This window comes from Manis javanica, chromosome 4 (assembly GCF_040802235.1).
Source record: "Manis javanica isolate MJ-LG chromosome 4, MJ_LKY, whole genome shotgun sequence".
NCBI classification, from domain to species: domain Eukaryota; kingdom Metazoa; phylum Chordata; class Mammalia; order Pholidota; family Manidae; genus Manis; species Manis javanica.
Window position 1 is genome coordinate 139,614,833 of NC_133159.1, and position 71,334 is coordinate 139,686,166.

The window sequence follows — 71,334 nt, forward strand, 5'->3', positions numbered from 1 at the left end:
CAGTTCCTCGAAAAAGTAAACAAGACAATTATCATATGATCCAGCAATTCTATTTTTGGGTATATACCCAAAAGAACTGAAAGTAGGGTCTTGAAGAGATATCATACACCCATGTTCATAGCAGCATTATTCATAAGTGTCTATTGGCAGATGAAGGGATAAGCAAGCTGTGGCACATACTTACAATGGAATGTCACTCGAACTTTAAAAAGAAGGAAATTCTGACACATACCACAACCTTGAAGACATTAGGCTAAGTGAAATAAGGCAGTAGCGAAAGGACAAATACTGTATGATTTTATTTGTGTGAGATACCTAGAGTTATTGCCTTCCTAGAGACATGTAGTAGAATGGTGGGACTAGGAGGAGGGGAATATGGGGAGTGATTTTTTTAATTGGCTCAGAATTTCAGTTTGGGAAAATGAAAAGTTCTGGAGACGGACGGTGACGATGAGGGCACAACAGTGTATGTACACTGCACTGTACACTTAATAATGGTTAAAATACAGATTTTGTCATGTATGTTTTATAATTTTTAGAACAAACTTTGAATTTAGAAAATTGCAGAGACAAAAAGTGGAATAGTGACTATCAGAAGGTAGAGGCAGAGGGGAATGAAGAGTTACAGTTAGTGGGCATAAAGCTTCAATTTGGGATAATGAAAAAGTTCTAGAAATGGATATACACTTGTGGTGGTTACACAGCAACATGAATGTACTTAGTATCTTTGAATTGTGGACTTGAAAATCATTAAAATGGTCAATTTTATGTTTTGTGTATCTTATCACAACAAAATTTTTTTATGTGATATGTAATTTTTAATATATAAAACTGGCAGATATTTCTTTAAAATAAAGTACAGAATCCATTGTAGGTGACATCAAAAAATGACATTCTCATACACCACTTATAGGCATGTAAAGTCATAGAGCTTTCCTGAAGAACAACTTGGGGTTAAGTATCAAAGCTTTAAAAATGTCCATAGTTAGAACTAAATTGAAGGTGCTCCAACTGGCCAAAAATTAGGACAATTTGAGCATCAGAAAGAATGACTGCAATGAATTGAAACACTCTCAATATTTAGAAATCCTTAATTCATAATTATGCTAAAATAATTCAGTTACCTTGGATATAGAAGTAACAACTCATCATTCTGTTAATTGATAAAGATTATCATGTGGTTATCTCGCTTTTCTAGTAAGAAGTGTATACAGGGCAACCAAATAATTTATAAGGAAGAGTACTTCATAAATAATCAGAGCTAGTAAATGTAAAAGTAATGTTACAATTAGAAAATCATCATTTTACAACTTCATGAAATAATGGATCTAAGCAATAATCATCAGTCTCTGTTAAAATCAAGTGGAAAGTTGATGAGAAACTTGGTCAGAGATGAAGCATGTTGACATCACCTGAATCTAGTGATCTCTCTCAACACCAGTTACAGCAAGACAATAGACATTATGTTCTTTCTGATTTGATGCAATAGATACTAGGAAGAACCATCTACAAAGTATTCTTGAAAAATAAAACTTCAATATAATCAAGTCTCTAAGGCTAATAATTAGTTTAAGGGAAATACTGGAAATACAGGAAACATAATGCTACCGCAAGGACACAATTAGCCAAATCCAGAAGGTGGGAAAGCTTACAGGAGAATGAACCCAGATTCTCCAACAAATAAATGGCATGAAAATAAATGGAGTGTCACACCCACCAGAATAGCTAAAACAAAAAGGTTGAAAATGTCAAGTGTTAGCAAGAACATGGAATAACAAACTCATACATTGCTGGGGGGCATGTAAAATGGAACAGCTTTGGAACATTGCCTGGCAGTGTCTATAAGGCTAAAAAACTCAGCAATTCCATTCCGATATATTTACCAAAAGAAATGAGTTCACTTAAGAACAAAAACACATGTACAAAAAGGTTCATACGAATTTTATTCATAGTAGTCAAACACTGGAAATAAGCCAAATGCTCATGAAGAGGAAAACAAATAAATTGGTGTATTCATACCATGGAATCCTACACAGCAGAGAACAAATTGTAGGTTTGAAAAATGACATAAATAAATCTCAGATATTATGTTGGAATGAAAGAAACCAGACACAAGAGGGTAGATATATGAAATTCAAGAACAGTCAAAACTTACTGGTAATGACAGAAATCAAGAGTGGTTACCTCTGGGGGAGGGGATAGACAGGGAACGGGCACAAAGAAAATCTTATAGATATGTTCTGTCTTTCCTTATGGAAATGTTCCATATCTTGATCTCAATGATAGTTAAATAGTTGTACCTGTACATGACAAATCATCAGGTTGTATACTTAAAGTTAGTTTACTTTATGCACTCTCCTGCTATCAATTTTTTTATGACATTTCTTTAAAAGGAGAAGTTATAGAAATCTAATTTAAAACTGGAGCACACATTATAGTTGGTTGTGATATTTCTTTAGATTCTTCCAATCTGAGATGGTTTCTCTGTTTTTCATGACCTTGACACTCCTGAAGAGTACTGGTAGATTTTTTTTTGTAGAATGTTCTTCAATTTTGGTTTGTCTGATGTTTTCTCATGATTAAATTGCGGTCAGGCATTTTGAGCAAGAATAACACAGACACAATATGTTCTTCTCAGTGTCTTTTACCCTTCCCCATTTATAATATAATTGTCTTAAATATTTACTCTACATACATTGAGAACCATATCAGTGTTACAATTTTTGGTCCAGTCATCAAACAATTTAGAAAATGCAAAAGGAGAAGGAAATTCTATCATATTTACTCATAGTTTTACTCCTTTATTTGTTCTCATTTCCTTTCTGATGTTTCAAGATTCATTCTTCTACTATTTCCTTTCTATTTCTAGAATTTCCTTTAGCCATTTTTTACAGAAGACAAATTGTGGAGATAAATTCTCTTAGTTTTCCTTTACCTGCAAATGTCTTGATTTATCCTTCAAACCTGAAGGATATTTTCTATATCACTGGATATAGGATTCTGGATTAACAGTTCTTTTCTTTCAGTACTTGAAAAATGTTATACTACTTCCTTTTGGCATCCATGGTTTTTGTTGAGAAATATACTGTAATTCAAACTGTTTTCTTACTAGAGTTAAGGTATCATTTCTCTCTTGCTACTTTCAAAATTTGTGGCTTGTTGTTAGTTTTTAGAAGTTTGGTTATCATGGGTCTTGGCATGGATTTCTTTAGGATTATCCTGTCTTGGATTTTCTCATCTTCTTGAATACATGTCTTTTGTCAAGTTTGGGAAGTTTTCATCTATCGTATATTCAAATATATTTTAAGCTTCACTCCCTTTCTCCTCTCCTGGGACTCCAATGACACACATGTTATATCTTTTGTTATAATCTCACAGATGGCTCTAATTTTTTTTGTCTGTTTCTCTCTATTGTTCAGTTTTGGGGGGTTCTATTGTTTATCTTCCAGTTCACTGATTCTTTCTTCTGTTTCCTCTATTTTTCTGTTAAGCACATTAGCTGAGTTTTAAAATTTTTGTTATTATATCTTTCAGATCTAAATTTTCCATTTGATTCTTCTTTATTTCTTTGCTGAGATTTTCTGTTTTTTCATTTGTTTCAAGAATGTTTGTCATTGCTTGTTGAAACATTTCATGATGGCTGCTTTAAAATCCTTGTCAGATAATTCTTACATTTGTGTCATCCTGATGTCTGTTAACTATCTTTTCTTATTCAAGTTGAGATGTTCCTGGTTCATGGTATGAGTGAGTTCCAAATGAATTCTGTACATTTTGGATACTATGTTATGAAACTGAATTGTATTTAAACTTATTTTAGCAGGCCTCCTCTGACACTGCACCAAGTAGGGAAAGGACACTGCCTCCTTACTTCCAGGAAAGACTCAAAATCCAGTTTCCCCACTTGGCTTCCATTGACACTCTGGGAAAAAAGACAAAAGTGCTACTGCTCGCTAAGTGGTTTCCACTGACATCATCGTGGGGGAATGTCATTATCAACAATGGTAATGAAAGCCCTGACTCTCCACTAGGCCTCCTCTGATACTGCTGGGGGGGGTGGGCGTGGGACAGGATCCTCCTTACAGCCATCAAGTAAGTAACTCTAGACTCCCCATTTAGCCTTTATTGATGGAGGTAGGGTGGGGCCACATTTCTTAGGTGTTGGCTAGAACAGAGCAGTTATTCTCTACAAGTTTTCTATCTTGCTAGAGTGTCCTTTTCTTTGTTTGGCTAGAGAAAGCAGGCTTTTCTTTGGGATATTTTCCCCTGTGCTCATTGGTGATTCTAGGATGCTGGCTTCTCCAGCCCCCAGTCCGGATCTGGGAGACAGAAAGAAAATCCGAGAGTCCCAAGGTCCCTAGCTGGTCTGCCTTCTCTCCACCTCTGTGAGTCTTATTATGTTTGTTTTATATATGATGTCCAGGATATTTAGGTTACTTAAAGTGAGAGGAAGAGGGAAAAGCATATCTATTCCATCTGACCTGGAAGGAAAAGTCCAGAATCGTTTTAGAATTGTAGAAATCTATGTAATTGTAAAACAAGTAAATGGATTTTGCTCCATGGATGATATTACCACTGAAATAAACAAAAAAGGGCTTTATTGTTCCCAAGAATATTATATTTAATAAAATATTCTGCTTTGGAAGACATCTTCTTTTAAGTACATTTCATTGGTCAGCAAAGTATGATTCCATTTATATAGCATCTTGAAATGACAAAATTATGGAAATGGAGAACAGATTAATAGTTGCCAGGGGTTAAGGACCAGGGAACTGGGAGATAGGAGGGCAGTGGGTGTGGCTATAAAAGGGCAACATAAGGGATCATTGTGGTGACTTAAATGTCTATATGACATAGACCGTATCAATGTCAATATCCAGTTGAGGTATTATACCATACTTTTGTAAGATATTACCATGGAGTGAGACAAAAAGGATACACAGGATCTTTCTGTATTATTTCTTACAACTGACTGTGAATCTATAACGACCTCAAAATAAAAAGTTAACTCGAACCATTTAAATGATGTTATATGGTTTTCAGCATCTCCTAATCTTTTCTAAGACTACTGGAGTGGTATGGCCAAGAAAGGGCAAGGATCACTGCCCCCAACCCCAGATTCCTGCCAGCAGCCAGGGCCTGCAGGCACCAGAGTTGAGGCCCTGGAGGGTAAGATGAGCTGGAAGGCTACAGGTTTGCTGCGGACAAGGAGGCAAACAGCACTGAGCACAGGTACTTCTGGCTGGGAGTCAGCCCGAAGACACCAGGCCTTAAGGGGTTGTCAAGGCCTGGCAAAGTCACCTCATGGCACACCAAGGGGTGACGTCTGCTTAGGTAGGAAGTATTTTATCACTGGCATTGTTTAGTATTATCCATGCATAATGATGATAAACACAGACTGACTTCTGTCTATCTTGGAATGACTTTTAAATTCTCTAGACGTCCCCTGCAATATGCCACTTGACATTGAGTCTTGTGCAGCTGAGCGCTTGGCAGGCGATTCGTCTGACCCGAACCAGTCCAAGCATCAGTGAGAGAGTGACCAAGAGGGATGGAGGGGTTGAGTGAGGGCAGATATCCCTCACACACACACATGCACACCTCTGAAAAAAAAAGTCTCACGGTGGCCTGGAAGGAGGAGGAAAGCTTGGAATTTAATAAAAGATTGGATTTTTTAAATGGACAGAACTTGTATTACATTGTTAATATTAAGACTTAATAACTTTCACAAGACTGTGCTTTTTATTCCCCTGGCATTACTGAGATATAACTGGCAAATAAAATTGTATATATTTAGAGTGTACAAAATGAGACTGCTTTTATAAATACAAATGATTAAGGCATTACGGGGACAGACCTGAAGAAAAGAGGGTTGATGAGCACCACAGCAAATATAAGAAAAATGGTACTGTTCCTTGTGAAACAGGTGGTGAGTTGCAATTCCTCAAGTAAAGCAGCTATATTGGAATTTTTTCTGTGATAATTTTTCTATATTGGAACATTTTTCTGGAGAGAGAGTATAGGCTCTCAGCATATTCTCAAAGGTCTCCTGGACCCAAAGAATATTCAAGAGCTTCAGGGCCTCACTAGGCTGGCTCCCAACCACCCAGGCCATTACCCCAAGCCACCCTTTCCAATGACATTTTCTTAATATCTTGTGTTCGGCAGACATCTTTCTACCACTGTACGACCTTGAACAACTTATTAAACTTCTCTGTCTCAAAGTTCCTTATTTGTAAATCAGGATAACACCACCATGCACCTTATAGGGCTTTTATGACCATCAAATAAGTAAATGTATGAGAAGTGCTTAGAACAGAAGCTGGTACATAGTAAGTGCTAAATAAGACATGGTTGTTATTATTAATATTTTTACTAATGCTACTTCCTGGATCTCTGAGGGAAACTAGAGAATTTCTGCACGGATATCCAGCTCCCTTATAAGTGGCCCAACTTAGTGATGTACATTTCTGAGAAATGTTTTTTCTACAGCAAGGTCAAGACTTAGAGCCAAGAACCAAGAAAGGAAATTAGGCCAAGAACTGAATCACTTCTCTCCCAGACAGGGAAAACCCCATGGTTGCCATGCTCAGAGCTGAACCAGGTGCCTCAGAATGTACCAGTTTAATCAACTGGGGAAGTGGGGGTGCTCTCTTCCTGTCCTTTGACTTCACATTGGCTTAATGTCCCTCCAGTAGGGGGACAGCCCCAATCCCTTGCTTCCCAAACCCAGCTCATGCTTTTTGTTGGTCATAAAACAACACACTGTCCTGGAGAGAAGACTGTTACTCATTATCCATGCCATTCACCTGGCACCCTGGATGGAATCTGTGCCATCCAAAGGGCAAACAGCTGCAAAGCGTTCCTCACAGAGCTGCCCTCCAAGTGGAAACTTTCTCATTAAGAGGGCTGGAAGATGGAATGTCTGCACTTCATTCTCTACCTACTCCCTGTTGGTTATTCCAGAGAAGGTGGAAGCCCCTCTGGGAATGGCCTACAGGAATGACAGGGGTCACTATGGCGCTAAACACTTGGGCTTGCAGTGCAGATGTTTGCAGCGGGTTGCAAAAGAACTAGATGAGAGAGGGCAAGAAAACAAGCAACTTGAATCTCCTGCAAATGTGTATTAGAAAAGCTGCCTTTGTATACAAAGCCAAACACTGGAACTAGGCCAGCTTGTCTGCTGGTTCAAGAAAGAAAGCCCTGGGCAAGGGTATTTGCCCTTGGACAGGGACCACTCTTTAACAGATGCCAGGTCTGGCTTTCTTCCAGCACCAAGGAAGCCCACACTCTAGGTGTAAATGCCAAAATGTGCACACTGGGAATTTCCAATAGCTGAAGCTCTTGTTCAGTCCATGAAGTCAGTGCTGTTCTTAGTGTTTCATTTGGCCAAGACTCCCCTGGTTATTTCATTTTCTCTCTTGACAGCATCACAGAGGAGTAAACATAGTATTGAGCAATCAGTGTAAAAAGAAAGAGTGGGGGTTTTCTGATGGTTTGCCCAAGCTGGCTTGTTTCTATTAACCTGTATTGACTGTGTCTCTAAAATCCATCCTTCTGAAAGTCGACTCATCATGAGCAAGCACCTCACATCCCTGAACCAAAGTTAAAATAAATGTGAGATGGGATTGGGTATTACTGCAGGAGTGTAATTATTAGCACACTGCTCTTACTGGAAGAAACATCATTGATATTTGCTTCCATTTCATAGTAAGACCTAGACCATTTTTGCTTCTGCAAAAGCACAGGTGAAGATTCTTTGAGTAAGTTGCCTCAAGTCCTTTATTTGAGGCTCTACAAAATCTACTTTTCCAATGACATAATGCCTGATGAATGCTTGCTCCTTCAAACAAAACTAAATGTAGTGTCTGTTGCTTCCCTTCTCCTGCTCCCTTTCCTTCTCCAGATGATGATGATAAAACTCATATGGCCTACCATTTCTATTTTTGCCTTGGGTGCTAGGAAGCTCAGAGTTAAATTTCATGCTCAAACTATTTTATCCAGATTCCCAATAGAATATTTCCTACTTTGCCCTAACCAGCTTCCAGTCTCTCTTATAAAATTCTTCATTTTCCCTGTATTTAAAATCATAAAACTCTTTATGTCATTTTTTAAATAAAGAGGTAGAATAAAATTAATTAATTAGTTAATCCTGACTTTGGGGTTAAGTGACCATGCTACTTAAAATAGAATTAAGTCCCTAATGTTTAGTGGGGCTTGGTTAAAGCTATTGTTCACAAAGAATTGGCTCTGGGTGGGGTTTGGGTTACTGATCTGAATCTGTTTTCTTGGAGCTGATTTGAATTGATTGGTGAGGCTGAGGGACAGTCACTTCCTACACTCCTTTGTTTGAAAGGATTGTGTTTTGCATCACAGCCTAGGGAGGCAGGCGCAGGTGCAGTAGCTCAAAAGAATCTTTTCTGCTCTTGGCAAAACGTTTGACACAGCTACACACATCCATGCTCTTATCTTTCAGCCAAACCTTGCTACAAGTAGCAGCCCTAAAAAAAAAATTTCAGTAAAACAAAAGATTTCCAAGCCCCTTAGAATTAAGAAAGGTCCACTTATGAAAACAATTGTCAACTAAGAAAGCAGCAGAACATCTATAATATTTGAACTGAGCTCAGGGATGGCTTCAATGAGGGGCACCTGTTTCTGGTTCAGAGCATGAGTAAACATGGGACACGTTCTCGAAGTTGTCTTAGGGTCCCATTATTGGCAAAATCACCCAATTGTGATTCATTCTATTACAACCCTCAGTTAACTGCAATCTTATCTATCCAATCCAATCCTAGATTTAGGAGCTCTGCTCTTAACATAAAAACCAAATTACAAGGACGTACATTTACATTCATGTCTGAGAGGTAACAAAAGTACCAATACCCAGGGAATGATCCTGACATAGCCCAAGTTCTTACATAGCTGTGTAGCATTACTGTAAGCGGCATTGCTGTCCTGAGCCTGTAGGTGCCGCGGCATCCGCAGCCTCAGTATGCAAACGCATCTTCTGCCAATACAATCCTGATTAAGGGTGCGAAAGCATGTCACCAAGATCGAGTAGGTTTCTGCTCAGTTAAACCAGAAAGCTTTGCCAAAATGCTTCCCTTCCAAATGCTTCTCCTTGAGGAATTAAAAAAAATCCTCCTGTGTGGTCTGAAGGGTTTGAGTCAATTCCTTAAGGGATTAGCTGTGTCTTTCAAGTCAACAAAAAGTGGCTGAGTGTCTATCCATGCCTGGATGAAGGCAGACAAGTACTGGTGAGGCCCTGCAGCCAGCAGCCACTATCCGTGGTGCCTGGAAGACACAAGCAGCCCTGGCATCCTGCACCATGTCCACTGGGCACCTACTCTGCATCAGGCTGGGAAAATAAATGTGAACAACGTACTGTCTTACTTAGCAGGGCTCATAGTCTCAAGGGAGAGGCAGACATACGAACTGAAGTCCTATAACAGCAGAAAAGTGCTATGAGCAAGATGGTATGAGCACCAGCTGTGCGGGGCAGTCACCCAGCCCAGCCTGCACTGGGGCCAGGAAGTCCTCTTGGAGGCAGATGCCAAACTGAGGCTTAAATGCACTCTGGCCAACATGTTAGGCACACAGGCTCTGCCAGCAGACTTGGTGGGTTCAACCTACCCCAACCACTTTCTAACCATGTGATCTTGGATATGTTACTTAGTAAACTTTCATTTTCTAGATTATAAAATAAGAATAGTGTCTACCTCAGAGCATTGCCAGAGGATGAAATTACAGAGTCTGCTAAGGCAGTCAGCACAGTGCCTGACAGGCACATAGCAAGAACTTGCTAAATGTCAGCTCGTCATGCATTTGACAAATATTTAAGAACTCACTGTGTGCCAGGGACTGTGGTAGGTACCTGAGACAGAACAGTGGGCTTCCCTGCCTTCCTACGGCTTAACCAGGAGTGGATGACTCAGGTGAAAATGAAACAGATAAGGAGCCACATGGTCTATTAGGAGGTGGCAAGTCTGTGGAGGGACACACAACAGGTAAGAGGGCAGGAAGTGTCAAGGGTGGTCAGGGAAGTTTTCACTGAGTGGGTGACAACTGAGTAAGACCTTGAAGGAGGTGAGGGAGCAAAGCATACAGCTACCTGAGGGAGGGGAGGGGAGGGGAAGGCCCAGGCCTGCAGAAGGAACAGCAGAACAAAGGCCCCATGTGGGACGGGCCTGGAAGTGCCACGGACAGAGCAAGAGGGGAAGAACAGTGTGGTAGGACCAGAGAGGGAGGGGACAGCACCCTCTAGGAGATGGTGTGAGAGGTCACCGAGGGCTTATGGGCCATTTTCAGAACGTTGGCTTTTCTCTGAGAAACCCAAGCTGCCACTGGATGGCTCAGAGCAGAGAAGGGCGGATCTGAGTTGACACTTTAAAAGAATCAACCTAACCACAGTGGTCAAGAATCAATTACTAGGGGTGGGTCAAGGATCAAAGTGGGGAAATCAGTTTGGAAGCTATTAAAATAATCCAGGTAAGATGATGTGGCTGGGACCAAGATGGTGACAGCAGAGGTGATAGGAGGTTGTCAGATTCTCGATACATTGTGAAAGTAGAGCTGACAAGATCTGCTAATGGATTAGATGTGGAGTGTGAGAGAAAGAGAGGAGTAAAGGGTGACTCTAGGGGTTTGGCCTGAGCAACTCAGGTCAGGAGTGGAGAGATGAGGAGGTCAGATTTGGAAACCTCCTTCAAGGCAAAGAGGAGAGACTTAAAGGCAGGAAAGTGTGGTGTCCTCAAAGCCAAGTGAAGAAAATGATGGAGAACAGAGGGAAGGGACTGACTCTGCCAAATGCTGCTGACGGATCAGCTAAGATGGGGACTGAGAACCGAGCCCTGGATTTAGCAACAGGAACGTCACTTGCTGCCCTTGACAAGGGCACCACTAATTCCTTGAGTTCTCAGGTGCTGCGCCAAGCATGGAAATTCAGGTTCTGGGACATGGAAGATGATGGAAGGAAAAGCAAGCTCTTAACTCCAGGTTTTGCTGCTATCTTGGGAGTCACAGGAGCAACTACACCCAGACTTGCAACACTGTCAATATTGAGACCAGAAGGCAGAACATTACTGATCCCAGCAAGCCCATTGCAATGAAAGCAAACAGGTAGCTGATGGGAACTCCAAAGTAGGATTCCAAGGTCCCAGACAACCCAGTGGCTACTTGGGCATATAATGAACACAAACAAATGAACCAAAATAGCTCAGAAGCAAAGCATAATATTGGAGAGGCAGCCACAGTTTTACAGAAGTGTTAGAGATCTAGTCTCTGCCACCCCCAGAAAGAAGCAATAAGAATAATTGTTAGTTATATATCCTTTAGGGCAGGGATCCTGCTTCATGTCTACACCCTATACCTGTCACCGAATAGATGCACAAGAGGTAGTTGCTTGTTGACTGACTGACTGCCATGCATCATACATGTCATCTCATTTAACTTTCACAACACCCAGTGAAATAATAGGTGCCAACAGGAGGTATATTGATAAGAAATTCAAACATGGTCAGAGCAGTTCTGGTTAATGTGGCTTACACAGAGAAGAACACATCACTGGTTCATTCTGAAGTCAGCGACAGTGGTGAGAGGCAGGGGCAAGAAGGTACTGAGTAACGATAGCAACTATCAAGTGTAGAGTACCTAATGTTTGCTGGCACATTGCCCACTGGTTTACAGGTATTTATAATGCCACCACAACGATCCAAGATGGGTAATATGATTCCGCATTTTACAGATGAGAAATATGAAGCTAAATGAGCCAAGACAACGTGTTCTAGACCAAGGGACTGAACCCTGGCTGTACATCAGATGCCTGGAAAAAATACAGAAAGAGAGTTAAAGTAGAAGACAAACTGTCATGTATGGAGAACTAGAATAAAATTAAACCCCTAAGTTTATGCAATTACTGTGGCTGAACACTGTGGGTAGGCAGCAAGGTGTAACAAACAGAATATAGATTTTGGAGTTGGAACAAACGTGTATTTGAATCACAGACAACCCACCTTATTGTAAAGCTCTGGGTAAGTCATTTAATTTTTTTCTTTTTTAGATCCAATTTCCCCATCCATAAAGTTAGGTAATAATAATTTGAAGGTGTTGTGAGAATTAAATAAAATGAGACGACTTGCATAATTGTAGATATTCAATAAATGCTATTTCCCTTCCCTTAACCTATCAGTCAAGGCAATAAGGGAGATAAAGAATTATGCAATTATTATTTCTATGATTTCCTGCGGTAGTTTAATTTGAAGTGTTGTCTGGGCTCAGCAATCTGGATTTCCAGGAGGCTTCCAGGTGATCGCATGTGCTCTCAAGTTAGAGAACCCTGCTCTATTTCATTGTTCTCTCTGGCTGCAATGTAGCAGTGGAGAAAAATTGAGTAGCCAGGTAACTTGGCAATGATCACAAAGGTATTCACTGGAAACTTCACTCAAATGCAGATGTCAGGCAGTACAGTGCTTTTGCTGGGACTCATCATTACAAATAGAACACAAGACTTCTATCATTTTACACTTCGAAATATGGGTGATTTTATGAACCCTGGCAGATTCTCAGGACACCAAATTCACACATTGAATTCTTTCAGTAGAGACAATCTTCTTCACTGGGACCTCATATTACTGCACATTTTTTGACTAACACTTGTGAAAATAGAATCACCAATATTATATTGAATTATTACATTGGATTGAATAAAATGTTAATAATATAAAATAGATTATAAGATTACAGATTATAAGGTTGAGATAAACTCCTTCATTGATATCTTCAAGAAAAGATAATTAATTTTATGTAATATATATGCTTATCTTACATATATGTAAATATTAAATACACATTTTGGCATAATTTTTAATGGTTAGGCATTCAGGAGATTAGTGTTTCTATTTATTGCTGAAAAGAAGAATTTTCATTGAATTGCCTTATTGGCCTGAAATAACTTTAAAAAATGAATTACAATATTTTGAAGTGAGGTGGCTGGCCCTACACAAAGAATAAGATTTATTTAGCAGAACCACAATCTTCATGGTTTTGTTTTTTGCCTGTGGTCTCAAGATGAAATACTATTTTCACTGTCAATTCTTTTTTTTTTTCAATCTTAAATTATCCTGGAATTCTTATAACCTCCTAAATAGGACAGTAGGATAAATTGAGTGCAAGTGTTTTAACATATACATTTTAATCTTAAAAATACCTACCTATTGAAACCACAATGTTGTTCATGTGAAACCTTCGTAAGATTGTATATCAATGATACTTTAATAGAAAAAAATTCTACCTGATACTTAAGTAATTTGTTCTGATTTCATTTCTTATATATTGAAAGCAGTTTGCTACTGAAGAAATATGACACTACCAGGGTAAGAATCCTATCTTTGAATTTTTACAAGAAATATTTACTGAGTGCCTGGTAGGCACCAGGCACAGTGCTATCTTGATGGAGCTCACGGATCAGCAGGCAAGACCAACATTCTCTAAATAGTCTCATGTAGGAAATGGAGAATAGCTTCTGGCCTCAAAGGAGAAGTACGTGGTGCCGGGAAGCTTAAGACCTCTTCACAGGGAATTAGCCAAGAGGGAATGGTGACTGAGCTAAGAGCTAAGGATCGAAAGTGGTTAACTAGGAGAGGAGAGGGGAGAAAGGGCCTTCTGAGCATCTGGCGCTTCATGTACAAAGACCCTGTGGGGTAAGGAGCTTGGCATGTTTGAGGAGCTAAAGAAAGGCTGTGTGCCTGACAGTAGCGAGTCAGGCAAGGAGAGAGGAAGGCAATGAAGTTGGGGGTCATGCAGGGTGGTGCGGGCCAGTAGGCAGCTGTTCTTTACCTTAAGAGCAAAGGGAAGCCTTTGAAGGTTGGTTCTACCTTTTTAAGCACCCAATGTACATGGAACATAATAAACACTCAATAAAACACACCATGTTGAAAACATTCTTAACACATCGCTGGTGGGAGTATAAATTCATCTAACTTCTATGTAGGGCAATTTCACATTATTCAAAATTGCAAGCATATATATATATATATATATATATATATATATATATATATATATACCTTTTCATCCAGCAATTTCCTTCTAGGAATTTATCCTACAGATAGACTTACCCATGCACGAAATGACATTTGCACAAGGTTATTCACTGCAGTGTTATTTACAATAGCAGAAGAATGGAAACAAACCAGACGTCTCTCAATAGGAGATAACTGAAAAAATTGTGATGCCTCCACACAGTGGACTGAAATGAACCATGAAAAGAGAATAATGAAGACTTTCATGCATTTAAAAAAAAGAATTCCAAGATACATTATTAAGTTTTAAAAAATTAAGGTTCAGAACAGTTTATAAATGATTAACATTTATGTGCGTAAAAAAACACACCAAAAAACCATGTATAGCTTTTCTCTGCATAGCATATCTCTGAAAGGCATATATATATGAGATACCTGGAAGAGATATAAGAAACTGAAAACGTTGCTTGCCTCTGAGAGAGAACCTGGAGTTGGGGAGTGGTTTGGAAGGAGACTTACACTGTACCTTCTGAATTTTGGCCCATGTACGTACACCTATTCTGTAACTAAATAAATTTACATAATAACTATTCACTGATTAAATGAACAAATGAATTGGAAAATTAAATTGTTAAACAAATAGCTTCCAGCCAGTATACCCCTCCGCTATTTAGAGGGAAAGGAGTTAGGGAGTCCTGGCCCCTGCCCGACTCCCTAACTCCTGGCACAGTTGCCCAAAGGGAACCCACCAACAGCAGAGCCTCGGAGCCTTGGAAAGGGAGGTGGGATGAAAATACATATTACATTCAGTAGGCATTGTTCCCAGCAGAGGGCCTCCGTCTTTCAGCCGGAAACGGGGCATATCCCATGGCCCACAGAGACACATCTGTTTGGGAGCTTTCCCCAAGCTTGTTTAATTAGGCTCCTTGCTGAAAAGCTGCACCACTCGTCTCTGAGGTGGCAACTGACCTCCAGAGATGCAATCACTTTCCTGTTTAGTAATAGGCAACTCTTATTAAAAAGTCTGATACTCGGTGCTTTCCTGGACAAAAATAAGCATTTGAAAGTATTTGCAATATTGGGAAAAACAGCACAAAGTGGGTAAGGCCTGAGTGCCATGCGCTCCCCAACTGCAACAACCTGAAGAGTCAGTCCATGAGTTCGGATTAAATTCCAATAATAAGAATAGCTGACAGCACAGATTTCATCACCCCTGCTTGCTAAGGGGATGAAATGAAGACCAGAGGCCCACCATAGGGTGTTCCCTGTTTGTCTGGGCGGGGAGGCAGGCTCCAGGGCTAAGGGAGGAAAGCCTCTGTGAGCCCCGCCCGGGAGTCTCTCTGGCAGGCCCAAGGCTTGGATCAGGGAGGGGACAAATAACCAAAAGGGGCAACAGAAAAGAATGAGAAAAGGCTGGGGGGCAACAGGGGGAGATCTTCAACTCATGGTCACCATTTGTGCTATAATGCAACGATTTCTACTGCAACCTTTGGAGTTGCCCTACCCCATTCTACAGATGGGGAAACTGAGGGACAGAAAAGTATAACTTGCCTAAGTTAAAAATCACAACTAGCAAGTGCCCAGGTCAGGATACGAGCCAGGTCTCTCTGATGCCAAAGCCCATTCTCTTGCTTTGGGAACAGTTTTTATATAATCAGAAGTATCCATTTTTAAAGTCAGAAATAAACTACCTTGAAAAACCTGGGCTGTTTTCCTTTTAAATGTTATGTCTCAATACACTGCTTGGCATCTGTAAATTATTTCTATTCCAAAGACAAAGGGAATAAATAATTTCTTTCTTCTAACATGAGCTAAATGGGATTCTCAAGTCAATTTCACGAGTCAGGAAGCCAAGGAGGAAATGCCCAGGAGCCCCAGAGCAGTGAAGCCCCTGCCTGGAGGCAGGATCCAGCCACTCACATTACTTGGGCGACTGTAGATGCCAGAAGCTTTCCACGGGGACATCTGGAGGTAAGACCAGCATATTTTCCATGCTGGGACTTCTCATAAACTGTGTATTGTGCCTCTTCTGAAGACAAAACTCAGGGAAAACAAACTCACATTTGCAGTGTAGACGTGGGTTAGACATAAGAACGAACTTTTTGACAATGATGTGATGACTATTGGATCATAAAATGGGTAGCCAAGAAAAGAGAGGCTAGCAATAAATTGGTTGGCAAGGTGCCAGACATATAATCCAGACTCAGGGCATTGTGGTTAATTTGATTGTTGATTATCTCTCACCATCTCCTGCAAACACCCTGACATCTAGTCTGAGTCTCATCATAGGCCCGGATTTATTTATGCCTCTGAGCCTTTGCTCTTACTGATCCTTCCATTTGAAAATCCTTTCCCTCCCCCTGACTGTACCAATTCTGTTTATCCTTCAAGGCTTTGCTCAAGTTCCTGGGTCTACTTCAGGCTTTCTCTGACTATTCCAGGCCGTGTGGCTCTATCCCTCTTATAATTCTACATAGTCTGGGACTTAGTAATAATCATCTGGGGGAGAATAGCTGATTGCTACCAAGTCAAGTGGGTGTGTTATGAGAGAAAGAGGGAAAGGACAGTGGGACCCAGAAGCAGCAAGTGTCACGGTCGTCAACTCTGCTGTGAGCCTGCCACACAACCACAGGACTCTGCTAGGAGTCCACTGCATGCAAACATCAGACCCTCATTTGCATTCTGTGAGCCCCTCTACTGGGAAAAGAATGCCCCATTAGCACATGTGGATTAACTGCCAACTACATTTTCCAAATTACACCAAACTATGAGGTTGGCATTCTGGACATGCCAGTTGCATGTTGGTTTGGATCACAGCCAGGGTCCTCAGCATCCAGTCTCCTCTGATAAAGTGATGTGTTACCATTTGAAAGGTGCTGTCACACATATGATCTCATTTTATCCTCACAACAATTTCATAAAGCCCATTCTATAGAAGAGAAAACTGAGACTTGAGCAAGGCAAGTGGCGTGCACCAGCTTACATGGCTAGAAGACAGCAAAGCTAGCAGTAGAGGCCAACCTTTCAGACGAGGGGCCAGGGAGCTTTTCATTATACCACACATGGTATGACAGATACCTGCCCCTGAACCCATTCCCTGCTCCACACTACTGAGAGGTACATGTAGACATCACCCACATTTTCAACTGACTGATGACCAGCCAGTCACTGTTGGTACTAGTTAAAAGTCAGACTTTGATCACGACATAGACATATTCTTACTCATCCAGGTCTTGGCCCAGCATTCCCATTCCATTGTCCACATGCCTGTACAGGACCATCTAGGCCACTTCCATTACTTCCTGAAGTTCACACCAGAGGCAGGAGATGGACCAGCCTGGCACCCCAGGTTCTGGGTGTGATGCACTTTCTGCCATTTAAGCTGAGATGCGAAATCCCAAAGCTGTCTGTGCCTGCCCTCCTTCTGGCGCATCTCCGCCAGCCCCTGGGAACTTGGCTCCAAACCACTTGACAGGGTTTCCATTGTCTGGCCTCCCCAGCCCTGACTCTTGGCTTTCCCTCATAGACTTTGGCTTGATCTTGCCTCCTGGTACCAGAAAACAGGGGTGGATTGTAATGGGTCTCTATGTTAATATGTTTGTAAGATGCTGAGAACAATGACTGGCACATAGCAAGCACAGTATAACACATCCCAAACACTTAGTCCAGCTTCCCCAACACCTTGGTACAAAGTAACCATAGCCTGACTCTGGGCTCTCCTAGGTCATCTAACACTTCCCTCCTTGTGCTCAGAAACACCTGCATTTCCTTTAAGTGCACAAAAATGCCAAGCTCTCTAGACCTTTGCCTTGCTGTATTCTCCATTGAAATGCTATTTCCTGTCCCCTTCATCTCCTACAAACCCCCACCCAAATAAAAATTTATCCTTCAGTTCTCAGCTGGAATCTTACTTTCCTTGCAAGACCTTCCCTGTATCCATTCCCCACCCCATTCATCAAAATTAGTTTGGGTCTTCCCACTCCACTATCCAAAGCATCCTTTGGCAATTATGCTGAAGGCATGCAATTACTTCTTTAATGTGTGCCTTCCCACTAGACTGTAAGCCTCATGAGAATGGAGGCCATGTGTAAAGATGCACTGCTATATCCTCAATGACTAACATGATACTTAGAATGAGTACGAACTCAAAACATACTGAATGGCATTGAGCTGAGTCAAGATGGACTGGAAAATGATGATGGCATTGACGCCAGTGAAAGCAATGACCTTACAGCTTAATATGCTATTATTTATTTACTCTATTTGCCATGCCTAATTAAAACCATATCCTAGAATCCAATCAATAATAAGAGGATGAAGATTAGAGAAACATATAATAGAATCAATGCTTCTTTGTGTAACAACATCTATAACTACTGCTAACCTGAAGGTATTAATTAAAGCTGGAAGGAAGAGCTGAGGGTCACAGGTACCAGGGATCAAATGTCAACAAGCAAGTTACTCCTCCCTGACTGGCCAGCTTTGTGCTGTGCACAAGGATATCACCGGCACTTTGGTGATGTCATTTGAGGACTGCCGAGAATGTCTTTGCCAATCCAAACAAATCTGAAAAACCACAAGGAAAGTAAGGGGATTAACCACTCACCTGCTTCACCTGCTTTCTCACTGTGATGGTTTCTGTCTACTGGGGTCCCAGGTTCCAGTCACCAAGGATCTTCCCAATCTCTTGCTCTGCCCATGAGAGCTCACTGAGTAATTTCAATGCTTGTAATTTCAATGTGGAGACGATTTGCCTCCCAAGATCCATTGGGTCCTGACCTTCCCACTAGTTTTCATCACTGAGAGCTTTTTCCCCACTGTGGATTAAGGGTAAGAGGCTCTCCTGATATCTCACTTAATGGAGGTGAGAGCTAAATAAGGTCTTTGAAAAAGTTAAAATTTTACATTCAGGTGTCATGATTTTATTGTTAATAACAGCGATTGTTCACCAGGCAAATGTAAATTAAAACCACAATGAAATATCACCTCACACCAGTTAGGATGGCCAACATCCAAAAGACAAGAACAACAAATGCTGGCGAGAATGTGGAGAAAGGGGAACCCTCCTACACTGCTGGTGGGAATGAAAATTAGTTCAACCATGTGGAAAGTAATATAGAGGTTCCTCAAAAAGCTAAAAATAGAAATACCATTTGACCCAGGAATTCCACTCCTAGGAATTTACCCAAAGATAACAAGATCCCTGATTCACAAAGACATATGTACCCCTATGTTTATCGCAGCACTATTTACAATAGCCAAGATATGGAAGCAACCTAAGTGTCCATCAGTAGATGAATGGATAAAGAAGAGGTGGTACATATACACAATGGAATATTTTTCAGCTGTAAGAGAAAACAAATCCTACAATTTGCAACAACATGGATGGAGCTAGAGGGTATTATGCTCAGTGAAATAAGCCAAGCAAAGAAAGACAAGTACCAAATGATTTCACTTATTTGTGGAGTATAACAACAAAGCAAAACTGAAGGAACAAAACAGTAGCAGACTTGCAGACTCCAAGAACAGACTAGCAGTTACCAAAGGGAAAGGGTTGGGGAGAGTGGATATGGAGGGAGGGAGAAGGGGTTTAAGGGGCACTATAATCAGCAATCACAATATAGGTAGGTCACAGGGAAGGCAGTACAACACAGAGAAGACAAGTAGTGACTCTATTGCATCTTACGCTGATGGACAGTGACTGTAATGGGGTGTGGGGGGCTTGATAATATGGGTGAATGTTGAAACCACAATGTTGCTCATGGGAAGCTTTCATAAGATTGTATATCAATTATACCTTAATTTAAAAAAATAACAGCGATTGTTTCTTGTTCTTCCAGTTAATTTTTTTTCCTGTTCTTAGAAAAAAGAAGATAATACTTCCTGCTCCCTTCTCAAGAGCATGGGAATGCTGTTTAATGAGAGCTTCTCTACTGGCTGTTTATTGTTAATACCCTCCAATTTTTTCTTTCACACATTCCTTTTGGATTGGAGATTCCTCTAGTGAATGGATGGCATCATCTACTCTCTAGGAAATGCCCTCTTGGGTCTAACTCAGTGTGGATGATGAAGTGGGGTGATTGATCATCCTGATACAGACACATAACTTCTATCCTACTAATTGTATTTCTGCCTTCAGCTTCCGATTTAGCCCTCTATCCCCTAATTGTCCTTGAACTCCACGCACAATGGTTGTGTGGATATGTGGGTTTCAGTCTCCCGTCATCTCCATCAAACCATTCAAACTGTTCTGTCTTCTGACCAGTTATAATTCCTTTATCATAATCCTGAACAAGGTGGCCTTGCTCCTGTGATGTCATATTGCACCCTTATTATTAAGCCTTTTCTTCAATTTTCACTTTCTCTCAGTCCTGGATTCTAAGACTGATGAGAATAGCTTCTCTTGGAGCTGAGTAGGGACAGCATTTTTAGTGTTGCACCTTGCCAAAATTGTCCCTCCTTCAGAATGGGTTTGATGGAGTGGGTTTCAGTCTCCCGTCATCTCCATCAAACCTTATATAAACATCCGTCCATAAAACGCAGGATAATTGTTGCCCAAGCGCAGCTTCAGACCACCGCGTAGCTGTTCCCTTTCCCACCAGACTGTTAACGCAAGCCCCTCCTGACAGGACTAGTGAGAATGCGCAGCCGCCGCCACCTGTAGCAGCCACCAGCTGGCTGAGTAATCTAATTTGAGCCAACAAAACTTGACTGAATTCTGAAGACCCACCGTCAATCCTGACTCTACCATTGATGTCTGTGAGTGCCTGGATCAGTCCTTCACTTCTTTGAGCCCCTGTGTTCTCATCAGTAAATGGAAACAATGCCTCCTCACATGGTTGCTGCCAGAATTCAAGATAACATATACCAAGCACCTAGCTCCATATCAAGTGCCCACTAAACATATGTAGAAAGAATGAATATTGAGTAACGGCAAGATATGTTCTAGAGATGGTAGAATTCCTGAGAACAAGGTTACCTGTGCATAAAGGTCAAGAAAGGCTTTGTAAAGGAGCCTTGAGAGAGGTGTGAGGTGTTTGGAGATGGACCAAAGGGAAGGGAACAACATGAGCAAAGGCTGCAACTGGAGCCCAAGGCACTGGGCCCATGTGGACAGGTGACATGGTGTGGCTGAAACAGAGTGGGAGGAGGGAGGGACCCCCAAGACAGGAGACCTGGATCAGAAGGTCTTGCAGGGCCACTGTTAAGTTGCAGAGGATGTGGTTTGGCCGCATATAGCCAGATTCTTCTCAGCAAGGGCCACGTCAGGGTAAATTCATTATAATAGCGATGGGAAAATAAAAAATTGAGTGTCACATATTCAAACCCCACAATGTAAGGTTCTCTGAGCTGGCGGAGACCTCTGTACCTTCTAAGAGGTTTCCTAATCAAAGGAGATGGCAGAATAATGAGAAGATGGGGAATAATGATGAGGCTGGTGTAGGAGAACCAAGTCCTCCAATGCCTCTTCTCATATTGATGCACCAATGGCTCCTGAAATCCAGTTCCCATCTGGTCCCAAAGGCTGGCAGGCAAGTCAGGTCTCAAAGTCACAAGTCCTAAAAAAACACCTTGGAGATTCTCTCTATTCAACCCTGACTGTGTGCTCACCACCCAGGCACTGCTTTCGGTCTTTGGGGCACAGTAATTGAGGGAGGGCCACAGGCAGCCATCACTGGTGTCCAGCTGCACACGTTCCCCCTGCCCCAGCAGGGCTCTGGGCTGTCACACGGTGTCCTCCAGGACAGCTCCTAAGCCTCTCTGTTCCTTCGCTGGCCGGCTGCAACCTCAGCTGCTGACGCCGACTCCTGCTCCCCATGAAGACAGCCAGCCATGTCCCTGGGGTTCTTCACTGGTGGTACACACTGCTCCCCTTGATTTCACTGATGTCGGCCCATTTACTCCTACAGCTACGTGTCTCCTCCTGACAGGATTCTATGGCCCTTGCTCAAAGAAGGCACTCTCCTCACCGGAAGATTTTTTTTCCAGATTCATTGATACATACTGACATATGACTTTGTGTGTGTACAGTGTGTTGACTCGATACACTTATATTGCAATATGATTACCTTCATAGCATTAGCTAACACCTACATCAACTCACAAAATTACCCTTTTTTGAGACAGTAAGATTTTCTCTCAGCAACTTTCAAGTATACAATACAGTGCTATTAGCTATAATCAGTATGCCATACATTCATTAGGTGCCCAGAACATATTCACCTTATAATTGGAAGTTCATACCCTTTGTCCAACATGTCCCCTCTTGCCCCACCACCCAGCCCCTGGTAACCACCACTCTACTATTTCTATGAATTTAGCTTCTTTAGAATCCTCAGGTAAGTGATAACATACAGTATTTGTTATCTCTTTTGACCTTTTCTGTCTGATTTTATTTAGCATCATAATGCCCTCAAGGTCCTTCCATGCTGTCACAAGTGGCAGCTTTCCTTCTTTCTCATGGCCGAGTAACATTCCACTGCATGTGTATACTGCATCTTCCTTATTTATCCTCTGACAGACACTCAGGTTGTTTCCATGCCTTGACTATTGTGAAAAATGCTGCTGTGACCATGGGAACACAGGTATCTCTTCAAATTCTGATTTCAGTTCCTTTTCATGCACACCCAGAAGTGGATTGCTAGGTCACATGGTTGGTCTATTTTCAATGTTAAGGAACCTCCATATTCTCCACATCTTGCCAACACTTGTTCTGTCTTCTGACCAGTTATAATTCCTTTATCATAATCCTGAACAAGGTGGCCTTGCTCCTGTGATGTCATATTGCACCCTTATTATTAAGCCTTTTCTTCAATTTTCACTTTCTCTCAGTCCTGGATTCTAAGACTGATGAGAATAGCTTCTCTTGGAGTTGAGTAGGGACAGCATTTTTAGTGTTGCACCTTGCCAAAATTGTCCCTCCTTCAGCCAGTGCCTAAAGATAGACTTAAAACATCCTGTTTCTCTCTCCCCAAATTTAAGTTCCCAACTCACTGGGTGTGGTGGGCGGTCTGCCAAAGGTGGCCACCTTCCATACCTCCTCATTGTATGTGTGTACCACTTCGTCCACCAAGATGTAGAGTCTATCCTTCCTTGAATCTGGGCTAGCCCTGTGACTTGTTTTGACCAACAGAATGAGGCAGAAGTACCACTCCAGTCCTAGTTTTTAAAGGGACATGAAAAAGGTAAGGCTTTCCTGGTCTCAGAGGAAGCCAGCCACCACAGTGCAAAGAAATTTGCATTCAACTTCTGAATGACAGACCATACGGAGAGAGAGAGGGCCACACAGAGGAAGACCATGGTAGCAGACATGTGAGTGCAGCCTTCCTGAACCTTCCAGCTCAGCACAGCCACCATCTGAATGCAGCTGTCACTACATGGAACTGAAGAACCACCCAGCCGGGCCTTGCCTGAAGTCCTGACTGACAGAACAATGAGAAATAATAAATCATTGCTGTTCTGAGCCACCAGGTTGTGAGGTAACTCTTACCCAGCAACAGGTAAGAGGAACACGGAAAGACAAGCCTCCAGCTTCTCCCCAGGCAGCTTTTGCCCCTTTCGTTGCTTCAGCATCTCATTTCAGGGCCAACCATGTGTTTCAACTTTTCTCCACGCTTCCTAGAAAGCCTTGAGGATCTTCATGACTCATCTTTGGCCACCACAACCCCAAAAAAGAGGTATGAAATTGTTAGTAGGTGGGCTAATAGCTATTGGACGTTGGGAAAATTACTTAACTCGCTAAGCCTGTTTTCTCATTTGTATCATGGAGATAAAAGCAATAGCTGTCTCCCAGTGTAGTTGTGAGAATCCAGCAAAATACCACAAGTAACTTGCTTAGCTAGAGCCTGGTACACAGCTAGCACTCAATAAATGTAGCTCCTATGCATATTATTTGGAATATGGAGGTATTTTTTTTATAACTTTTTCAGATTTTTTTCTTGATTCCACACCAAAACTCAACAAGTGGTAGTTCCTTAAAAATCAGTTGTAACGTGGAAACTGAAGCCGTATCAATGAACTTTTTATATACTGTTACATTAAAACCCATTGGCCAGTGACAGAAGGCTTAATTTTTGGTCATTGGCAAGAAATCCTGTCAGTTGTTTTCTTTGAAGTGCAGGCTCACTTCATTTACTTTCAAGATGTCTGCCAAATAAGGAAGTATGAGCAACCGGTCTGTCAGTCATTATTCCAACAAAAAATGGTGTTCTAAGAATAAAGAAGGTAATTCAGCTCACATCTCAAATACTGGGCATAAGCGCTTTTCCTACAGACAACTGTCATGCTTACATATGCAGAACACACGATGCGTGCTTTCCACCTCACCACACAGACTACGTTTCAGGTGTACTCAAGGGTCGAGACTTAATAAAATTAATAATTTTTGCTGCTTCATCAAAGACATTCCTAAGTAACCTGGAATTCATGATCTTAATTCATGCTTAGTACCAGCAGTTTCACCATCCTGGTACCAATGGCCAGAGAATGGAAAAGACGAAGTCTTCATATTATTAGGAAAGTGGTTTTGACTCTGGGGGCAGGAGAGACCCTCCCAGGCTTCCAAGTATCCCCCACTTGCACCCACGCCTGCCTTCCAGCCTTGCTGTGTTTATCCTGCCACCCCTACCTCGTTTGCTACATCCGCACTTCCCAAGTGTGTGCCCTCGGATGACCATGCTCACTACTGTGATGCACAGGCAGGTGGCCAGCAGCCAACATGGCCCCCGCGTCGATTCACGCAGGGGCCAGAGCTCCCGGGAGCTGGGCACCCATTGTCTGCCACCTGGTTAGTGAGCACAACTGGCTTAAGCACCAACTAGTGAACTGAAGGTCATGAAACACCACTCTCCCACCCTCAGCAGCCAGTCCAGGGGGAGGGACACTAACTCTCTTCCTGGGCAGCCTTTGCTCATACCTCTCCTGCTGGTGAAAGGCCTGGGGCACAACCACCCCCACTCCTGTGAACAAGACACACTCCGGCTGACTGAGGACGGGGCTCCCGATTCAGACAGCCTGAACGGCAGCAGTGGGAGGGGGCTTGGTTCAGCTGTGGGACTGGCCCGAACCCCCTCATTGTGCCCCACCCTGGTAGGGCAAATCTGACCTCATCAACTGTTGTCTAGCAGTAGGACCAGTGACTGATCACCTCCTCTGAAGAACTAGCCCTTCCCGGCGGCCTTATGTCTGCCTGTTTCTGAGTCCTCAGCACCTAGGATGACAGGAACATGTGTTTGGGGAATGAATGAGCATCAAGAAGACACTGGTGCTTTCACAAACTGATACATTTACTTCATTATCTGATGATCAGTTGAGCGCATATAGATGTATCTGAGTCACTTTAAGTCACAGAATCGCAAGGTCACAAACACATGTCCTTGGGGGACACTCAGGGGTACCTTCTCTATCTTTTGGCTGCTCCACCCACTCAGGCCAGTTGCCCTGATCCTTCCCTGCCACTCTCTCGCCTTCCTTTCTTCTTTTCTTCTGCCTGCCTCCCTCCCTCTCTTTCTTCCCTCCTTCTATGCTGCTCTCCTTTCCCTCCCAAATCTGTGATGTTTGATAGATTCAGACACACCTGGTTTAGCAGCTTTGTGACCTTAAAATGGGACTCAGCTTCTCTGCACTTCCTTCTCCCCATCTGCAAAGCAGGTGCCCTAAGAGTGGTAACTGGCAACGGCCAAGCAGCCAGCAACCAGGCCAGGATCTGGGTGGTGCACTTGGCATGCATGAGAGCTCAGGACATCTCACTCCAGCCCTGTGAGGTAAGTATAGTCATTACCTCATTGGATAGAAGCCGAGGCTGAAGTAGGTAAGTTACGAAGAGGAACCAGAATACAATTGGGATGCGACTCAGGTCTGTCACTCTCCAGTGAGTTCAGTTTCACCAAAACCCACATGAGTGCTCGCTTCCCCCTTTCCTCCATCCTTTCTTCCTTCCAAGATGATGGCAGGGAAGGGAAGGGCTAGACAAGACAGATGGCAGGTTCGCAGATGCTGGAACATGCCGGTGTCTGCTGTAGCTGCTTCAGCATTCCTCCTTGTGTCATGAAGCCTGCATTTCACCACTCCAGGGACGTTATAAACTCCACGAAGGCAAGGCCCAGGGCTTCGGGGAGGGACGGCATCAGGAAGGGCAACTGCTTGGCAGACTGCTGGGCAGCATGTGATGAGAGGGCTCAGGGGCTTGGGGCAACAAGCAGGGGCAGGACAAGCCCCCAAACAACTAACTGACTTGAAGCGTGTGAGAGATGTGCACAGCACACAGGAGCAGAGGAGGGAGTGGCAGAGACGGCTTCCTCAGAGGGACATCTGCTGATACCACCATGTCGCATCTTTCACTAAGCTCTTCAATGTCATCGGATTTAATTTCCACAAAGGATGAAACTGAGCTTGAAGGCAACACCCTTGAAAGCCGCTAAGCAGGGATTCAAATCCAGACGTCTGGTTCTAAATCCCATGCCATCCTACGTACAGACCGCTGTCTAAGGGGCTGCCCACTCTAGATCTCAAAGAATGACATCCAGAATAAATGAATCACTTTCAGAACAAAGTGAAACAACATTCTCCCCAAACCTCACATCATCACCGGCTGGAAAAGCAAACATAAAGGACACTGGGGACACACACATGGCGAGAAGAGCTGTCTGAGCAAATGCCAGCTTCTCCTCCTCATGATTTCCTGCTAACGAGGACAATGGCTATACCCCAACTGCTGCTGCGGCTGAGTTCCAGGAGAAGCAAGGCCTCTCAGCTTCAATGGCTTCACTCTTTAGGCACTGGAGTCTCAGTTTTGGTTTTATACTGTAAGACAGAGAGATTCATTAGAGGCGGGCAAGAAGCCAATGGGGGAGGTTGGACCCAGGAAATCCAGAGAACTTAGCTGGCAGGAGGCATCCTATCTCTAGTTGGCAGCTGAAACCCCTTTCTTCTTTAATGAAAAGGAAGCCCATGGGGTTGCAGCGGGAGTGTAAGAAAAACACTGGAACATTAGAACTGGAAAGTGTGGCATGCCCACACTTCCCTTTAAGTTGAGTCTTGTTCAGAGAAAAATCGATCTCAGGTAGAGGAGGACCCTCAGAAGATATCCAGTCCAGTCACTGATTTAAAAAACAAATCCTGACCCCACATCTGGGGACTCTGATCTGGAAGGACAGGGAGGTAGGGCCTGCTCTCGCTCTCCAGGTTGTTCTAATACCAAAGTACAAAGACCAGCAAATTAGTCCAGATTCCTGACTCCCTCCCTTCCTTCACTAAAACAGATCCTTGAACGTTTCCTCAAGAACCCTGCTTCAGTGGGAATACCCCAGGTGAGGGAGCACACAGCCCCCCAAGCCAGCTTTCCTCTGTCAGACATCACAAAGCTCCTGCTAGCTTTGGCAGTACTGCTTCCAGGGAGACTGGTATCTTCCCTCTTCCTGCTATCCCATCTCAGCTCATTGGCTTATTATTAGGCAGAAATCTGCCTGAAGAGATTGAAAGAAACCCTGCCCAACCTTGCAGAAAACAAATGCAACCAGAGGGGCATCTGCCATCAACTCTGGAATTCTGGTAGAGGCGAGAACCTGCCTGGGAAGTGGCACTGATCATTCTCAACTGTGGGGCACGGGCGACCCCTGGTGGTTATAGAGATTATGGCCTTCAACACCCCAGCGGGCTGGTGGGGCAGGGGACCCAAGCAACTTACTTTGGTCATGATCCAGTCGGCATCTTCAATGGCTCTTTTGATAATCTGCTGGATTCTCTCAGGATTGTCTTCATCTGAATGAACCCTGAAACTCTGGAAATTTAAGCATAAAAAAAGATGACGAAGCAAACTTCATAGGACCAGCATCTTCAAAGCACACTACAGGTACTTTACACTCAGCATTGCTCCTGGCCCTCAGTGGAGGGTTAAGATGACTCCCCCCACTTGGAGATGAGGAAACAGAGGATCAGAAACCCTAACCTTCTACTAAGCAATGGCGCCAGCATTTCAATCTTGGTCTCTTCAAGTGCACAGCCTGTATTCCTACCAGAAGAGCGGCTGCAAAATGGCTCCCGGGTCACCCCCACATCAAGATGGGCAAAAGATAATCGGCAGTGTGGCCCAAGGGAAACTTCCAGCTCTGCTTCATTCGCTCCTCCTAGGGAACTGCTTTCACCAGGGTGAGATCTCTGCATGGCTTCGCAACAGGGAGCAGGAGGGCTTCTCCTGGCCCCCGCTGGACAGCCAAGCAGAGAGGGCCAGTGGAGAGGGGAGCTTTGGAGAGCCAGGCCCAGTGCGGAGCATTGCAGGGCTGCTGTTTGCTTCCGACCAGATGTTCATCCTTCTAAAGGAGTGTGAGACTCAAGTTCATAGGTGTGGCCCCCAGGGCCCTTCAAAAGAACTGGCACCTCCTCTGCCCTGCCACTCTCTACTCCACACATCCCCCTATCTTTCTTTAGAAACATTCAAATGCTCTCCTCAGGGAAGTCCTCTCTGACCCCCTCAGACAAACTGCTTCCTTCTCCATATTTCCATAGCCACTCTGTTTCTACCTTTTTTGTTTGTTTGTTTGTTTGCTTCTCACATTATTTGTAGTCACTTTCGTTTTTTATTTGGAAATAATTTCTAATATACAGAAAAGCTACAAGTGTAATATAAAAGAATTCCTACCAGAATTACCAGTTGTTAATATTTTGCCAAATTTATCATTCTCTCTTTATGTGTATTTGTATTAGATTTTTTAGAAGCACTTCAAAGTTGCAGACATTACGCCCTCAACCCCTGAACACTTCAGCGTGTTCTAACGACGAGGGCATTCTCTTCCATAACCAGTAATCGAATTCAGTGAATCTGACACTGATATAATACTATTATCTAACCCCCAGCCCATATTCCAATTTCATGAATTATACCAATTTCATGAATTATACCAATGATGTCCTTTTTTAATAACTCTTTTTTCTGATGCAGGATCCAAGCTGGGTGACTCATTACATTCAGTTGTCACATATCTTCAGCCTTCTTTAACCAAGCAGTTCCTCCATCTGTCTTTATGTTTCATAAGTACCCTCCATTTATGTGGTAGATGCCCCTCGGTTTGGGGGTTTCCCTGATGGTTTCTCATGATCAGATTCAGGTTGTGCATTACTGGCAGGAATGCCTATTGCAGTGACATTCTATCACACACTATTTTAATTATTCAGCTAGCTGCCTTATTCAAGTCCAGGAACAGAGCTGGTATGCTGTTTCCCTGAATAGAAAGCAGAAGAGGGGCTGGGCTGTCCAGCACGGATTTCCAGTGGTTTTTACCAAACTGAGCACCCCCCTCCCCAACCCCTGCCATCTGAAAAGACCATCCTGCCCCTGCCCCTGGCCCCCTTCCCTGCTCCCACCTGCCTGACAGCATGCTTGTAATGCTCCTGGATGCCCTTGGTGGGCAGCTGCTGGCAACAGCGCAGCAGGTATCGGTAGAGCTGCAGCGGCCTCTGGACCAGCTCCGCTCCTGGTAGTGGGGCCATCCGTAAGCCCCTCTGTCCCTGCAAAACACAGAGCATCATTTCTAAGTCATCAAGCCAGTACTTGGATCTGGCCCCAAGGTTCCACTGCTCTGTGAGGCAGCCTTGATACAAAACAGAGGCCAGGTCATACCATACCCCCACGGACCCCAGACCCTGAGCTCAGGTCGGGCATTCAGTCCTGTGGGGAATCTCAGCCCACAGCTGGCCAAAGGCGAGATACACAGACTCATCCTGGCATCTTCTTTCTGAAGACCAACCTCAAGGGGTAGGTGAGGAGGTGTTACTGACAGGCAGAGTAAGAGAGACAGGCAGGAAGACCCCTATGTTGCAATCACTGAGAAACCAGATGACTACAGGCAACAGGCGGGAGAATGCCCAGAAGTCTGAGCCTTGCTACTCAAAGTGTGGTCCTAAACCAGCAACATCGACATCATCCAGGAGCTTGTCAGAAATGCAGTCTCACCCCAGACCTAGTAGACAGAACGTGCATGTTAACAAGACATCTCCTAGGCTTCTGCCTGGACTACTCAACAGCATCTTGCCTTCCTCCAGCCTGTCACTCCCCAGTCTCCCCCATGCTGATGCCAGAATGAGGTTTGGACAAATGTCATCCCACAGTCAGTCACAGGAACCTCTCCCAGATCCTCCAAACCAGCAAGTACATCACCTCTCAGGGCCTTTGCACACGACACCCTCTTAGTATCAAGCTCCCTTCCCCGTCTCCTCCATGTGAGGAACTCACATTCACTTTCCAGGTCTAGCTCAGTGTCTTCCTCCAGGAAGCCTTACCTGACTGTCCCTCCTGCAGTGCCTGGTCTGTGGAGTTGTGACAGTGCTTCTCACACTGCTGGGGATTCATCTACTGCCAGGCCCCTGAGCTCCATGCCCTGTTTGTTGATCTGGCCTGAATGGAAGCTGTTATCTCCTCTGTACAGATTGGCCCTCTCAGCGAGAGCTTACTATATTACAAAGGAAGGAGCTAAAAAAACCAACATTAAGTGACTGGCCTTAGTTTTAAAGTAACATGGAAAGAAGAAAGACAATCCCTTTCCCATCAAAAAAAGAGAGTTTGAATACTAAATCTATTGGAGGTCCTTCAACTAAGAAAGGAAGCTTATGAAACAGCCGGTTTTGGAACTCCTTTCTTCCATTTCCAGCCTATTATCTTCCTGTTAGCAGCACGTGTGTCTCCACAGCTAAGTTTACCAATTCCTCCTGGTACTCGGGGCTCTCGCACTGACCATGGATGAGGTGGGCAGGTGGTTGTCACCCCACCACCCGTCCTCCCTTCTGCTGATAACCCCAGATGTGTGGCTGGTGATCCGGGTCTCTGCCCACACCTCTCGGTGGGGCGCCACTCCAGACCTGACCAATCAGAGCCCTGCATCTGCCTAGTGGCATGGATTGGCTCACAGCTGAGCACGTGATGGAAGCTGGTCCAATCAAAGTGAATGCCAATGCCCCTGTTGTGACTGGAACCGCTGCAACATCGTGCTCTGGACTAGGCGCTGAGAGCACATACTCCTCTCCAGGAAGCCATCTTGCCCCCTCCTGAAGCCAGAGACCGAGGCCACACAGCACAAGGCTGAGTGGAGACCCTGAGCAAAACCAAGTCTGAAGAATTCTTTTGACCCCTGAAACCGTCCACCTGAACGCAGCCCCACCCCTAGACTTTTCAAGGATTGGAGCCAATTAAGCCCTTTGGGCCAAAGCAGCTTGGGTCTGTTGTTTCGTCACTTGGAACCAAGAGTGTCCCAGGTCGTGACCTCCCCAATCCTACTTCCATCCTGGGCTCCGACTGATGGTTCCAGCCCTAAGGAAGAGTGCAGACAGGGCAGGACCCCCAAGGTCCTCATGCCATGAGTAAGCAGCCTGCCAGTCTACCAGCCTCACTTCAGCCCAACAGAGGGGATCTCCGTACAACTGGGAGCAAAGACCTGAAAAGGGCACCAGAGAGGACACTCTACCCAAGTCCTCAACCTGATGGGCAGACTTCACTGGCAGGCTTCCCCAAACTATATAAAGTGCTAATCAAATGTTGTAAAATGCTAGTCGTGTAACAGATGGTTACCATCTGCAGTCTTTAAAATTAACATTTGGAAAGAGCACAACTTGGTTTCATTACTTTAAAACCCAAGCAATACTTAGAAACCAGCCCAGCAAGTAAGGGAGGGAGATTATTTTCAGCTCAATTATAATACTTAGTCATTCTCAGTAATAACCAGCAGAGAAAGCATGTGTGGGTCCACTCAGAAGAGTCAAACTAAAAATGTTTTAATTTAATTTAAAATGTGGGTTTGCTATTATTTAAGGGGCAATGAACCTCACAGCAGCACTGCTAAAACCAGTCAAACCCTGTGGCCCTGAGGATACTCGCTTTGCACAATCTGCTTTTTGGACTTGACTGCGGCCTCTCCAACTGGGCTCCCTGCCTCTGTGGAGGCACCTCCATCTTCCAGGCCACCAAATGAAAACCATCACAGAGCCAACCATCCTCCTCCTCCTCATTCACTCCCCATGCCACTGGTCTCTTAGTCCTATCAAATTCCACCTCTGAATGCCCCCTCAAATCTGTCCCCTCCTAGTTCCACTGCACATCCTCGGTTCAGACACTTACCACAGCTCACATGGACAACTGCAAGAGTTCCCAGTAGGTCTCCCAGCCTTCCACCTATTCTTTTCTCAAAAGACACACTGAGTCTTCTCAATACAAGAATCCCAGCCATCATGTTCCTGCCTAAAACCCCTAATATCCACCCCTACACCCTTTCACTCATGACTTTTCCCAAAGTATGGAACAAATGTGAAGTTATTTTAAGCAGTACATGGACCAACGTCTTTTTATTGTAATGACTTTATATTTATCTTCTTGTATAATGAAACAAAATCCCATCATTTCACAGCAATGATGGCTTAAGCCATTTAAAAAGTGAATGGGCATAAAATTGTTTAAAATGCAGCAAGCAAACACGAATGAAGTTTAAATGTGGCTATGATAAAAATCACAAATGTGGTACTTCAGTTTAGAAAGCACTGGCCTACAAAATAAAATTCATATTCTTTTCCATGGCCTCCAAGATCTCCTCCTGATCTGGGCACTACTGTCCCCTCATCACCTCTCCCACCACTCACTGCCAAGTGCACACAAACAGTTCTGAGTAGCACACTCCATGAGCACAAGCCTGTGTCATGTCATGGTCACCTGCCATGGTCTCAGCACCACAACAGAATTCTTGGCATCTAGTCAGGGTTCTCCAGAGAGACAGAACCAATAGGATATGATTCATAAGGAATTGACTCACATGATTATTGAGACTGGCAAGTTCAAAATCTGCAGAGCCAGTGTCCCAGTTTGAGTCTGAAGGCCAGAAGCTGCTGTAGACCAGGGGGAGCTAATGTCCCAGCTAGGCCAATGAAGCAGAATTCTCTATACTTAGGGGAGATTCAGTCTGTTGTTCTATTCAGGCCTTCAAGTGCTCAGATGAGGCCCACCCACACTAGGGAGGGCAATCTGCTATACTCAGCCTCCTGATTTAAATGTTAACCTCATCCAAAAACACTCTCAAAGGTACACCCAGAATAATATTTGGCCAAATATCTGGGCACCCCACAGCCAAGCTAGGTTGACTTATAAAATTAGCGATGACAGATGTTTATCAGCCATGCACTGAATGAATCCTCCTACTCCTGCCTACAATACCTCTATCTGCTTCTTGCATAGCTCCTGATCCTTCAGCACTCAGCTCTGAGGTCTGGCATCTCCTCCCAGAAGGCCTCAGTGACCCAGCACCCCTGCCACCATGCTCAGTGAGAGACCTGTGGATACCTCAACCAGCCCCCATCACCCCACATTACTCTTGTTCAGGCTTCATCATCTCTTAACTGGATTACTGGGAGGGTATTTACCTGCCCTCAGCCTCCTTCCAGCCATCCTCCATATGGTGGTCACAATGCTTTATCTAACTCCCAACTTAAAATCTTCCCACAGCTGGACAAGACATAATATTGTGAATTATTATTCATTTTTAATTTTCTTAGGTATAATAACAATGTTGTAGTTATATGAGAGATTGTCCTTAGTCTTAGGAGATGCAAATGGAGGTAGTTTGAGGTGATGGGTCTCACATCTACAACTTATTTTCAAATGGTCCAGCAAAAGACAACACAGAAAGAGAAAAGACAAAGAAAGCTAAAACAAATGTGGTAAAATGCTAAGACTGTGTTTAGATAGCAGGTATAAGGGTGGATATTATGCTGTTATTTCAACTTTATGTATTTTGAAAATTTTCATAACAAAAAGTTTTTTAGAAAATGCTTCCACACTTTTCTCATCACCTAGTAGATAGTCTTAAATTCTTTAGGCTGACACCAATTCCTAAAGCCTTCTTACCTGCCCAGATTCATCCCTTATCACCCCTCCACCTGCCAGGCACATGGACACACCACCTATAGTTCCTTTAACAATAATAATCACTTACAATTATTACTGCAGCTGCCTTATTGAATACTTGGCATGTAATAGGCATTATTCTAAATAATGCACATGAATTAACTAATTTCAATCCTCACAATAACTCTACATTATGCTCTCCTTTTACTGATAAAGAAACAGGCAAAACAAAGTTAAAAAGGTCACAAAGTTATGAGCGCATAAGCCAGGTTCCCCCAGGAAGTCTGGCTCCAGAGCCTGTGGTGGTTGCTGCCTGGGCTACGAGACCCATCTGCCCAGTGGACTTCTCCTCATCCTGTAGTGGACACTTACGGTTCTTCCTAATAGCCTCCCTCCACCACACCCCACAATTTCTTTTTAAGGGATGACTCCTTCCATTGATTCTGACCTGCTGAGACTGTCATCAGTGGCTCTAACTCCGCAGGCACAAGAAGAGCATTAGACGCAAGCTAGGCCAACTGAGTATTCCCCACCTCTGGGACTAGGCTCTTGGGCAGGGTTACAAAGAGCCTGAAAATGAGTACATGCAGCCCAGCAGTCATGGGTTCTGATCAACCTGTTTCTGCTCTGAACTGTCCTTGAAAGTCCTGCTGCCTGGCCTTCCAGAAATGTCTAGATTCCTGCCCAGTTCTCCAGCCTTCTTCCTTGAGTCTGTGAGCTCCTGACATTCTTTCAATAAAGTTCTTCTTGGTCGATTCTCCTATCCCTTTTCACCCACACACAGAACTGGACTCCCTCCCTCACTTGTTGCCACAGCCTCCCGTATCTGCGTAGCTCAGCAGAAACAGCCCCATGCTCTGAGCGCTGCCTCTCAATGTCCCCACCAGACCGAACTCCCATGTGGGCACAGGCTCTGTCAGATTCCTCCATCTCTGTTCTCCCAACGCCTAGTACAGTGCTCAGCACATAGTGGACTCATCCATAAATGCTTGCTGACCAATCACCTCAAAATCTGATCAATCCCCAAACTTGAGAAAGCAACAGCTCAGCCTTCTCCCTGCCTTCAGGCCCTGGGAGAGGGCCTGCGTATGAGAAGGTCTGGAGCTGTGGCTGAGACGGTCCTCTCTCCTGGATTAATTCCAACACCTTTCTGACATGTCTCCTCTTCACTGCCTCCCTATGCTTAGCCAGAATAAGTCTTTCAAAACAAAAATCTCATCTTTGAGTCCCTTGCTCAGTGCCCTTCAATGGCACCCACAGAACAAGCTCTAGGATCATCAGCATGTATGTGATGATGACGGTGGGTTTTCAAAGCTTTCCCCATCAATGCCAATCTCTCCCCCATCTGCAGCCAAATCCTCCGCACACCAGCTCTCCCTGGCTCTGCTTCTCTGGTGCTTTGTCACTCCCATAGTGCCTGACACAGAGCGATCACTCAACAAAGGCCAACTGAATCCCCTCTTTCCCCAGCAACTTTTGGCCCACTTTCCTGTACCTTGAAGACTGAGAGGAATAGTGAAAACACATGGGCCCCAAATCATTGCAAGACTGAAGGGAGGATTAACTAAGAGTGGACCCACAGCTGTTTCATGGCAGTGCACTAAACACAAACTCCCTCTCCCTGGCCCATCTCCACCCCTGGAAAAGCAGCAAGGGGAACACAATATGTTATGATACCCTTTTAATGTTTCTATCCAAAATAAAAAGGGCTAAAGGAAGCCTCTGGTGCAAACTGAGACCAAGAGATTGTGGATTTCATCGATTCCAGTTAGCTCTGCATACATCAAAGAGAAAAAAATACATCTTCTTTTCTTTGAAATCAAACTGAAGATCAAGTGAAATTTATTTAGCTTCTTTCTGAATCAGAACCAAGTCCTGGTCATTCATCATGAGGCCTTTAAGGAATTACAGAGTTATAAAAACACCTAAGGTAGCATGGCCTGGCTCATAGTAGGGTCTCTGTAAAAGGTGTTCACTAAATGAATAAAAAACAGACAGTAGGCTGTCTTTCAGGACTAGAAACCAAAGAGCTGAAAATGACTTTCTTCCATCCAGTGTAAAAGAAATCCCTTCTCCACATCCCTGGCAGGGCGCCACCCAGCTTTACTGCTTCGACAAGCTCCCTCGTGGCAGGCAGCTCACGACCTCCCAAGGCTGAGCACTCCCTTTTCTTTCAGCTTGAGCTGTCACACAGCCCTTTTAGTTCTGAGCTAAAATCTGCTCTGTCAAATTGCCCTTCCCTTTGGGGCTACAGTCTCCTAGCCTACCCCCAAGTCCAGTCTTTGATTATCCAGGCAAGCACCCCAGCCCCTCAGCCGTTTCCTTCCCAAGGTGACCATCCTGCAGGTGTGCTCACCTCCCAGCGCTTCTCCGTCCCACTGACCCTCCTCTGGACCCCTCATTACTGAGCTCACTCTTAGACTGTCCAGTGGGAAACCCAGTTTTCTGGGTTCTGAGTGGTGCATAAGCACTGAAAGGTGAAATCGTCACCTCCTTCACCTGGAAAGTCAGGCAGTGCAGCTCAGACTGCACTCTCTGCCCATGCCCTCACGTGGCCCTGGCATTCAGCTCAAAGGAACCTTTTTTTCCATGAACAATCTGAAGTCTGTTTTCCCATCTTGTATTTCATTAGTTCAGTTCAGGTCACAATCTCCCATAATCTCTGGAATAACTGATCTTGTCTGTTACTCAACTATACAGCACAAGTACAGAAACAATCATACACCAGGTACAGGCAGGGTACAGAGAGACAGAGAGGGAGATTCACCCCAGCACACTGTGTCAGTCACCTATGCAACACCATTCAGAGCATCTAGCATGCGTGTGGCTCTGAACTCAGCCCAAGACCACAGAGGTGAACAACCTGACATGTCACCTAGCTGTCCTACTTTGAGCCTTCTGCAAAGTTGATGGCATGTCTTACTCTCTACCATACAGGGAGTGATTAGTACGTGCCAGGGAGGTGTTAAGAGCTTTACATGTGCTATCTCATGTAGCCTCACAACAATCTATGGGGTATATATCAATAGCCCCATTTTATAGATGAGTTAACTGAGGCTCTGAGATGTCAAGTAACTTAGCAGAGGTCACACAGCTACTGCACGGGAAAGTTAGGCACCAAACCAAGTCTGTTTGATCCCAAATCCTATGCCCTTACCTAGTTCTGCCACCACCTACCACGTCCACTTCTGAGTCATCCACAAAATGCTGCCTAGACCAGAGCTAAGGACCCCGCAGAGAACCCTCCCCAGGGTGGGACCAGGTCTAAGATTCATGAAAGCTCTGGACTGTACTATCATCCAGCACTTATTTTTCAACCTTCCCCATAAAACCTTGCTGCATGATTTTCAGAAACTCAAGGACATCATCTACAGCTACCCCCTAGACATGTACCCCAAGATGAGAAAAAGTCACAAAAATAATGTCGATTACACAAAGAACGCCACAACAAAGGAAATGCTAAAAGTTCTTAGGAGACCCAACGGAGAAAACGACAGAAAAAGGCAAGGAGTGAAAAAAAAGCCACAAAGGGAACTTCCAGGGAGCCAAGGGGCACAGATGTTGAGAAACAGCCTTTAGCCCCATTTAACCCCACTGTCTCCTTCCCTAACCTGGGCCCTGATGCAGGGCACCTAAAAATAAGTGGGACAAAGTCATATACTGGGAGAAAGGAAAGGAAGGAGGGAGGCAGGGAGGAAGGAAGGAAAGAATGGGACTGCAGAAAATGAGCAGAAATTATGCCCTATTGAGCACTGATACAAGCTAAATTAAGCCTGCCCAGGCCATTGTTTAAATATGCAATTATTCTTCTGGATGGGGAGTGGAAACACAGGAGCAGAGTGGTTCTGCTCCCCCCAACTCTCAGGCTCCAGCTTGCACGTGCACGCTGCCCCAAGCAAGAAATGGGGCAGCAATCCTTGCCCCTCCAGTCCTTCTCCCACATGGTTTAGGCTCTCAAGACCCATTCCCCCCATACTCCTCCCGTTTCCCTCTACTCCCCACCCTCCTCCTCCACCGCCTGGGGCACCTGGGCACCCTTGGTTCCCAGCTTTGTAACAATGCCTGGCCCATGATCCAAATACCACCTAATCGGTCTCTCTCCTTCCAATCCAACCTCCACAGTGCCTCCCACATGTCCTAAAAAACACACCGTGCCACTCCCCTTCTCCAAAACCTTTGTGAAGTGTTCTTTACCCTTGACCTTCTGAAACTGTGTCCAACTTCTCTCATCAAACTCACCTCCTGCCATCCTCCCATGCCTCTGCATTTTAGCCAAATACTGAACTCAGAGGTCAAGGTCATGGGCTTTGGGATTAGACAGCCTTGTTCAAATCCTGGTTCCATCATTTGCCAGTTGTGGGACCCTGGGCGAGTTTCTTAACTTCCACCTCTGAGTCTGTTGAACATCTGTCAATAGAGCAACTAATAATATTTCCTGAGTACTACTATGAACAGCATCTCTGAAACACGCTGTGCTCTTCAATTCCTCCTTCCCCTACACTGAATTCTCCACCGGCTTTAAGAATTCCTCTTTATCCTTAAAGATCCAGCGCCTATGTCACCTCTTTGCCATCCATACCTCTGTGACAGGATCTTCACACTGCACTGGTATCATTTATATAACAATGTGCTATGGAAGGGTACAGAGCAAGTGTTAGTGACACGCTACCCTGGTTTCAGTGCCTACCTCTACCATTTACTAACTGTGATCCTGGGCAACTTGTTTGACTTCCCTCTACTTCTGCTGCATCCTCTGTAAATTGGAGAGCAAAATACCTACCTCATGGGGGGTTGTAAAGATCAACAAGCTAACATAACTAAAAGGGCCTAGCACGGGGGCTGGCACATACGAGGTGACTGAGCATCTTACCCTTTACTGGGTGTTCTACCAGCTGTATTCCTTGCTTAGTGTAAGCTTCTGGAGGACAGGGACTATATTGTATTAGTCATCACTCCACAGTTGAAGGTGCCCAGACCATGTCAAAAGCTCAATAAACATGTGCTGAGTGATCCCCATTTACCAGAGAGGAAACTAAAACCAGGAGGAAAGGGACTGTCCTCAAGTCACAAAGCCAGCAGGTGGCAGAGCCAGGTCACAAACTCAGGTCCTCTGGCTCTGAATCCACTCTTCCCACCATACCAGCTGTCTCAAAGGAGCCACCCTAATCATCCTATTTGTCAGCCCAAACCACCCAGGACCTCTACCAGTTGACAGTGAGCTCTCCCAGCCAAAGCAAACTGGAAAAATCACACAGAAGCAGACATGCTGGTCTCAGAGGAGAGCCGCCAGCAGCCTGAACGGAATCACTGTGATGTTAGCTGCTTTGTGCTAACCACCCCCCGTCACCCCCCACCCCCCACTGAAACATACACACACAAGCCACAAGACACCACTATGGTTTCAGGGCAAAAGAAAGGAACTAATGTACAGCTACCAGGTGTCACACACTGGGCCGGGTACAGGTACTTCACAGGGGCTATTTAATGTACAACCCTATTACTCCCACTGTACAGAGGAAGAAAACTGAGGCTCAAGGTCACACAGAACTTGGTGAGAGCCACAGCTGGGCTCTGTACCCAGGTCTTGGCCTTCCCCGTGCAAGGTCTGTGTATACACACCCATGGCTATTCTCGGAGGACTCTCGAGCTGAAAGCTCCCGTCTGCCCTGTTCCTCTCATGCTCCTCTCCTCTCACGCTCCTCTCCCAGCCACACATCCTGGCACCTCCATGGCTCACCACCCAGTGTGTCCAGGTCTCACCTAAGAGGCCTCCCCTGACCTCTCTATAATCCCTTCTATTTTCCCTAACGGCACTTCACCACCTGACATGTTATTTGTTTCTGTTTATATTCCCCCACTGGAATGTAAGAGTAGGGTTTTTTTTAAATTTTTATTCATGGCTCCATCCCTAAGACGGTAGAGTGCCTGACATACAGCAGGCACGTGTGTGGGTCCAGGTCTTGCAACAGTCACTGAGCACCACCAAGGTGCCAGGTGCCATGGAGTTAAGAGAAACAAACATGGTAGCCACTGACCCCACAGAACTTACACAGTAACAGATGATGATAAAAACCTATTGAATTATAAATAAATACTACAAAGTGGAATTCAGGTCACTGAGAAACTGGTTTATGGGGTCTCTCATCCAGTCAAGGGTCAAAGAAGGTTTCTTGAGAAGGGACGTTAAATCTGAGGTCTGGAGTATGGGTAGGATTTGGTTGGGTGAAGGTGAAGGTACAGGGATGGTGAAGGCAGAGCAGCCTGCAACCTGCATGAGGGCCTAAGCTTAGGCGGAAGGGGCTGCCAGGCTCACAGGAGCCCAGGGAGCAGTCGGGGGAGGGAGGGCAATGTAAGAATAGAAATAGGTTAGCATAAGCATAGCCATCTTAAAGGCCTAGAAGCCATTTTCTGAGTATGTGACTTAGAAAGAAAAACTGGAACTGGGTAAGGCCTTGAAAAACAAGTTAATCATGAACACCAGGTGGTGGGCAGCTGTGGCCTTTAGTTAGCTAACCTTGGTCAGCTAATCTTACATACCAAGCTTATCGTGCAGAACCTCCCTGACAATTGAGGAGTGGTCTTATCTTGCTCCTGCCTAACCCCAGGATGTATGTCTTGCAAGAATAATGTGCAGCTGTGGAAAATTACTATGAGTTAAGTGTTTTGAAAATGCTATATAAATCCTTGGCTTTGAGTGCTTGGGGTCCTTGTTGAGACCCGCTGCGTCGGGCTGACACTTGGACCCCAACTAGCTGGCTGAATAAAGACTTTGCTTGAATTTACATCTCTATGCCTGTGTAGTTTGTTCTCTGGAGAAGCCTCGGAAGCCCGGACCCTAAGAGGCAAGAGCACAGGGGATGCTGTCCAGGAAGGCGGGCTCAGATCCAGAAGAGCCTAGTGGGTGGTCAGGAGTTCAGAGTTGTCCAAAGGTCCACCAGCTGATGGATAGATAAAACGAGGTACAGTCATACCATGGAATATAATTTTGTAATAAGAAATGAACTACTGATCCATGTTTACAACATGGGTGACCGCTGAAAACATTACTGAGTGAAAGAAGTCACAACGCACCAAATATTATTTACAGAATAGGAAATCCTTAGCGACAAATTAGATGAGTAGTTACCAAAGAGTGGGGGGATTGGGAGATTGTCGGGGGTGAGTCACTTAAAGAGGGTTTCTTTTGGGGATCATGAAAATTTTCTAAAACTGATTATGGTGATGGATGCGAAACTGTAAATATACTGCAAGGCATTCAATTGTGCTAAAGGGTAATTGTATGCTATGTAAAAACAAAAGAAAAGATTAGTCCCAAAGGAGGCTAAAGGGTTTTGGCCGCTGCGTGACTCATCTGCTATACAGAAGCAGAAATCAAACGGTGAAGGTTACTCCAGGTAAACGCACGCACAGGGCGCTCAGGGCAGATGCACGAGGAGGACCACATTTGCTTTTAAAAATGGGTAAACTGAGGCTGGCAGTGGAGGTGTGTGCCAGACAACGAACCTCTCACTAGCGGGCCCGGCTTTGCAGCGGCGCCTGGAGATCCCCGGGCTCCCTGCGGCCCCACAGCGCTCCCCACGTCCTGGGGCCTCCGAGCCGCCCCGGCGGCCCCTGCCACAGTACATCCGGCTCTACGGGCCACGAGGGCCGACGGGGGAGGGTACGGGGCGACGCAAGTTGTCACCAAGTCTTTCACAGGCCAAGCAAGGCCGAGGACGCCGGAGGCCTCACTTGCCCAGCCGCCAGCCACCCCGCCAAGCCCCGTGCAGACCCAGGCCCCGCGCGCCGGCCCGCTCCCCCGCCCTCCGCCGCGCCGCGCGGCTCACCAGCCTCCGCTGGGGAACGTCAGTCCCGGACGCGGCGGACGCGGCAGCCACGATTGCGCCTGCGCCCCAGACCGGAGCAGCTCCGCCCCCGCCTAGCCACTGGGCGTCTAGCGCTCTCTGCCGGCCGCATGCTGGACTGGGGTCTGTTTTAAGGGAACCCAACTGGTGTCCTACTGGGAGCCCTTTTCCAGATTCGACCCCACCCAGTTGAAAAAGAAAGCTGTCCCACTAACAGCCTTGTTACCTTAACCACCCACTCTTCCTTCTGGCTGTTGCTACCCGGGCTATAAGCTCTCCCCTGCATTCCTGAATGTGGATTGCGGCTAAAATAGCAGGGGTGTGCACGATTTGTAGACAGGCTTGCCGCAGGACTTTTCTTAAACCACTCGTGTTGATGACAGGAATTATATTTGTATGGGAGTCTTGCGTTTTGAGTCATTTCATCAAATTACAGCCCCATAACACCTGTCAAAAGAATAAATATGACAGTAATAGGCATGCTTCCTTTCAGACCCATCTATAATTATAATTGAGCAAAGAATACAGAATTTAAACTCAGAGCTACCGCCAGTATCATTCTTTGAAAATGAAATAATGCTGTTTTATTAAATAGGCTCTCCCCGTTCTCTAATGTTTAAAACTAAAGTGCTTCTCTGAATTGATTTAAATACAAGTTTTATATCGTGAAAGAAAGAAAGATGAGTCTTTATCTTCAGACAAACGCCCTGTTCAATGATGCTGCTGATCGCCTTTCAGCTGATGTCTAAAAGGGAGTTAGGTTGTTAGTGGATAATATTGCTTCTGTTCATGTCTCTCTTCTCTAGGGTTTTTTAAACCTCTTTGTAATGAAAAGTCTGATTGCCTTACACAGACACTCCATGTGTAACTGATTTAACAAAACAACTTTTTATTATTTTTCCTTTTTTTCTTTTTCTTTCTTCTAAAAAAGGGGTCAATATTGCTTCCTGGTGGAACCTGGGAATCTATTTTCTCCTTTTAAGATCACAGAATCAGGGGATATTTCTTAACAGAAGTGTTTTTTTAGGCTTTTCTCTCTTGTATTTTCCTAACTCCCTTTAGAGATTTTTCTGTCCTGTTTTTCCTGTGCACCTAAGATACTAGCCTTCCTCCAAATCAGGTGGGGGCTCCTCCCCTGAAATATTCAGCTAATTGCCTCAGCCCTTCAATTTGTTTTCAATATGTAGACTTGGGCCAAGTATATTTGAAAGAGATGACTATAGCCTCATAAATCAGTTCTCTTATTTAAATACGCATAATCAGGGTCACATCATTACTGCAAATCCAATCAATAGAACGTTAAGCTTTTAAAGCCCTCATTAGAAACGATATGCAGTATTGCCATGCATTCCTGTTTTCAGCCTTAGACTAGTTAATATTTTTTTAAAAATTTACAGTCCGTTTCCTTGACCCTATCTCCCTTTTGTTCCTAGACCACTGTGTTCCTGCATCAGAAACATTGTTCTAATACCTAGATCTCATAAAATATTCAAGATGCAAGCTGTTCACTTTACCTCGGAAAGACTCCACCTTCAGGATCACTCGTGCCTCTTCTGTCTTGACAACACACAGGATTTTGCCTTTCACAAAAATTCCTTATAAATATCTAAACACCAAAGGAAAAAATAACCCAAAGTAGGATAGGCTTGGACAACAATATTCAATCTCTTTTCGAGTCATAATGGAAACCTAGCTTTTTAAATAATTGGATTATAATACTTTGAACGTGACAGCAAACTTAGGTTCTTACAGCTTCAATAGTAAGATTAATAAATCGTTAACAGTCCAAACATTCACTAAAATGATACCAGGCCCATAATCTAAAGAAAACCCAACCATTTTTACTAGGTCACTTTCCTTTACACTGAAATTTGAGCAGACAAACACCCTCCTGTCAGACAGTGCAGGATATTTACAGATAAATCAAACTGAAAGACTTTCTACATGAGAAATTTGTCACCCAAGAGTTTGCTGTCCAGAGGACATGTTCTCACAGGGTAGTTTATTGACTTTCCTAAGAAAATACATCACCACTTTCTCTTGATTTCTGACATTATGTCACTTGAACTGACAACTGCAGGTTTGTAACTGATATTTGTAGGAAAAGATATAAGACCTGATGCTTCTTTAGCTTAAACCTGTTTTTAGAGTTCAAAGAGAAATGATACATTTGCATCCTCCGATTAAATCAGGTTATTGTCTCAAAGGTTGACCATGTAAATAATTCAAATTAATTCATCACTGTACAATAGATTTAATAAGCATAACAAGCACTTTGAAGAAAACACTTAGGACCCTCGGTCTGCCCTTGCTTTCCCTCCCATTATCTCAGATTTCCCTGTGAACAGAATGAGTGGTACCACGTTGTTCTCTTCTATTCAAAATATGCAAAGTTGTTATTTACCAGTTTGCAATTTGCATGTCTCAAATCCTGCCAGAACACAGGGTGAGGGGCAGGGGGTGACTGGTGAATGCGCCAAAGAGGGACACCAGGGCAAAAATGGAAAACCCAAAGAACAGATCTTCACCCTAGGGTGTTGCAAAACACAACCCTCACCAGCTATTGAAGATTTGTTTAAGACAACGAAAATATTGGTTACAAAGGTTATGTGAAATCTCAGACATCTAGTGTCTTTTTTCTTTAATTGCTGGGTTGAAGAAGGGGATGAGCAAGGATTTCAAGATTTTTATAAAAAGGCGTACAAGAGGAAAAAGGGTACAATTGTGACTACTTACAACGTACGCTTGGAGAGTAATTTCCTGCCTCTGTTTTAGCCTTCCGGGACCTCTGTCTTGCGTTACTTTCTGCAGCTCCGTAAATCTAAACTTGCTGCCTAGTATATATCAATCAGTATTCCTTGGTGTGTTCTGTAGTAATCTACTACAATGGCCAAACATGAGACCACACTGATGATCAGATGTATGTCATCTCTGAATATGAGTCAGAATATGAATAAGATGGTCACAGATGAGAATTAAATGCCATAGTTAATAGAAATAGAGACTGAAATAATCAGCTTTATTAAATTGGATTATTTGGAGGAAGAGAAGAGACAGAAGGGTGCAGAGGGGAAGGTGGGAGAGAAAAGAGAGAAAAAAAGGAGGGGAGTTGGAAAATGAGAAAAAGTAGAAGAGAGTTATCCTTTTGATGCTCTCCCAAAGAGAAAGTAAAGTGAAGCAACCCAGGAAAAAAAGGCATCATCAGTGAAGAAAAACCATTATTCATTATGGCCAGGAAATAGAGTATTTTAGTTAATCAGTTATGTGGTCAGTAATTACCTTCCATGTTAGCACACATTTGCTGAGACGCCTCCATGTGCAGAACTCTGTGCAAAGCCCTGGGTCATAGCAGAGGCCTCTGAACTCCTCTCTCCCACACCCACTCTCCTGTCCTTCTCTATTTTTTGCTGGGGACAGCTCTGATCATGTCACTGTCTGCTTTAGCCCCTTCAATGGCCCCTCAGTATTCTCTGGATAGATATGCCAAACTCCTTACTGCATCCTACAAGACCCTGCAGTCTGGCCTCTTAGGCCCTGCTACAGCCACAGTGGCCTTTCTGACCCTCAAATGCACTGTGTTCCTTTCACCCTGCTCCTGCTTTAGATCTCAACTCACAGGCCTCTTTCTGACACCCCACTCCTACTTGACCTACAGCAGATAACCCTCTCCCCAAATTGTAGCCCATATCTTTCTCCATGACATGCATGACAGTTTATTTGCTTCAGTTTGGATTCCCCCAGCAGAAGGCTCTGAAGCAAGATTTGAGAGCAAGTGATTTACTTGGAAGATGATCCTAGGAGACATCCAGGAAGGGAAGAGAGACAGGGAAGGGAAGACAATCCATAAAAAAGAATCTTGTCCAGCAAGTTAACACCATGGGTAACTGAGCTTCATCCAGCTGGGGAACAATGAGGAACACCACCTCTGTTATCCCACATGAAGGGCCTGAGAACTGGGATATATATACACTAATTCCTACTAGTTACTGGTTGAATGATGCTCTCCAGACACTAAACCCCTGGTACTATTGCTGGCCTGCCATGCTCTCAAGCCAAGAGATGCTGATGCTCACTCACAGTTGTAAGTCAGCCAAGTATATGCAATGGTAAGGCTCAAGGAACTATGGGAGAGGCAGTGACAGTCCTGTGGGTTACGTTTACATGTAATATATACATAGATGCATATTGTCTTCCCCACTAGAGCCCCATGAGGGCAGGGACAGAGTAGCAGTGTCTCTGCCTCACTTCCTGGGGTCCACCATTAAAATCACTCCCCCTTGCCAATACCCTCAACTCCGCGGTTCCTCCCACCCTCTGTCACACTCTGGGGGAACCTCCCATGCTCCTTCTCCAACCTGCACAGTTAATGTTGAGAAAATGATACAACAGAGCTGATGGGTTTCACTTTAAATTTACGATCCAAACTCAAAGGCATACTGGATGCTACCTAGGAAGAAAATGACTTTCTCCCACAGCTCGCCTCCACCCTTGCTCCCAGCAGCTGACGCCATTGAGAAGTGGGACACCATCAGTTGAGACCTTCCTCCTTTTCTCACCCCTCCTTCTTCTTTGCTGTCACACCGGGAAAGTTTCTTTCTGCCTTTGAAAAACCAGACCCTCTGCTGGATTCTATCCCCTCTGCCTTCCTAAAATCTTTGCTCTTACAAGCTCTCCTGCTTCCTTCATCTTTCCTTCTCCACCTGTTCATTCTAAGCAGCGCACCAAAGTGCTAGGGCCCTGGCTCCTCAAAGTTGATTCATGAACCAGCAGCACTGGCCTCCCTTTGGAGTTTGTTAAAAATGCAGATTCTCCCACCCCAGACCTGCAGAATCAGAACCTGCATTTTAACAAGATCCCCGGTGGTTCCTAGGGGTGCTTAAGTTCAAGAAGTACTGGGCTATTTCTCCACTCTCCATCATACCCAAACTTTTATCCATTCATCCAACAAATGCTTATAAACATTTACAAGGTCTATAGGCTTTTAGGCTGTGGAGATGTAGGGGAAAAAAAACATTATAATCATGCATGTGTGGTGTCCTAGTGGCAGAGAACAACAAAGAAAGAAAGAAAACATGATCAGGTCATAAGCAAGTGCTTTGCAGAGAAATTAAATATGGTCATGTGATAGTCACCAGATGGCTACTTAGGTCGCTCCAAAGAGGTGACACTTAAACTGAGATCTAAATGACAAGAAGTCATCATTAGAGTTGTCTACACAGCCTGTCTCACTTCCTCACTTGTTCACCCGTTCACCCTTCAGGGTATACGGTTGGTGTCCACCTTCATGCCACCAAAACTGCTCTTAACAAGGTTTTCCGTGGCTTCCATATTGTCACAAGAAACAGCTCCTTTCTGTCCTTAGCCTCCTGGACTGCTCATCAGCCTTTCGGTCAGCTGCAGCGTTGTAGAATTAAATCAGTCACCTAATTTACCTTTACCTTGCCATATATTGTTCAATGTTAGCTTTTGTTAGGAAAAAAATTTTTTTAAGACTTTTCTAGGTAAAAGAAGAGAGGGCAGAGAAGATGAAAGGGAAGAGATAAATGAGATCAATTTTATTCAAGCATAAACATGTAATTCCAAATCAGAAAAAAAAATTATTTCATTTTTTTAAAAAGCCCTTTGTTAGTCAGGTATATCTGGAAGTAAGATAGACAACTGCTTTGATCCAACTCCAAAAAGAACAAGCTAGTTCAGCATTCCTTCCGGACTCCCTGGGCCCTGCCTTTGCTCTCAGAGATGTGGGCAGGAAGGAGAGCTGGCGGGGGCTATGAGGCTTCCCGTAGGGCCTCCAGTCTAAACTCCAGTCTCAGACCTGGAGGGCAGGTTGGTGCACAGAGGGGCATGGGGAGTGGGAAGGAGGAAAATCACCTGCTGGGAACTATAGAACCTCATCCAGGAGCTGCATGGAAGTTATTGTTAGCCTGCTGATGAATGGAAAGACCTAATTCAGCACAGGGAAGGTGGTTTGCAATGTCAGCGTAAAGTGCACCAAAGTGGGGTTTGTAAAAGTAGGGGACCATCTGTGTATCACATTTACCACACGTGGATTGCCAAAACCCTTGACCCAGGTATTTCTTTTTAATGACCAAATACTGTCAAGCCCTTCAGGAGCACACAGCCCCGATGTTGCCCTAGTGCTGCGTAGTGAAGCTTCGTACCGAGCCCACAGCAGTGATGGGATCACAGCTGCTGACAGACTCGTTCACCATCACAGTCACTTGATGCCCTAACTTAGCAGCTCTCTGCCCCTCTGCCTCCAGGCTCATCAGCCAAGTGCTTGGCTCTCTGTGGTTATGTGGATATGGCCAAAGGTAAAGAAGCACTCAGGTTAGGAAACAGTTATGGCTACATGCCCCTGCTTACCTCAATAGCACAGGATGGTAAGTAAAATCAAAAAAATATTTTGTGACACATGAATATTACACGAAAAATTATATTTCAGTGTCCGTAAATAAAGCTTTATAGGAACTGCTGACCCATTCCCATGCTGTCTGCAGCTGCTTTTATGCTACAATGGCAGAGTTGAGGAGTTGTGACAGAGGTATGTCCCACAAAGCGGAAAATACTTACTCTCTGGCCCTTTACAAAAAAAAGAAAATTGCCAATCCCTGATCTGCAGAAAGTGGAGCAGATGTTCCAGCCTTAGATTCTAGGTCCTGTCCAATCTTTGCATCATTATCTGTAATGCTTTCTTTTTCCTTCTTCCTATAATAACCATGCTGAACATCTTCCTGTTCTTCATTTAAATTTCATGCTGTCCCACCTTTGTATTTTCTTCCTGCTGTTCCCTCATCTGGAAACCACACCCAGTACTCACAGTTTGCTTTTATGCCAATTTTTCCTAACCTTCAAGCAGGCCCTCCTGCATCTCCACCCTCTTTTTTGGCCATAATCCTTTCTGTACTGTCTCAAGACACACTAGTTTCCTACTTTGCATTACAATTATTTATGCACATGTTTTATTCTCCTCTAGACTATAAACTCCTTGAAGAATGCATTGGCTCATTACAAAATTAGCATTCCAAGAACCCTTATTTGCATCACACATAAGATCTCTTGTCTTCAGCAAAAAGGAGTATACTTATGACACATATAATTGGCACTTATCACACAAATCAATGATAATGGGGAACAAGAGCAAGATGGTTAATGAAAACCCAGAGCAAATTCCCCCAACATTCATTTTTGCCTTCCCTACCATATTACCAATGTCACAGACACTGGTTTTCTTTTCCATATACCTTATCTCAGAGGTGTAACTGCATTGACCACCATGCATTTAGGGGGAGTAAAAAGATCAGAAATGAATAATCCATCAACTGAAATCATCAGGCTCCAGGAGCAGACAGCTTTCAGGGCATTCTCTCCTGTGAGGGTTACCAATGTCCGAACTGTCCACCTCCAGGGCTTCATAAATGTTTGAATTTGGGTATTTGCCATTTGGAACTTAGACAAGGAATAACGATCTGTTAGTATGGCCCTCATACTCAAAAAGATGAATTTAAAATCAAAAAAATAAAACCATCAAGTTCTCTGCACATATGTTTGATTAGGCAGGCCAAATATTCTATTGCAAACATTAATTCAACAGGAAATGATAAGGCAATAAAATAAATATGAAGCATAACCCTGCTTGCCAAAGCAACATATGCGTTTGGACTGAATCTCTGCACCCATGACTAGTATACACAAATATTGTGTTAAACCTCTCCTTCTAATAGCCTCATTTCTCACATGCTCTTCAGAGGAAAAAATGTGATCCTAATTTAAGATGACTTATCCTGCTAAGCACATAAATAAAAAATAGTTCAGAATCCAGAACATGACAGAACTCCCCTTTCACGTCTAATTAAGTACTTTTAATTGGCAATTCAATTGGCAGACTGTATATTTCAGGCTGAAAGAGGAAGGCAAAGCAGACCTCTCCTAAGATACAAAAGAGGAGATGCGGGGCATGTACCACTGCTTTATCGTATGTGATGTTAGGCATAGAAAAAAGGCGACTATCCGTACATCTGCGAAGGAATTAGCAGTGAACAGGGCAAATGCTAGAGGGTCTGATCATGATTATAAAATGTCATTTAGCAGGATATTTACATTGTTAATTAAGCAATGAAGCTGATAACTGTTACTCTGTAAATTGTGCTAATTAACCCAATGCCTTGGAAGGTTTTCTAATCAGCCAGATCAATAAGCTCCTGGTTTATGCTAATAATGCAGTGTCATCCTCCTCCTGAAGTGCTTTGCTTACATCAATCTAAGCCCAGTTCAGCGCCCGCCCACCATCCTGTGCTACAGGCAGCCAGCATTCATCTGTCTGCCCACCTCACAGCTGTGAGGCCGATGCCCGCTTACCCCTATGGCCCACAACCAGGAAAAAGGAATCCCACCATGCACTGCACCTCCACTAATTGTTCAGGAGAGAGAGAGGCCTGAACCTTTGTGCTCGGGGAGATTTGTGTGTAACCACAGCTCTGTCTTCTTCCAACAATTAGAAAAACCACTTAGTCCTGAGGGACAAAGGCTGTGAAGGAAGATGGCGATTCAATGCCCACTCTGCCACGGACTTGATGGCATGACCTTGAAGCAGAATATGGCAATTGTTGAATGAGTATGTGTATAGACCAAGTTACAAGGGTCAACTGGGTTCAACTACTGGGTGAACTTTCAGGGTTTTATGTTTTTGTTTCTCGCTGAATTAAGTGATTGTTAGTATGAACAGACTGGTCTTTTGAGCCAGAAGAACCAAACTTCTGTGTCTTCCAACATATCACCAGCCTCTCTGGGGCCTCATCAGGACAGTAAGGGATCTGAAATACGTAATAAAAGGCAAAGAGTCTAATGTCAAGCACTCTCTTGTGTTCCCCTGGCTCTTGGGCTTCCACAAGGAATGGAGAGAGTGTGTATGATAGAGACCCCCAAATCATTCATTTACTTTGTTGCAGTCTAGTCTAGAGTTTCTATCTCTTTCCCCCATCAAACCTCAAACAAAAAAATCATTAGCTGGTAGCCAAGTGGCCTGGTTTGAAGATTAGTTTACTCACCTTCTCATTCCTTAGTAGGTGTCCTAATGAACAAAATTTCACTTGGAGGGTAACAGGGTAATAAAGGGAATTAGCAAAGGGCTTGGATAACCCATGGATTGATATTCAGTCCCCAAATAACTGAGAGTTGACTACCCAGGACCTTTAAACCCAGCCAAGGGAGGGCTTGGAGATGGAAAGCCGAGGCGAGGGAGGCCCCGGGCGCAACTTGGCTGGGACACAGCTGAAATCCACTTCTTCACTTGAGAAACAGAGCTCTTCCTCTGCGCTGCTGCTGCGTGGGGCGCCGGAGCTTTCTTCACCAGCGTCGCAGGGCCCGCGGGGAGTGCCTCTGAGTTCAAGGCCAGCTCCTGAGCTGGGCTTTGGGATGGGGCCAATTTGTTGAGTTGTTTCAGTGCTTTGATGTGTAAACTAATCATCTGTCATTGTGCTCTAATTAAACCTAAGTGGTGCAATGGATTTGCTGTCATAGAGGCCAGGGCCCTTCTGGGATTGGGAGAGGGAGGGGCAGCCCTGCCCCAGGGGGGCCAAGAGCAAGGAAATGCCAGACAGGAATGTGAAAGGAGCTGGAAATCCTGTCTTGGTCCAGGAGGCTGGAGAAATTGTGACAAGCCAGAAAACAGGGCAGATCTCTGAGTTTCTGATTTCCTGGGTGATGTCGCCCTCAACATGAGGGTCTAGACATAACAAGCTCTGGTCAAGTGGGTAATCACAAGATGACCTGACTGTTTGCCATGGTAACAGGCCTCTCAGGGGCCCGCCGGACCTGGTATTGTCAAAGTGTAACCCAGTTTCATAAGATGAATGAGTGATTTCCACCTCTACAGCCAAACCAGATGACCAAAATGTACAGGGAGGGCAGTGTTAGGACTCTTAAGAAAATGTTGATCCTCATGACTAGTTTCTTTCTACTTTCTGCCCCAGATATTTGCATTCTAACTCAAAAGAACTGTTCCTGAAATTATGAAAGGGAAAGTGGATCCTCCTTATGAAAGAGAGCCAGAGGAGATGGGGAGAAGATGGTGGTGGTGGTGCAGTTGACACTGTGACTTCTGTCCCAGGAGTAAAGTCACCCAGTCCCAGATCCGGCTCTTCCCTGGCTCAAGTGCATCAGCAGAGGGCAGGGACAAGGATGCCTGTGTCCCTCACTGCTCCTACATTTCGTGAGAACTCAACACGGACAATGCTGATTTCTTTGTGCTCTTGGCTCAATGTAATTGATAAATCCCGTTCCAAGAGACGAGGCAGTGACATAATGAAAAAGCTCTTCTCTTCTTCACCCATGTATTCACTCAGCACTATTGATTGAGCATCTAGGTACAGGGCATGCTCTAAGATCAAGGTTGTGCAAGATACAGATGAAAGAACTCATGCTCTCAGAGGACAGATAAGATGACCACACATGACACAGCAATTGCATGTTCAATAGTAAATGTACCTTGGAAGGAAAAACTAGGTCAAGCATATCTTACAGACATCTATAATAAAGCAGTTTAGGAAAAATGAAGTATGGCAAATGCTACTACTTACCCCTGCCCTTCCCACACTTCCATATCTACTGTCTCTGCTAATGGAAACTTTAGCCTTATATGGTAATCCACATAAAAACTACCTTTCCCAGTCTCACCTGTTGCTAGATCTGGCCACGTGACTAGGTCCTGAGAATGGGATGTGACTGTTCATGATGTGTGCTACTTCCATGTTGCATCTTTAAAAAGAAAGCAACCTGTCATCCTTTTCCTCCTTGCCCATTTCTGCTGGGTGGAACACAAATGTGGTGGTGAGCCCCCTTCAACCATGCAAATGAAGGCGACATACTAGGGGTGACAAAGCTACTAACTAGCAGGATCCTGGATACTCCACACCACAAAGGTGCCACATCAGTTTGGGCTGCTTCTACTCTTACTTTTACATGGAAGCATAACACTGTCTTGTTTAAATCACATTGACTTGTATAGCAACCAATACAGAGTCGTACAAACCAAATAACAGAGAGGTACAGAGAGGAAAATCATTATTAAAGATATTCAATTATACAGAAAAAAAATTTTATCAAGCAATTTTATTTTAAAATAAAAATAATGTTTATTTTATTATGTGTTAGGCACTCTTTTGTCTGTGGAAATTCAAAAATAAATAAAGCACAAGACCCTGACCTCAAGAAGGAAACACAGAAAACAATCATTTAATGTAGAAATAGCAGTGGTATTAATCACAGGGTATATCATAAGTGAGCAGGAAATGGACGCCTATTTCAGCCTAAAGGGGTTGGGCATTTAACCTGGGCCTGGGGAAACCAGGTTGGATTTTCGAGGTGGAAACGAGTGGAAGGAAACCTATTAGCTGAGGCAGCCTCCTTACCTGGCTTGCCTTAGTCCCACCACTTGGGACTGCTGCTTGGGAAGTTCTCCTCTCTCCAGGTCCTCACCAGTCTTGCATGCATGGTTTAAAGTCCCACCTTCTCTGGGAGATTCAGCTGAGCCCCCACTTCCCATGACTCTGAAGGATTATCTCCAGTGACACGGGCACCTGACTGGCAATGCAAGGCCATGAGTCAAGTATGTTTGCATTATTGACTTTTCTTCTCATTCCAATTAGACTCCTCCAGGGCTGGAAGGATGTTTTCTGAAGTCCTGTGCATCATGCTCAGCACATGGCACAGAGCCTGGAATTGGGAGCACAGAGGGGGAAAAAAACTTGCACTCTGGACTAAGGCAGACAGAGGTTCAAGTCCCAAATGGCTGTGTGGGACCTTGAGCAATTTACTCTGAGCTTCACCCCTCATCTATGAAAATAGGAATAACAAAACCTATCCAGAAAAATTGTTGTAGCTACTGAATAAGATAATGTTTGTAAAAGTATCTGGCAGAGTGCCTGGCATGAAGATCATTTCCTTTTTCAGATAAATATGTGTCCCCAAAATCCTCAACTCTGCATCTGTTATATTATTTATTAAGAACTACATTACACTGAGCACTCTGCTCATTCACACTGACCACATACTAAGGAGTTTGGAGGCTGTCTGTAGATAGTGCCTAAATTCAACTGCTTTGTCAATCACCACGGCTGCTAACCAGGGCAGGTGTGTGTTCAGTGTGTGAGGGGCCCATGGGGAGTTTGCTGGTCATTGCTGGACCTCATTTACAAAGTTGATTATTTATTAAGGCTTTGCTACTTACCAGATTGGACGTACAAAGAATGATTTTTGTCAGCAACCCAAGCTGGGAATCGAGGTCCTGGATGCCTCCTAAAGGCAACTCCTTTGCAGAGAAAGGAGATAAGGCATAGTATTTGTAGTTGCCTGGCACTAAGTTTTTGATCCCTTCCCCACACAGGGTCCTTTCCCCTGCCCCAAAACGCCTGTTCCCACCCTGGTCTTCCCTATGTCACTAAATGGCCTCACCAACACCCGGTTACCAAACCCAGAAACTCAGGAGTTGCCCTTGATTCTCCTTCCCCCTCTCTCCACATTCAGTAAGTCCTGTGAGTCTCTCCCCAGCCTCTCTTGCATCCATTGTTTTCTCCCCGGCCCACCAACCTGGGCCAAGCCGCTGCCATCTGCTTGGAGCCGTGCTACTCACACAATGGTCTGGGGACCGCGGAGGCAACATTCAGAGCCTCAGGTCCCACCTGTACCCTAGGGAATAAGAATAATAATCTGCATTTTAATAAGGTCCCCGGGTGGTTCGTTTGCATATTACATTTCGAGAAGCTCTGAGAATACTACCAGAGCCTCCTAACTGGTCTCTCTCTCCATGTCCTGCCTAACTTTAACCCATTGGTCTGGGACCAATTTGCCAATTCCCACACCACCCAGTGTAATTTTTTTGTTCTACCTGGTACAGGATTAAGGTTTCATTTCTTCCAGATTCTTTTTTCTCCCAAAACAAGATTTCTTGTTTCCTCCCTGAGTTGGTTAGGGAAGGTATTTTAGGCCATTTCACTGTGGGATGGGAGACCCCTTTCAACGTCCTGCATTTATGATGGGGTTTCAGTTCTAAGTCCTTTCCAAGTTGGTCCAAGCCTTGTCCCCTGTCCTGGCATAAGCATGAAACTCTATCCCATATCCATTAGGGTTTGTATTCTGGAACTTTCTCCTGATCTTACTCCCACCTCAAGCAGCCAGAGTCCACTTGGGATGGTCTTGCTCTGTCTTTAACTTTCCTCTTATTCTCTGACCCTTATTATTTGCCTTTCTTCCTATCACACTCAGATACATAGTTCAGTTTTGTTTTTTTTAAATGAAGACATTTCTATGTGTTTGTAGGGGAAAAGGGGAAAGTGGTTCTCTATTGGCCCAACTTACCCTGTTACCTTCCTGAGCCATCTTTTTAAAACAGATCCTACCACTCCCCTGTTTAAAACAGGCCCATGGTTTCTCTGCACATTTAGGACACAATCCATAACCCTGAGCAGGCGCTCTGGTCCCTACCTCCTCAGCTCTTTGGCCATTTGCACCCAAACACACAGCCATCCTTTTGGCATCACCCACACTAAGGGCTTTCCAGCCTTAGGGCCTTTGCACTGCCCTTGTCCTCTGCCTAGAAGGCTCTGCCTCCTCTTCACATGGCTGGTTCCTTCTGTCCTTCAGGTTCCAATTCCTATGTCCCCTCTGCCCACCATGCTCAAGTGTCCCCCCAAGTCACTCTGAGTAGCTGTTTGTCACCTGTAATTATCTTATTTGCATATTTACTTGTTTACTTGTTTACTGTACAACATCCTCTCCAGAATGTAAATCCCATGAGGTCTCAGACCATGGAGGCTCCTCACAGGTGCTCGTATTTGAACAATGCAAGTTATTGAAAGAGTTACGGTCTTAAGTCGTGCTGCCCCATCCAGCAGCCACGAGCCACAGAGGGCTTCTGAGCAGTCGAAATGTGGCTGATCCAAAGTGAGTGATGTGCTCAGTGCAAAATACACATGGGATTTCAAGAACTTAATATGAAAAAAAGAATGTAGAATGCCTCAGAAATAAACTTATATTCATTACATGTTGACATGATAATATCTTGGATTATCATGTTAAATAAAATGTATTTTTAAAATTAATTTCACCTTCTTAAAAACAGAGTTTTAAATGGTGTATGTGGCTGGTGTCATATTTCTTTTGGACACTGCTGGTCCAAGAGTGAAGTCCTGGGAACTAAAAGTGAAAGCAGGCATCGTTCGAACTCCTATCCCATTCACGATTGCTCTGGCAATACTGGATGCCTCGAGGAAGCCCAGGGATTCGGGAAGCAATCCATTCAGGACCGAGGGTCGTCTGAGCTCATTCCTGACTGTGTTCAGGGATGGGCCATCTCACTGGGGAAAAACAAACGCCCAAGTGAGGCTTTGTTCTTAATGCTACTCCTAAGTGCTGATGACACCCCTGCTGGGTCCAGCATCAGGGGAAATAGTGGGGAACTGATTGACAGCCATTAAGAAAATGGAATTGAACATCTCAGATCAGATATCAAGGCAGAGTCTTTATCAAGCAAGCATCAGACCTTGTCAGCTCCCCAGCTAGGAGGAAGGCTTGCCTGTGATTCTATGATTGTCTCCTATCCTATTTAATATGCTAGGATTAGAATGGTGAAAAGATGTTATTGTGTACAGCTTGCCATTTATGAGCCATGTGGGCAAGTTGGTTAACCTCCGGGTTCCCCAGCTTTCTTACCTGTAAAATGGTGATAATCAGTCACTACCTCACAGAGTTGTTGCCAAGATGAGCCGAGCATCAAGCGATTATGGCCTCAGAATAGTGCCCAGCACACAGAGAGTGTTCAGTGGAGATTATTTGCTTTCTTATTATTACTATTTATATTTTATATGGAAACTTTACACAAAGAACTTTTCCTAAAATACAAAATCTTAAGCTAAAACTGAGATCTCCTTCTTATCACCCCCACAAACCCAAGAGCCATTTCTGGAGACCAGTATTGGACCTGTCCTGAAATATTTTACAAGAAAAGATTCAGTCTAAGAATCCTTTGCTGCCACAATGGCCATTTATTATTTTGGCTGTCAAGCATCCATTCCCCATTTTCATAGTACCCCAGTGTTCTTTTGGGAAATAAAGCTTCTCTAGTTTCCTGCGAGTGGAGATTCCTAGCACCCCTACCTGTGTAAGCCCAGCTCCTCTCTCTGTGTCCAGCTACAGACGAGGGCACGCATGTGACCTAAGCCGCTCAGATTACCTTTGTCGCTTTACATGAAACACCACCCAGCCCCACAAACATGGCCAGATTTAGCTGTCAGCATGTTCTAGAAAAAGATTTGGGGGTAGAATATCACACCCCGACAGCACTTCCCCTCCTCTGCCACCCCCTACTCATGATGACAAAAAGCTAGCACCTTTCCATCTAAGAAGGCTTGGCAGAGATCCCCGCACAGCTACAGGACGGCTCCTTCTGCCCGCTCCCACCAGGAGCGTCACACGACAGATAAACTTCCAAACAAATAAATATTGAATAAAAAATAAAATCACTTGTTCATTGGGGTTTTTTCCTGGAATGGATGACTATATAATATCCTAATAAAAAAACTGGAATCTCATTTTCATTTAGATAAAGGCTTGTTAGAAATAGATGGGAATAAAAGGGGCCTCTAAGACTATGGGCACTCCTCCCAAGGCCTCTCGTTACTAGTGAGGGCAGGCGGCCAGCAAGTCTTGAGTTGCCAAACTGTGGTCAAGTCCAGGACTCTGGGGGAAGTCCCCTTGTGTCCACAAGGCCTCAAAGGAGCCTCCAGATTCAACTTCCACTATGGCCATTAGGGCATTCAAACAGATCTCCCACAAATTTGCAGTTGGCTAGAATCCTCTCTCAAAGTAGTTTTTTTTGCTTTTCAGTAAATGTACTGGAAATTTAACATTTGGTAAAATTGAGTGCCATGATAAAGATATTTAAAATCAAGGGCCAAAGAGCTCTTAACTGTCTGTGACTGCATTTACTTGGGCAGAAGCTAATCCCATGTGGCAGGTGTGGGATAGTAAATACATACAAAGACAGGAACTACTTCCCTCTTAGAATAAGAATGATCTCACACAGCCCATGGGCCATGCTTGGGCACAACTGTGAAATACTGACATCTTACCTTGCAGAGAGTCACATTTTCTCTCTCTCTTCCTGGTCCTCCCGGACTTCAAGGTTTTTCTATTCTCCCCAGAAACTGGACTTGGGAGCCCCAGGTCTAGATATTGAGATTGTCTGGTTGAGCAAATGGTTTCTCTCCAAGTCAAGCCAAAAGCTTCTCTCCACTTCCATAGCAAGTGGTAGAGAGTCATGTTCCAGGCCAGCATGATCCTAAACCCTAAGGAGTAATTTGGTTGAGCTTGAATGATACTGGTTATGCCCTGGGGTTTGGCTTCTCTCTTGTCTTTATCTGTCAATGTCAGTGTCCAATTAGGGAGAGAAATGAAATAGGACAAGCCAAGGGCAGCCTTTCTGGGAGTTATGCCAGGCTGGCAAGAGGAGGCAATGTGCCAGCAGAAGGTCACGACCAGGTCAGATGACAAAGAAAGAGGTATGTGCAGGGACAGGGGTGGTACTCTGAGTCCAGATACCTGAGCTAAGGTCAGAGGTTGGGGAGGAAATCTAGAGTCAGCATTCAGAATTCCAAACTGAATGCAGGGAAGTGGTGGTCTGAGCATGAGGTCCAGGCATCAGAAACAATCAAAATGCAACTGCGTTTCCTGGGCCTGGGGATAGAGAAGAAATGGGGCATGTGCATAGTCACAGAACACATCTCTCTGGTTCGCATCGAGCCATAAGGCGCCCGCAGAGACATTCCTATCATACTTCCAGTCAGGAGTCCAGAGGGATTCTCAAGTGGTGGCCACTTAAATAAATGTTAGGACAACCACGAGGCACTAGTTTCCTCTCTCCAGGCTCCTTTTTGCAGGGTGCCCTGTTGGAACCTCCACTGTCCTTATAGTAGAAGCCACACACTTCCACACCACTAGCTTCCCACATGCTGCCAGGCAAGATGCCTTCAGCTGACCCCTGCTTATACCATGGGCCCAGGCCTCTGCATTACCCCTCCCCCTACTGCCCCCCAGTGCTCCCTGACTCTCAGGGCCTTGCCTCTGCATCTCACACCTTCACAGCTTTATGTCTTTGCCTGTGGTGGGCTTTCTCTGTTTGTGGGACCCTGCTCTCCAAGCAGCAGGAGGGGCTGGAGAATTAACACCTCTGCTAGCCACTCCCGCAGCTGCCTTCAGTCTTGATACTGGTCTAAATACCCCAACTTCTTCAAGATACCTTGAAGGGACATGTTCTACACTGGCCCGCAGAGTTCCTCAGGAGAATTAAGTTCCAGTTTTCCACAGTGGCAACTCATTTAATGCAACCTGTATTAACTACTTTCCCTTCCCCATTCTACTTCCCTATATCTCTGCTGGCATTTTGGGGGATACCCTCCCAAATAGATTCTTTGCACTTAAATGTTTAACTCTGGCTGTGTTTCTGGGTGAACCCAAAGTAAGACACCTCCCAGCCTATCTCCCTGTCCTTCCATGCTGACTACATAGCAACCTGAGTGGCTTTGATAGTATCAATCAGAGCAGAACACTGCTTTGCTCAAAACTTTCCAATGGCTTCTCCTTACATCTAGAATAAAAAGGCAAGGCCTACTAGGGAGCTGGAAATGTTCTGTATCTTGATCTGGGTGATGGTTACATGGGCATATACATATAGAAAAATGCATCATGTTGTACCCTTAAAATGTGTATACACATAAGGTGTATGTAACTTATACCTCAATTAAAAAGAAAAAAAAAGGAGAAAGAGGACAATAGACTGAGGAGGAGACTGGGATTTTCTTCTAGAACAAGCTCAGTTCTAATACCAGATTTTGGCCTAATAGCAGAGCTACTGTGGATGTTTTGGCAAAGAAGAAAAAAGCTAAAACTAAAAAAGGTGATCACAATTATTTAGTAATTACAATGGGGAAATGGTAACTTTATGGTAAAGAAACACCAAATAACCAAAAGCTAATATCACCAATACCAGAACCAACCAATACCAAGTGCCCACCGATATGATGCACTAAGAAGGACACAGTATCACCTCAGTGATATTTCTGCTAAAAATGTATAACCCAAACATAATTGTGAGAAAACACCAATCAAGCACAATTTTAGGTACATTATACAACATAACTGACCTTTTAATCCTTAAAAATGTCAAGGTTAAAAAACAAAGAAAGACTGAGGAACTGTTTCAGATTAAAGAGACATGATAATTTAAAGTGGCAAATAATCCTGGGTTGGATTATATATAGACTTGGAAAAATATCTACAAAGAAGATTATTACAGTAACTGGAAAACAGCTGAGTATGAACTGTCAGATAATACTCTCACATCAATGCAAAATTTCTTGATTTTGATAACAACTATGGTTAAATGATTTTTCTTAAGAAACAGACACTGAAGAATTTAGGAGCAAATGGGACACACTGTCTCTGAGTTGCTTTGTAATAGTTTAGAAAAACATGCAGACAGAGAGAAAGCAAATGGGGCAATATATGAATAATTGGTGAAATCGAGGAAAGGTTATGTGAGAACTCCTTATGCTATTCCTGCAACATTCCTGTAAGTTTGAAACTATATTAAAACAAAAAGTTATTCAATTCTAAAGGGAAGCATGACAAATTAATAAACAAAACATTTGTCTATATGTATATTTTTAAAACATTTGTAAGGAGGGAGATGTGAAGTGTCTTCCCTTAGCTTGTACCCTTGCCGTGGAAGCCGAGAGCCAAGGCCAGTTTTGTGAAAGCCTCAGCAACGAGAACAACCCGGCCTGAACCTTCTCCCGGCCTGAATCAGGAAGTGAGAAAGGCACTCTCTTCCCAGTATTATCTGGACAAGCAGGCAGAACACACCACACAGCTACAGAACTGTGACTCCAGCTTTGGGGATTTCCTGGCTAATTTAATATAACATTACAGAATTCTCTCTGGTAATAATAGTAAAAAAATAAAAACAAAAAGATCAAAAACCCCAGCAACAAGGGACCAGCTTGAGACTAAGATAGGTTCATTCTTCATGACAATTATCAGAGCACTTAAGGTCATAGCCTTAGAGTTTGTTTGTTCTGGGTTCAAACCTTGACTCCACCACTTAACAGATGGATGGCCTTGGGAAAGTCCTCTTCATCTCCATGGGCCTCCCTTTACTCAAGCTTAAACCAAGGTTTTCGATGGTATCTGCCTCAGAGGGCTGTTGTGAAAAAAGAAACGAGACAATGAAGGACAGGTACTCGGTACTGTGCTGACACCTAGAAAGTGGTCAATAAATGGAAACAAAAATGGAAAAAAATACTAAAACAATCCTAGGAATCAGACGGGCTCAGAAAACTAGTTAAGGGCTGAAGAGCTTCCTAAGAATAACAAATGTCTATCGAATATTACTCCATGCCTGGTACATGAAATATTGACCTCATTTAATTTTCACAACCACCCAATGAGATGAGTGTTATTCCCACTTTACAGATGAGGAAATAAGACCTAGAATAGTTAGGCTGCTTACTGAAAGTCACACAGCTAACAAGAGTTGAGTCTACTACAGAGAATTAAGGCAACCCGGTTTGACTCAATGACAGAGACAGATGGATGACATGGGCACAGCCAAGTATCTGTCCCTGAGGTTGTCCTTTAGTTGATTACCTGGAAGGTCCTGACCCTTTGGATGGAGATCAAGTGAGTTCCAAGACCAAGGGGCCCTAAATGACTTTTGAAAGAAACCAACAAAAGCTATTGTCTAAGATACCCAGCCTGGGTTCTAGAAGCATAGGCCACCGCCAGTGATGACTCGAAATGGGTCTGGCTGCAGAAGGAAATAGCACCCTTGGCAGAGATACAACAGCTCTCAACACTGGGCACTGGCAGCCTCCACACTGGTGCTGGAGGGCATCAGCAGTCATGCACCTTCTGGTGGTATCAGCAGGAAACACCCGCTGACAGGCTGAAGTCTTAGAGCAGGAATCTGGAGTTCGAGTGAGGGCATGGGACAAGACGCTACTGGCCCAGGGACACTACTGGCCAGGGGCTCTCTTCACAATGGGACAGGAAGCCACCAGCATGTGGACCTCTCGAGGGGAAGCAGCAGCAGAGCAAGAAGAGATTATTACTTGGGGAGAGGACTACATTTTCACCCCCAGGCAGAAGAGGCTGGAGCATGCATTGTAGCTTACCTGTCAGAGAAGAATTCCAATGCTCCTATTATGCTGGCTAGACAGTAGGCAATACCTAGACAATTAATTTTCTCATTGCTACATCACCGAAAGGTTTGGGCTTTGTCAAATAACAGCCTTCATTTAGATCTTTGCAAACAGCCTAGAATGACCAATGTCCTTACCAGTCTGGGTACATACCAGACCTGGAAGGGACTTTCCTAGAATAGGACTCACCCACAGTGACTCCTGCCTCCACAAGGTGAAAGAAAAAAAATCCTACAAACTAAATTTTAAAACGGACCTTGCTGTTTTTAAGGCCTGCAATACAGCAGGGAAGGAGGAGAATGCTTGCCAGCCAGGGCTCGGGCACCATCATGCCAGCTTCTTAACACATGTATTTAAATGCAGGCTTTCTAATGTACCTGGGTATCCCAAACACCTACCCATACACGTACAGCCTTCCAGGAACTGCTCTGTGCTCCACAAGGGAGAGAGGCCCAGGGCTGACAAAAACCAAAAGCCAAAAGAGAAAACTGATAACTTGTATTTGCAAACAGGTCAAATACACATTTGAAAACAAGGGGAGTCAAGGATATTCTGAAGAAGCAGGGGAGTGTGATACTGAAGATCTGTAAAGTGGTCATGCTGGTGGTCAGAGGAATAAAAGAGTAAGGATCATTTCTGTCGGTTTAGTCTTAACAATATGTGATATGAACTTCTGGTTTTGAAGAGGCTGATTTCCTCATCACCCTCCACGATTCTGCACAACCCTGGCTTATGCACTGTGTGACCTTGGGTAAGTCACTTAACCTCTCTGTGCCTCAGATTCCTCATTCATGAAGTGACCTGCCTCATGGGAGTGTTATAAGGATTACATGATTAGTATTTGTAAAGCAGTTAGAACAGTGGCTGGCACATAGCAAGCACTTAAAAGCATCTGTTAAATAAATATGTGTAGAACTACTGGAAGATTGTGCATCCCACCAGGGAGCCAATAAATGCCTGCAGAATGAAGAGTGAGCAGCGAAGCTGGGTACAAGTCCCACTACTGTTGAGACTCTCCCTCAGCCACTCCATCTGTCACGGACGGTCCTCCTGCCTTGGGGTCCATTGTTTTGGAGCTGTTTTCCCAGGAAGCTAGCAGCTAGGCAGAGATGAGTGTCCCCCCACCACCATGATTAAGTCGCACTGCCCTAGAAGGCATTATTAGAGCAACACCCTTTCCTACAAACTTACTAGAAATCTGTCAAGTGGATCCCTGGGGCCCATCAAGGCACTTCTGGAAAAAAAATGATCTACATGTGTCATGATCATCTGTATGACGATTTAGGCCTGCTTTACCCCAGCCTGTGACTTTCCACGCTTCTCAAGCAGTATAAAAATGAACTGTAATCAGGCTGATCTATAGATAGACAGTTCCTGTTTCTGAGCAGGCTGAATGAGGGTGGGTGTGTTTTTGCATTTGCATAAAGCTGATGGATGTAGAGGGCTTTGGTGTTTTGTTTTGCTTTTTTTAAAGAGGGGGTGGGGTATTCTTCCAGAGTGCAGCCAGAGAAGAAGAGCCCAAAATAAGAGAGGTGAAAATAGGGAAGAATCACAGCTTTTCCGAATGAAAAGAAAGGAGGGAGTCGATAAAAGGTCAAGTTTATCTATGCTCTGTCTGCAAGGGAAGACTGAGCTCTGTTAAAAACAACAACCGGCTAACAGGTGAATGTGAGGGACAGAGGAAGGGGTGTGTGATCTGACTTTCCTGTATATACATTAGGGGAAGATGTAATCGTCTCTGTTTTCTATGTACAAGGATATTTAGACATGCAAACGAGCACAGCTTGTTAATGAGCCAAGGGTGATTACACTGCGGGGAGCTGCCTGCCCTGGCTGAACAATAGGTGAAGGGATGCCAGGTGTCTGGAAGAGGGGGATGGATTATTCCGAGCAAGGCCCCACACCACTCCTGCCCCTGCCTCAGTGCCACAGAGCTTTCGGCAAAATGAAAATGTTGGGCCAGGTCTTTCCTTTTGTTCCTTCCACCTCCCAGATTCTAAATCTAGTAAAATAAGAAGTAGGAGATCAGGTAAGACTTGGGTCTCATCAGGGAACTGCCCCAAAGGCTGCTGAACTTCAAGAGAGCACGGAGGGTGGATAGGCAGCCGATGAAACACACAGGTCCGTCAGTTGGGAAGGACCACCCGACAAGTGAGGTGGAAGTGGGGCAGGAGAAGTGGGACCCTGCAGGGTGGACAGGTCACTTTGTGTCTCTGTGGGCAGCATTTGGGTAGAAGATGGTGACTGGGAATCTGCGTGCTTTTCAGAAATCAGGGCAAAAGGGTCTGCTTAGGATTTCTAGGGAGAGATGCTCAGTATTATTGAAAAGCATGTGGACAGACTTTGTACAGACCTGGGTTTCTTGAGCCAGATCCTTTGGACCTCTTTTATTCATGAACCCTGGCTAACTAGGTGCATGGCTAACCTTCCCCTACTGATAAGACACGGGACTTGGCCTGTCACCTATTTCTCTCCTGACAACCACTTGAGGGTTACCTTGTATAGAAGCAATTACAGAACAATCTTATGAAAAACTTTTTTCCCTCAAGCAGATGCCCAGCCTGGACATCTCGGGTCTGGAGGAGTGGTACAGACCCAGCCAGCTGCAACAGGACCTGCACTGCATTTTCTGAACTGGTGTTTTGTGAGCAACAGAACAGGATACCGTCATTTCCTATCAGCCTCCCAGGCTCTGTGACAATCAAATAAAAAAAGCATGGCAAGGTGAGATGTCCCTGCTTGAACTCTCACAGGCTCCCATGGAAGGCTTGAAACTGTCTCAAAACACCTAAGTCTTTGTTAAGGCTCCCCAAATCCACCATATCTGCCACGTGCCTAGAGCACTCCAGGATAAGGACATGTCCCTAACCTTCTATTAAGGGCATTAGACTTTGCACCATGTCACTATAACATCACTCAACCGTCTCTATAAATATGGATGGTATGCTAACAAGACTTATTGCTAATTGAATGGCAGCGGAGTACAGGCTTGTGTGCTGAACACATTCACAGAGAATGGTACTGGAAAACAGGAAAGGTAATTAGAGTTTAATAAATGGTAATTTGCTCCTTGCTGCTGTGTGAGTCTGGGATTGGGAAGGAATCAGAGAGGGCCCTTCCAGAAAATGAAATGGAGATAGGGGGTCTGCTATGACAGCTTTATTTGGATTCTGACATTGCCCAGCATTGAGCTTAATTCTCATTTACCTACAGATCCTATTCTTTGAAAATATCCCCTGTGGAACATGAGCGGAGGAAACAATTACATCAGAAATATTTATCACTGGGACCAAATTTTAACTAGAGTCACAGAACGAAGAGACCAGAGCTCCAGAGACAAAGTGAAGCTGAGAATTAAGACAATTACCTGGATCATTCAGGAGGAAAAAAAAAATCATCAGTTTTGCTTGAATAGGTGTCTTAATTATCTGAATAATATTTCCCAGCCTCTTTTTGGTCTGGTGGTAAAGACTTGTCAATAGATTCAGTAGAAAAGAATGAAATTGTGAGTATGTGGAGAGAGGGGACAGGAAGGCTGGTTAAGCCTGAATCCCCGTGGCCTCTCAGGGGATGGGTAGGCAGAGGCTGGCCTGGCCAGGAGCTGGGGGTTCCTTGGAGGTGGTGCCAAGAAAGAAAACGAAGGTAAAAACCACATAGAAAACCAAGGTCCTACAAACCAGAAATACCCCCTAAAGGACTGAATTTGGTGTGTGAAACCAGGAAGTTGAAAGAGCAAAAAAAACAGAATCAAGAGCCATGTGCCTGTGTGTGTGTGTGTGTGTGTGTGTGTGTGTGTGTGTGTGTGTGTGTGTGTGTAAGAATAGAAAAGAATTACCTACATCAAGACATCAAGGAGTCCCAAACTTGGCTGCATAACTCATTCACCTGTTGAGCTTCTACATACAGATTCTTGGGCTCCACTGGTAGACCAAGAGAAGAATTTCCTGGGGCAAGGGTGGCCTGCGGGTGTGCAAATGGAAGGTGTGGTGTTATTCAACAGGCCCTGGAAGCCTCTCCTTTTCAAAGACAGCTGCTTTATATAAAGGGTCGGATAATCCATCATGCGAGATTCATTCATTGCCCACTTGTATGTTCACTTTGTCAAACACAAATTTCCCTTGGAAGGCAACATTAGTTTCTAAGCTTGCTATAGAAATTAATAAATAGCTAATTGTGGTGGATTTAAAAATTCCATAAATTATTTATACTCCTCCCTTCTAGAGATGGAACTTGATTTCCTTCTCCTCAAGTATAGGTTGGACTTAGTGACTCACTTCTAACAAACAGAATATAGCAGAAGTGATGGTGTGTGACTTCTAAGAACCAGATCATAAAGGGTACTACAGCTTCCCTGTCTTGCCAATGGGTTTCAGCCCCAGGCAAGTTCGCTATGGATTCAGTGTGACCAAAGAAAATGACAATAAAACGTTCTTGGGGGTGAAAGGGTTATACCCAACTTTATTTCCAGGTGGCAGGTCAGTCACTAGAATCCCATTCACTCAGAGTGAGTCTGCATGCAGCAAGCCGGTCTCTGCCTCTGGGCCCCTCTGTCTGCACAGCCATCCCCTGGATCTCTCTGCCTGCACAGCCATCCTGCACAGTCATCCTCTGGCCCTCTGCCCTCAACGCTGCCACCACTCCAGCCTCTGCTCTGCTCTCCTGCAGCCTTGCAGCCCTGCCACCATGTCGCACTCAGAGTACTGGGTGGAGCTCTTTATATAGAGTCAATAGCCATGTATTGCCCACAGGTGTGCAGTGAGCTAGTCAACCAGGGCCAGGTGAGAATCCTGGCCACAGGGACTCTCATTTTATCCACACTATGCTCATGTCTGATTCTCTTTCAGATCTAGAAGGTGCAGCACCCAGACTGCTGCAACATCTATAGGAGAAAGGATGGGCTGTGAACAGCACCAAGGTTCAGGGACCTGGTTTGTCAGTCAAGTTCTTAGAGGTTGTCTGGTTGCATAAGACTAAAGTTATACCAGAAGCAGTCATAGATAAAGTCCAGGCCTTTCCTACCCCTACAACTGTAGCATTGTTACAGGAATTTTGGGGTCTTCTAGGCTACTGGAGAGCATTTATCCTGCATTTGGCACAAAATCTGAAGCCCTTATACCAGTTGGTATGAAAGGGCATCAGGTGGGACTGGGATGAGACATGTGCATCTGCCTTTACTACGGCAAAACGGGCAGTCAAGGCTGTGCAGGCCTTGAGTGTGATAGACCCATCAAGGCCCTGTGAGCTGGATGTTCATGTGACTGAAGACAGTTATGGCTGGGGTCTCTGGCAGCGACTTGAGTGAACTTGCCCACCTACTGGATTCTGGGTGCAACTCAGGAAAGGGGTAGAGGTATGATACACCTTGATAGAAAAACAATTGGCTGCCATGTATCATGCCTTGCTGGCTACAGAACCCATCACTGGAATGGCCCCGATAAAGGTAATAACCACCTATCCCATCACGGAGTGGGTATGAGACTGGACCCAAAAGCCAAGGAGTGGTGTGGCGCAAATGCCTACATTGGCCAAGTGGGGTACATACTTAGAGCAGCGTAGTGCCCTCTCTAGTAGCCCCTTGAGTGAAGAACTTCAACGCTTATTGGAGCCAGTGGCACATACTAGTGAAAAGCAGGAGGAATTTACTTTAAAACCATTAGCAGCAGAGAGTCCTTACTGGGAGGGAAGAGACCCTATATCAGAAGATGCGTGGTACACAGATGGCTTCAGCCATGGCAGCCCCAAAATGGAGGGCTGTAGCTTTCCATCCTAAGACTGAGACAATATGGATGGAAGGTGGTGAGGGGAAGAGCAGTCAGTGGGCAAAGTTGCAGGGAGTGTGGCTTGTGACCAGCCAGGAGCCCTCCCCAATAGTTGTCTGCACTGACAACTGGACCACCTATCAGGGCTTGACCCTGTGGCTATGGACATGGTACCATGCCAACTGGTTGGTTGGTCACTGATCCCTTTGGGGGCAAGAACTGTGGCAAGACTTATGGGCCTGTGGTCAGACCAAAACAGTTACAGTATATCATGTGACAGGTCATTTGCCACTGGCATCCCCAGGAAATGATGGACAGATGAATTGGCCCATGTACATTGGCTAGAAGGAAAACCTGCCCTTAAGGTAGCCCAATGGTTAATCAGCATTTGTTGTATGTGGGGCAAAAGACAATATAGGCTGTAGCCCATCAGTGGGGCTTGCCTTTGACCTTTGAAGAAGTCAGTAGAGCCCAGCAGGCATGTATTGTATGCTCTAAAAAGAACTTACACCGGATTCCACAGCAACATGGAATAATAGCTAAGGGAACAATACCCCTCATCAGGTGGCAGATAGACTATATTGGGGCTCTGCCCATGTCCTAAGTCTACCAAGATGCCTTGACTTGTGTGGACACAGCTATTAGACTTCTGGTTGCTTTTCCTACACATTGTGCAGACCAACAGATGACCAAAAGAGGCCTGGAGCGTCTCTCTGCAACCTATGGCCAACCATAGGTAATTGAGAGTGATCAAGGCACTTATTTTACTGGACATGCGCTACAAGAATGGGTGCAACAGTTGGGAATCAAATGGAAATTTCATGTGCCATACAATCCTACTGCGGCAGGCATGATAGAGAGGTACAATGGCTTATTAATATCTGGACTGAAGTCAGACACCAATGGTCTGCAGCGATGGTCAGTCTGCTTATGGACAGTGCTATGGCATTTGAACGAGAAACCCCAAAAGGGAACCTTGAGCTCTGTAGACATGCTAACGCATATTGCTGCCTCCCCTGTACAACTGCAACTACAAGTCAAGGAAGAACCGAAGCTGAGGTTTGGCCACCAGAATAATATCTTGCTGCCAGCACCAACTGCACTGAACCCTGGAGACTCCATTGAGTGGATGTGGCCTTGGACCTTTCAACACATGGACCAACGATGGCTGACTCTCCTGGCACCTTGGGGACAAAGCCTGGAAGCTGGCCTCCTGTGTATTCCTGGAGTAACAGCAGAGTGGCCCCCAAAGATCACAGTAGTATATCCTGAATGGCCAGAAGGTATGAGCATCTTACTGGGGAATTTGTTTTATCATTATGGCCAGTGCATGCACCTCCAGTAGCACTGTATATAGACCCCTCAGTAACCCCTATAGGGAGAGGGGTAAAGGTATACTATACTAGACCTGGACAGGACCCCCTTCCTGCTACAGTCCTATCACAGGACCACTCTCTTTCATGCATTCTACCTGTTGGATAAGATTTGCCTATGTTGGTGTCATTAAAACATGTGTCTTACTGCTCCTAAAGTCTTTGTGGATTGAGCGCATACCGTAGCAAAAAAAACTGCTACTCACTGGGGTGCATGGAGTTCCCTATCCGTACCACTACTAAGTGTGTGTCATGAACTCATCTGAGTAGAACTGGTTTTGAATATAGCTGAAATAACCTCCTCAGGCTTGAGGATTATTATAATTTTTGTTACCTGTATCAAAATTTTGTTGTATCTTAATTTTTGTTATTATCTCTATGTTGTTTTTATACTCTGTTGCTCTTGTGGAATCTGGTTACAATGCTCCAGTTTTCTCGCACAAGGACCTGTGCATGTAGATTGTGAAGTGAGAGTCCTGGAGGGGCGTGGATAAAGTGAAGGTTCCTATGGCCAGGATCCTCACCTGAACCTAAACTGCTTGATGATGCAACTGGCCTGCTGGTAGGCTACTGCTTCCACACCCATAGGCAATAAGCTATTATTGACTGAGTCACTACATAAAGAGCTCTGCCCAATGCTCTGGGAAGAGGTAGAGACGAAGGAGGATTATAGACCTGCAGACTGCTGGACGCAGATGTAATTCTAGTGCTTGACTTATTGCTGAAAGAACAAGCCAGGTAATAAACCCTTTCACCCCAAGAACGTTCCATTGTCATTCCTCAGACTCACTGAATCCATAGTGAACTTGCCTGGGGCTGAAACCCATTGGCAAGACAGCATTGTTTCAATAAATCAAGTGCATCAGAATCCTGTCCCCAGCTCTGTTTAGGGAACCTAACCTAATTTGGGTGTTAGGAATTTCCGTTAAGTAATTTGTCCAAAGACACACAGCCAGTATTTGCACCCAGGCTGACTGAATCCAGAGTCCATGGTCTTATCAATGCCTCTGGTATAGCAACTAATACCAGTAGGTACCAAATTCTAGATTCCTATTCCACCATGAGCCAAGTGGAATTTGGTTCAGTTTGGCTTTTTGGAGGTCCTAGTCCTGCTCACGCACCTCACAGATAACACCACAGAAAAGCTACCCCCCACACCTGCACGTCTTCCTCCCTTACCTCTCACCCTTACCAATCTGATCCAGATCCTCACCGTTGTCATTGGTTTTAGCCTCCATCCTTGAAAAGGAGTTAAACTTTCCCTCCTGTAGTGGATTGAACTGTATGTCTCCCAAAAAAGATATGTCCAAGTCCTAACCTTTGGCACCTGTGCATGTGATCTTACTTAGAAATGGAGTTTTGCAGATATGATTAAGGTAAGGATCTCAGTATAAGATCACCCTGGATTTGGGTGGCCCTAAATCCAAAAATTCATGTCCTTTTAAGAGAAAAAAGAGAGAGTTAAAGCAAAGAGATACCATGTGAAGACAGAGGTAGTGACTAGAGTGATGCTTGGAGGGAGGCACAGAACAGATTCTCCCTGAGAACATCCAGAAGGAATCAGCCCTGTGGACACATTGATTTTGGACTTCCGGCCTCCAGAACTAGGAGTGAATACATTTCTGTTGTTTCAAGCCTCCCAGTCGTGTTACTTTGTTATGGCAGCTGCAGGAAACAAATACACCTCCTGTCAGAAGCTCCTGTTCATCTCAGCAGTACAGTGAGGAAGGGGAATTGTAAAAGTCCATTAGTTTACTAAGCACACCTTTATCTCACTTGGGTCTAGCCACGACCTTTCAATGCTATGTTTCAAAGGTAAGGTGGTGTTATTATCATTCCCATTTTTTTTAACAGCTGAGGAAAAGGACCTAGGAAGTTTAAGTGATTTGCCCAAGGTACCCCAAGTTGATGGCATAGACCCCAGAATTTAGGTCTCTAGATTCCAAATCCTGACCTCTAGTTCACAAGAGGAGACTGGCAGGAATACAAGGACACTGGTAAAGTCTCCCTGTTCACTGTCTACAACACCTCACTTTGAAATACTTAGGTGAGTCAAGCAGCGGGAGGTGGGATCAAGCTTACCAGCTTTCTGCCCTGCTTAGATTACAAAAGACCTTTGATAGTATATAATATCTCCCATAAACTGCAGCACAATGTCTAACTTAAACATTTAAGCGACCCCTTCAGATCCTTAATGATGCTATAAATGCAATCCTGG

General features: G+C 44.4%; 1 protein-coding gene across 2 annotated transcripts; it reads right to left on the reverse strand.

Moving 5' to 3' along the window:
• Positions 1–25,279: 25,279 nt before the first annotated feature.
• Positions 25,280–58,043, reverse strand: LYRM9 (LYR motif containing 9). Of its 2 annotated transcripts, none has more exons than XM_017660210.3 (4): positions 57,857–58,043; positions 29,373–29,516; positions 27,700–27,792; positions 25,280–26,816 (listed from the first exon to the last, which is right to left on the reverse strand). In XM_017660210.3, the coding sequence occupies exons 2-4, from the start codon at positions 29,496–29,498 to the stop codon at positions 26,778–26,780; spliced, it is 258 nt and encodes an 85-aa protein (XP_017515699.2). In that variant the 5' UTR covers positions 29,499–29,516; positions 57,857–58,043; the 3' UTR covers positions 25,280–26,777. The 2 variants fall into 2 exon arrangements, with proteins under 2 accessions (XP_017515699.2, XP_017515690.2); XM_017660201.3 differs by lacking the exon at positions 57,857–58,043 and adding an exon at positions 41,715–41,796.
• Between the last annotated feature and the right edge of the window lie 13,291 nt (positions 58,044–71,334).

Coding starts and splice junctions, on each gene's coding strand:
- LYRM9 (XM_017660210.3), bottom strand. CDS start 29,498: ATGGCCCCACTACCAGGAGCGGAGCTGGTCCAGAGGCCGCTGCAGCTC. Junction 27,793..29,372: donor ACAAGCATGCTGTCAGGCAG/GTGGGAGCAGGG, acceptor TTAAATTTCCAG/AGTTTCAGGGTTCATTCAGA. Junction 26,817..27,699: donor CCGACTGGATCATGACCAAA/GTAAGTTGCTTG, acceptor TCTGTCTTACAG/TATAAAACCAAAACTGAGAC.